The sequence below is a fragment of the Oncorhynchus gorbuscha genome, linkage group LG14, assembly GCF_021184085.1.
Source record: "Oncorhynchus gorbuscha isolate QuinsamMale2020 ecotype Even-year linkage group LG14, OgorEven_v1.0, whole genome shotgun sequence".
NCBI classification, from domain to species: Eukaryota; Metazoa; Chordata; class Actinopteri; order Salmoniformes; family Salmonidae; genus Oncorhynchus; species Oncorhynchus gorbuscha.
The window spans coordinates 57872344-57944432 of NC_060186.1; the positions used below are offsets into that span (position 1 = coordinate 57872344).

Here is a 72089-nt window from a genome sequence, read left to right on the forward strand (position 1 = left end):
CTACGGTCAGGTACAACTAGAACACACAGACACACACAGGACCGTTTGTGTTCAAATTTAAGAAACCTTTTGTGCATTTGACTTGACAGGCCAACTTTTAATTGAGAAATATATACTGTGGCCTTCACAGATTAACCCTGATCGGCCCATCCTATCTCTGTCTCATATCTGATTGGTTGTTTTCCCCACCAGGATGAGGAGGCAGTGAAGAGGCTGACAGCCAGTGCTGGCACAAACTCTCTGCTGGCCAAGCCTGTCCAGGAACTCATCAGGACCATCTTTGATGTGGAGAGCATGAAGAAGGCCATGGTAGAGTTTGAGGTGGGTACTGAGTTGGAGAGTGTGTGTGTGTTGGTTTTTCTCAATGTGTATTTTTGTCCAAATGTAACCCCCATTTCCCCCTTTTGATTTCTCTTAATTGAGAATGAGTCATTCATCTTTTGTCTTTCCTGTCAGATTGACCTCCAGAAGATGCCGCTGGGGAAGCTGAGTAAGAGGCAGATTCAGAGTGCCTACGCCCTCCTCAGTGAGGTGCAGCAGGCTGTGTCGGACAGTTCCTCAGAGTCCCACATTCTGGACCTGTCCAATCGCTTCTACACCCTCATACCTCACGACTTTGGCATGAAGAAACCACCGCTGCTCAGCAACCTTGACTACATTCAGGTGAGGACACCTGTGTTCTCTCTCACGCTCATCCTCTCAATCAAATGTATTTATTAGCAATTGTCACAAAGTGCTACTACAGAAACTGAGCCTAAAACCCTGGAGAGCGAGCAAGGCAGATGTAGAAGCATGGTGGCTAGGACAAACTCCCTAGAAAGGCAGGCTCTGAGGGGTGGCCAGTCATCTTCTGGCTGTGCCGGGTAGAGATTTTAAGAGTACGTGGTTATTAAGGCCAGATTTTTAGGACTTGCGTCATACATTTGTCAGACCTCCAGCTCCAGGCGTACACAGTCAGTCAATTATCCTGAGGTACTTGAACCAAAGGAGTCTAGTTGACTTTATTTCTGAACTCTTCAGTAAGTAATGGTAGCTGTTTTTAACCCTTTGTGTCCCACTACAAACCAGGCTAAGGTCCAGATGTTGGACAACCTACTGGACATTGAAGTGGCCTACAGTCTGCTGAAAGGAGGGGCCGAGGATAACAAGAAGGACCCTATCGACATCAACTATGAGAAACTCAAAACCAAGATTGAGGTACAGTAGGGCCTGGTGCTTTTTCAATGCTACTCTCTCTTGTGAATACAGTGCTCTAAAAGTTATGCATTGTGTTGTATTTGTCATCCACCTCGCAGGTTGTTGACAAGACCACAAAGGAGGCAGAGATCATTCTGCAGTATGTCAAGAACACACACGCTGCTACACACAACACCTACACACTGGAAGTTGAGGAGGTAAGATTTTCCTGAGAAGCTCACATACACACACTTCACAACTGCTTCTACCAGACTCTTATTATGACTGCTAAATACTGCATAATTAAACACTTGCCCCCTAATATCCCCTTCCCCGAAACACATAAATATTGGACTACAAGTTGTGCCTTCCTGTATTATACCTGTGATCAAATGTATATTCTATTTTACTGAGCCATTTACTCTATGTTCCTATTCTTATATTTTATTATTTCTTACTGTTGCATTGTTGAGAAGGAACCTTCAAGTAACCATTTCTATGGACGGTGTATACGATGTGTATCCCTTACATACGACTAATAAAACTTCCGTGGTGTCTTGCTTCCGCCCTCTCAGATCTTCAAGATCGTTAGGGAGGGAGAGTATCAGAAGTACCGCCCCTTCCAGGATCTGCCCAATCGACAGCTTCTGTGGCACGGTTCTCGTGCCACCAACTACGCTGGTATCCTTTCTCAGGGTCTGCGTATCGCCCCTCCTGAAGCCCCCGTGGTGAGTGTCCACCTCGCACTACAGCGCCAACTAATGCTTGGGATGCATAGCGAGAGTTCCTCCTTTGTTTTTATTATAGCTGATCAACATGCGATTATTTTTAGTACCTGGTGACATGGTCTTGTATGCAGTCCATATTTATCACTATATGGCAACGGCACCGGTTCAAATTCAGCTTCACTACGTTGTGACATTTGAAAAATGCTCATGATGTTGTCCTGATACATTCCAGACGGGCTACATGTTTGGTAAAGGTGTGTACTTTGCCGACATGGTGTCCAAGTCGGCCAACTACTGCCACACCTCCCAGTCCGACCCAACTGGCCTACTTCTACTGGGAGAGGTCGCCCTCGGAAACATGTGAGTGGCGGCTCAGGTTCATAGAATCCTTTTAATATTCCATATTCTCTGCAATGCCAACTATCGTTATTGATATTTGTTTATCTTTTGTACAGGCATGAACTGAAGAAGGCCTCACACATCACAAAACTACCCAAGGGTAAACACAGTGTGAAAGGTAAGGTGATTTTAAATCATATTTAAGTCATTGAAAAGGCTGTATACAATCATGCAATATGTAGACACATTTATATTACTGTAACTTACTTGGCACTTAACTCATTATTTTCTTCCTTCTCTCCCTGTTAGGTTTGGGTCGAAACGCCCCAGATCCTAGTGCCACTGTCACTTTAGATGGGGTGCAAGTGCCTCTGGGAAAAGGAACCAACACCAACATCGACGACACGAGTCTGCTGTACAACGAGTATCCTTTGCTTCCTCTGAGGGCCTCTGCCTGTCTTCTGAATCTGAGTCTTATACTTTTGCCCATTTTCATCCAAGTGGGTTTGTGCACTGCCTTGTCAATAGAATTTAAAACCATCTCTACTACATTGTTATTACACATGTACGAGGTTGAGAGAGAGATGTGTCCTGTTATCAAGACGAGTTTACAACCTTTTGTTGTATTTCTGTTTGAGGAATGTAACTTGCATCGAATAATATGCCATGCCCCCACACTTTTCCCTAGTTCCTATTTCGCTTAACCTTGCCTCCTCCAGATACATTGTGTATGATGTGGCACAGGTGAACCTGAAGTACCTGCTGAAGATCAAGTTCAACTACCAGATGTCCATGTGGTGAACGGGGTTGTAGTTGACCACCACACACTCTCCAGAAGGATCCAGCCGACCACCCACCGCTTCCAGCTCCCACCCCACAACAGACATTTTTAACTTTCCCATCCTAATGCAGTGTTCTGTTTTCATTTTGTAGTTTAAAATCTTAGCCACTATACACATGGCTTATTGCAATAGTGGATAGCCTTAAATAGGATAGATGTATTGACCTTGTTTTATGCACCTTAGTACCTGTTTTACTATACTAGGTTGGTATTGGTTATTAAGACTGTGGATCGTAAGGTCAGAGTTCAACAATCAGAATGGCTGAATTAAGGCACCTGTGGAAAGAGATTGTCATTGCAAGACAAGAAAAGCGATAATATAACCAACACTGGTCTGTTAAATGTTAGTTTTTTTGTTTGTTTACTGTGTACCCATAGTTCAAGGTAGTATTTCAGGTAAATGCAAAGCTGTTTTTTAAAGTGTGAAAAAAATATATTACTCTTAAAACTGCAATTTTTCATCTATGGTCAGTTTCAAGGGTTTCAACGGGCATAATGAGATGTTTCCCAATGAGTCATTTCTCTTCACCCAGTCCACTCCATTCCAGCCAAAAGGTAGTTGGTAAATCGGCACACCCTGTGAACACATACAAACCATGGATGACACTTTACTAGAACTTACTAGTAATAGAACTGTTAAGATAAATACTTTGTAGACTGTTTGTAAGGAGTCAATACTAAGTTTGACCTGTATAATATGCTTTGTCTCAATCTCTTTGTCAAGGTTGACCCTGTAAAAAATAGGTTTGTGCTGACAGCGTTTAGTCCATGTATTCTATAAATAAATGTTTGACTTGGATTTTTTTCCCACCACTCAGAATAAAGCATTTTGTAAATCTTACCTTCTTACAAATGGCAACTTTGAACTCCTGTATTTCCATTGTCTAAATTACAAATATTGTTTCTTGCCCTTGTGCAAATTCAACCCATGGCAGGCATTCTTGTCATTACTTGCTTTATGATGTCTGGAGAATTCATGTTGGGAACTAATTTGTCATAAAACACCCCCAGTTGGCCCACTTACTTCATTTGGGTGTGTCCTCTGAGCCTTGTGTTACAAAGGGGGGGGGGATTTGTTTTATGCTTGTTGCTCTGCTGCTAATAAAGGACTAGTAAAGGCACAGTGCACTATTTTTGTGCATTTGTAATTTGAGTCTAATGATTATCTGTACAAAACAGTTAATCTGATAATTGAGGAATATAAAAATACTTGCTTTATATTTTCAAGTGTCTTGAAATACTTTGCAAATGCAACTTATTTCTATGTGAGAACTGAAATGGTCTGTTCATTTTCCATTTTAGTAGATACTTTTATCCAGAGCAATTTACAGTAGTGAATGCATAATGTCATACTTTAATACTGGTCCCCCCCTTGGAATCAAACCTACAACCTTAGCTTTGCAAGCACCATGCTCTACCGACTGAGCCACATCACAAACCATTTGATCAATTACTGGTTTTTCATAGGTTTTTTTCAGTGATGGAAAGCCTACAGGTACAAACCTAGATGACCAGCCAATTTTATTTTTTATTTTTTTATTTCACCTTTATTTAACCAGGTAGGCTAGTTGAGAACAAGTTCTCATTTGCAACTGCGACCTGGCCAAGATAAAGCATAGCAGTGTGAACAGACAACACAGAGTTACACATGGAATAAACAATTAACAAGTCAATAACACAGTAGAAAAAGATGGGCAGTCTATATACAATGTGTGCAAAAGGCATGAGGAGGTAGGCGAATAATACAGTTTTGCAGATTAACACTGGAGTGATAAATGATCAGATGGTCATGTACAGGTAGAGATATTGGTGTGCAAAAGAGCAGAAAAATAAATAAATAAAAACAGTATGGGAATGAGGTAGGTGAAAATGGGTGGGCTATTTTCCTATAGACTATGTACAGCTGCAGCGATCGGTTAGCTGCTCGGATAGCTGATGTTTGAAGTTGGTGAGGGAGATAAAAGTCTCCAACTTCAGCGATTTTTGCAATTCGTTCCAGTCACAGGCAGCAGAGTACTGGAACGAAAGGCGGCCAAATGATGTGTTGGCTTTAGGGATGATCAGTGAGATACACCTGCTGGAGCGCGTGCTACGGATGGGTGTTGCCATCGTGACCAGTGAACTGAGATAAGGCGGAGCTTTACCTAGCATGGACTTGTAGATGACCTGGAGCCAGTGGGTCTGGCGACGAATATGTAGTGAGGGCCAGCCGACTAGAGCATACAAGTCGCAATGTATTACATTAAGTGGTTTGTAATGATGGAAAATGAATACTGCACAAAAAGTGTTTTCCATGTTATTTGATTTAAAAAATATATTTTGATGTGCATGCTTTGCACCTTTTGATGTAAATGTTTGAGTACAGGGTTTTGTTATTTCTGTATGCCATTAGAATTACAATTGCAGAGAAAGGGGTGGGACAACTCTTTCAATTCGAACTACTGAATTCTGCAAGACACTGTTCTTAATTATACAACTAACTCAGCCAAAGTTGAAATGCTGAATATTTTTTTGGCCTGCACTACTGACTTCTATATCGGTCTGCTAATACCAGTGGTGGAAAAAGTACCCAGTTGTCATACTTGAGTAAAAGTATAGATACACTTTTACTTGAGTCATTTTCTATTAAGGTAAGTCAACCAGTAAAATACTACTTGAGTAAAAGTCAAAGTATTTGGTTCTAAATATACTTAAGTATCAAAAGTAAAAGTATAAATTATTTCAAATTACTTAAATTAAGCAAAGCAGATGGCACCATGTTCTTGTTTTTAAAATGTACAGATAGCTAGGGGCACACTCCATCACTCAAGTCTGTCAGTTCAGAGGCAGTAGGGATGACAAGGGATTTTATTTTGATGTGTGAAATGGACCATTTTCCTGTCCTGCTAAGCATTCAAAATGTAACTTTTGGGTGTCAGGGAAAATGTAGGGAGTGAAAAGTGTTATTTCTTTTAGGAATGTAGTAAAGTAAATGTTGCCCAAAATATAAATAGTAATGTACAGATACCCCAAAAAAACTGCTTAAGTAGTACTTTAAAGTATGTTTTACTTAAGTACTTTACACCACTGGCCAAGTAAAGGCACAGTGCACTACTTTTGTGAAAAATATATTTTTACATTTGTATTTTATTCTGATTTTTCGGGGGACTGCAGCACCCTAAGCATCCCTACTTCCCGCAGCTATGGTTGATGAGCTTCTGCATGGTCCAGTAACTCATGAAGCCCTCTCAGTAATGTATCATTGTCTTGTCAAGGTTAATTATACAGGGATATCTATGGAGTTTTTTTCTTCCTTCGGACAGCATGTTTAAGGTTAGCTCTCGAGAACTCCAAGGGGGCTTTTACAGACAGTTTCCCTCTTGGGTTCTCAGCTGAAGGTATGGACCACAGCTGGCTCCATGTGAACTACAATCTTGACGCTCTGTTTAACATTTAGAAACGTTATTAATCATCACTTGTGATACAGTTTTGGAAACCTTTGGAATGTAACTTTTATAGAAGCGAGAACAAATATTTCAAATACAAAGACAAACTTAGTGTACTTGTATGCAGTTTAGCAAAGTTGCACCAGGATTTGTTTTGAAACAGCTACGATACATCCTCATCTTGCCCTCGCATTTCCATTCTACCATTCCATTCAATATTTCCTGATGCAACTTTGATAAACTGCATACAGTAAGTGTATATTTTGTATTAAAAATATATATATATATTGCTCATATGAGGTGGATTTTCATTTAAACAGAGCATTTGGCCAGGGCCGGGCACTTGCCTCATGCAGCATAATAGCTATGTGGAATGAGTGTTAGTCATGTGCTGCCACGCAGTTGTGGGTGAACAGGGAGTACAGGAGGGGACTAAGCACGCACCCCTGAGGGCACCAGTGTTGAGGGTCAGCATGATTGGATGTGTTGTTTCCTACCCTCACCCTCTACCATTTCCTTGCCATATTGGCTTAGATAACTTATTGCATGTATTTGATTGCTACCCAATTTAAACATCCCTTTACATAAACAGTTTACATGATAATAATAATGTTACTGTTTATCTAGGTGTAAACATAAATTCAGTCCATAAAAAATTGCCCTGCAGACACTGTCCCAGAATGCATCTTGACAATATGGTCTTTGAAAAAAGCAGCGCGGCTAATTCAAGATGGCGGAGATGGACCAGCTAGACGAGAGTAAGTAATAACACGAATTTAACAAGACTTTTAAACTACCAATATAATTATGTGAGGAAATGTTTACTTTAGAACCTTGTATGTGTAACTGTTATTAACTGAATACTTGTCGCACTTTTTTCCTGAAGCGTTTGTAAACTAGTTTTCTAGACGCAAAAGCTAGTGAGCTAACGCTTGTTAGCAAGTTAGCTTGGGAAGCTAGCTGCTTACCGAGCTAACAAGCGTTAGCTCACATTAGTACGCTAGCTAGCTGCTCTAAAAAATAATTAGGCGATTGTCATTATGGCTAACTAAAGGTTTGCAGGCTTGTTTGTTGCCCGTTAGCTAACAACCCTGAAATCTAACGTTAGTTAGCTGAGCTTTGTTTGCTTACTTGATTTGAGTATTTGTATCTAACTTACTTAGCTACATTTAGCTAACTGTTAAAGACTTACATACATTAAACACTGTTCCCTAAAATAAATAATTCGTATAGGTGTCTTGCTGTTTAAATATCTAAAAACAAATCGCCTATTCGGCAGTCTTATCTGTCAAGACACTGACAGAACAGCCCTCTAATGGGTGATGTGAGGGGGTCATACTGCTGGCTAGTTGTCATATTTGTCTAGTAACTGTTCTAGCCACAAACTGCCAATTTCCTCGGTATTTAACAAACATCGATTGTAGAGTTGAAATAAACTGTCAGACCACCTGCTATTCTTTCTATTTGTACCTAGCTAACTACCTTTGTCAATAATTGACCTTGGGTTATTGGGTTAATAAAGATCATTCTCTCCAATGAGCATTATTTTGTCACAACACTTAGTATTTGCATGTACAGATGCCCCTGGGCTATATGGGGACTGCTGACTGGAACTAATCTCCTCCTCACTATGACACCACATTTTGGATTCTAACAAATATTACATTTGATTGACCTACGGGTTTTCTTATATAGTGCCTGTAGAAAGCCTACCCCTTTCAAAATAAAATGTTCACCTTTTGTTGATTTATATCCGGAATAAATACATTTCCACCCCCATTGATCTACACATCCTACCACGCAACTTCCAAGTGAGAAATATCCTGTAATGTTTTAGAAGATCAAATGGGTTGGACAAGTGTCCACCTCCTTTTAATATAAATCTTAAATTAGCTCAGGTGTAACCAATCACCTGAAATCACACACCAGGTTATTTAGCCTCCACCTGTGTAGTTATTCATGTGATTTCATGATGATTTCAGGATAAAATCAGCAGATCCTGTATGTGCCCTCTGCTGGGTTGGACATCGCAGAGCAAACACTTAACCATGAGAACCAATAAGCTCTGAAAACAACTCCAGGACAAATACCCTCGTCAGTTGCATAATGCATTAAACCGAAATGTGTCAAACACAATTTAAACTCCTCTGAATCAGAGAGGTGCGGGGTAGCAAGAAGGAAGCCATTACTCAAGAAAACCCACCTTGAAACCGGTTTTGAAGTATATATAAAAAGTATTTAAAAAGCCATGTGTCAAAGTGTTGTGGTCTGATGAAACTACAATTGAAATGCAAAGCGTTACGTTTATCAGTATGAAAGGGAAAATTAATTGAGCAATGTGCAGAAAAGTCCTTGAGGGAAAACCTGCTGCCCTCTGCAAGAAAGTTGAAACTGGGATGGAAGTTCACCTTTTCAGCATGACATCACAATGACCTGATTCACACAGCCAAAGCTATAGTGGAATAAAAAGGTAAATGTCCCAGTCAGAGTCTGGACCTAAATCCAATCGAAAATGTGTGGCATGACTTCGATTGCTGTCCTAATGAACTTGACAGAGCTTGAACCGTTTTGTAAAGAATAGTCAAATATCGCCAAATCTAGGCACTGACAGAAAAAATGTTAAGTTCAAGGGGTTTAGACTTTCCACAGGCACTGTACATTCGGTTTATTGGGAACATCCATCTAGTGCTGGGTTGGACCCCTCGTTGCCTCCAGATCAGCTAGAATTCTTCTGGGAATGAATTCTACAAAGTATGACTTTCAAATGTTTCTCAGTTGGTATCAAGGGACCTAACGTGTGGCAGAAATTTTCCCCACATGATTACACCATCGCTACCAGCCTGTACTGTCGACACCATTTAGGATGGGGCCGTGGACTCATGCTGCTTACGACAAATCCTGCCATCATCATGCCACAATGGGATTTGTTGGACCAGGCAATGTTTTTCCACTCAATTGTGTTGCTCATGTGCCCACTTGAGCTGCTTCTACTTTTTAGCTGATAGGAATGGAACCCGGTGTGGGTTTCAGCTGCAATAGCCATCCGAGACAAGGAACGGTGAGTTGTGAGTTCTGAGATGCCATACTGCGCCGTTGTATGCCTGTTTGTCGCCCACCTGTTAGCTTGCAAGATTCTTGCCCTTCTTCGACCTTGCTCATCAACATGCTGTTTTCGTCCACAAGACTGCCGCTGACTGGAGGTTTTTTGATTGTCGCACCATTCTCTGTAAACCCTAGACACTGTTGTGCGTGAAAAGCCCAGAGGCCGGCCATTTCTGATGTACTGGAACCGGCGAACCTGCAACTGACCACAATACACGCTCAGTCTAAGTCACTCGTGTAGCCCATTTGTAACGTTCAACCAAACAGTAACTGGATGCCTGTCTGCCTGCTGTATATAGCAAGCCATGGCCACCTGACTGTGGGAGTGAACCATTTTTGTGAATGGCCACTGAGTATGTAAATCCAAAATCATGAGTAAAGTCACTCAATCCTCAAACGCCATCAAATGAGAGAAAGGATGAATAAGAATGCAGGATTTTGTTTAAGTGGAGGACAAATTCCATGTCAGTCTTGGATCATTCCCCTCTTCTCTTGATTGCAGGCTCTTCAGCAGAGGCGCTAGTCAGTCTGAAAGGTACTGTAGCTTAACACATTGCATTTATTATCCCTGTCTGTGTATGTAACCTTTGTATTGCATATACTGCATGCCCACGTTGACTGTTTTTCCCAAAAGGTTGGAGATGTCAGTCCCTCATTGGATTAGGAGTCTTTAAAAGTCTAATTACAAGCTTAAAAATGCAACACACAGGTGATGTGTCAGACTTGGAACTAAGCCCATTTGAACTCTTAACTTGTCAATTGTTATAGTCTTAGACCATCAATGTGTTTTATTCACTGATGTCATTGTCTGATGTGGTAAGTATGTAGTTCTAAGTAGTTACCTCTCCTTTCCTGTAAGACTACTGATTGCAGAATACTTAATAGGAGAAATCAATAATGTGGAAACCAGTCCTTTCAGCTATGGCAGGGCTTGACATTAACTTTTTTTAGTCACTTGTCCTTTGGACAAGTAGGACTGATTTAGCTTTTTACTTGTCCGAAACCTCAAGTCACACCATGGGCCAAAAAGGTGACAGAAAAGTGTGTTGTATGATACAAGGAACCACTTCACAATAACATTCATTATTATTGACAATGGAAGGCTGCTGGTCTCTGATCCCATGTATAATACAGTATCTCCTGGTTATGTGTCCTTGAGCAGAGCGCTTAACCTCCTCCCTCCATAAGATACTGCACTGATAAGCTGTCAACCCTCCATCTGGAGAGCTACCAGGTGTGCAGGCTTTGGCTCCAACCCTACTCAAAACACACCAGTCAGCTTATCAAAGTCCTGTTGAGCAGCTGGTTTTAAAACATTTGGTGTAAAAGCATGCACACCCAGTAGCTCTCCTGGAATCTCTTGGAGGATGGTTGGTCACCCTGCAACATTACTTTTTATGTATTTGATAAAATAATGAGTTACTTGTCAATAGGGTTGGGCACTATCCATACCTTAACTGTGCCTGTTGCCACCCTGGGATATACGGTATTAATGGTAGTAACACCATAGGGGTGCTTTAAAAAAAATCTTTCTTCAAATGTAAATAAAGACCCAAAAATGTCACTTAACAGAATTTTTACAAAATGCTAACAAGTAACGTTACTAAGGAATCCCCATAGCGGATGCTAGGTAAATATTGAAGTCCAGAGAGGACTTAAGAATAAACGTGGCTCGCTTTGATCTTAAAAATGCATTTCGCGACTGCATGATTGACAGACCGCCCATGCCTGTCAATTTAAGCAGGCCTACAGTAATTATACTCCGATGCAATTTGCAGAGATTGGGAGGACAGTGTGCAACACATTGCATCCAGAGGATACTGATCCAATTCTGATTGAAGTAGCCAAATTGGATTTCTTTCAAATTTTGGGATTTTTTACTTGTCCATTTGGACAACCTTATTGCATTCTTTTTGTCTGACAATTTAATAACTTTTCCTGGGCAAGGGGACAAGTGTAATTTTGAGCCCTGTATGGTCATGAAGTAAGGATACTAGGAAAGGAAGACATTTCAGAGTTTTGTGAAACAGACATTGAGAGAGCAGTGGTGATTTGTAAGATGCAAGTTTAATCTATTTTTGATAACGCCACATTTTGTGCATCTCCAGAGGGCAGTCTGTCAAATACTTTGAATGAGAAGCAAACAAAAGCTCACAACACAAGAGGAAGACACACCTTGGTGTCCATGGAAACGGTGAGATGGCCAATCTAGCACTTCATCACATCTATCCTTTGAAACTCTAGGTCTCCTATCGATTTATCTGGTGACTTAATCACTGTTAATTAAGTGGACACTGATAGTCTTATCAGCACTTCCCATTAGCAGTTTGTCCAAGTTACCCTCAATGTTCTGATTTGCACGATCAGTTCTACCTTGAAACTTAATTTTTGTTCTCAACAAATCAGTGCCCCTGTTTCATCATAGATGGGGTAGGCGTGTGCCATAAGCAATACTATCTGCACATTTGAAAAACATTTTTATTAAGCATTGACATTATTCTCACCGATATGCTGATCCTCCTGTCCCTGTGTCTAGCCCACACGGAGCTCCAAGAGGAGCAGACTGTTCAGAGAGGAGGATGAGCAGCGCCTCCCATCCAGATCCCCTAGAAGGAGCCAGAGGGTCACCTCTGTACCCCAGGTATAGCTCCGGCTCACACAGCTGGGCAAAGCAAACCCTGTTGCTTCTGTAAAATAAATGCCTTGCTTTTGGCCAGCATCGTTGTCCTGTCCCCCTCATTATTGTTAATTTGTTTTGATTGTTTTCTTTCAGAAGTTTGCTAATGTGACGACCCCAGATAAGAAAGTGTCTCAGAGAATCGGGCTGAGGTTGAGAAACCTTCTCAAACTTCCTAAAGCACACAAATGGTGCATCTACGAGTGGTTCTATTCTAACATAGATGGGTAAGCTACACTACCACGACAGCTGTATAACTTAAACACACACCCAGTGTGTAATTCCTTTGACCTCTGACACCTTTTCCTCCACCCAGACCTTTATTTGAAGGTGACAATGACTTCTGCCTGTGCCTGAAAGAATCCTTCCCCAACCTGAAGACCAGGAAGTTGACCCGTGTGGAGTGGGGTACAATCAGGAGACTGATGGGGAAACCCAGACGGTATTGTTCATTATTACAGCACATTCTCTTTTTAAAGACTGACCTTCCAAATCTGCTTTGCATTTATTTATTTTTCTGTTTCCTTTTGAAGTGAGTAGATTGTCCCCATGAATATCCCTTTTTTTTTTTTTTTTTTTTTTTAAATAGCCAATGATACATCTTATGGACACCATGGATTCTCAGGGAAATATCCTGGAATGTTAATTAAAGAAACCTTCCTTGGTTGTCTTTCACGCATACCAAGAATACCAACTGTTTGTGTATAATTGACTTCGTTAAATGTTCCCCTTTAGGTGTTCGTCTGCGTTCTTTGCTGAGGAGCGGACTGCGCTGAGGCAGAAGAGGCAGAAGATGCGTATGCTGCAGCAGAGGAAGTTTTTCGACGTGGCACACTGCAAAGACCTCCCCGACGAGATCCCCTTGCCGCTCGTCATAGGAACCAAAGTCACCGGTAAAACACTGTAGTGATGGCAAACAAAATGACTTGTTAAATACCAGCAGCCCCTACCCTAAAAGTAGCTATCAGCAAACCTGTAGTCATAGCACCCAAAGTCCCCTTTAAATCTCCAGATTAGATGGATTCTGTGTGTTCCAGCTCGTCTTAGGGGAGTCCATGACGGCCTGTTCACTGGGCAGATCGATGCCGTGGATACGGGCGCTGCCACTTACCGTGTGACCTTTGACCGGAATGGGCTGGGCACACACACCGTGCCTGATTACGAAGTGCTGGTACGCCTGGTCTTCATTACTCATTCAGCATTGACATGTTAGAATGAGGGATTCTGACCTTGGCAAACATCAAACACACAGAGAAACCGGGGTCTGTCCATTACCAGCAGTGCTGTTGTCAACTTAAAAAGCAAAACATTTAGAAAAATCCTTCAATCACACACGCTACATGGAAATCACAAGGGAAACAAGAAAAAGATGATGCAATAAATTACTTCCTGCTGTATTACCAACGATATGGTTGATTTAAATCTATTGTTTTTCCCCCCTCCAGAGTAATGAGCCCAACGAGACCATGCCCATCTCAACCTTCGCACAGAAACTGAGACCCTCCCGCTTTCAAAACTTCATGACCCCTCCCAGAGTGACCTACGCCTCCGCCACCACACCAGTCCTCATGGTAAGAAGGAAACGGTGGACATTGTACAGTACCAGTCAAAATTTGACACACCTACTCAATACAGGGTTTTTCTTTATTTTTACTATTTTCTACATTATAGAATAGTGAAGACATTAAAACTATGAAATAATACATATGGAATACTGTACTAACCAAAAAGTGTTCAAAATATTTTATTTGAGAGAATTCAAATTGCCACCCTTTGCCTTAATGACAGATTTTCACACTCTTGGCATTCTCTCAAATTGCTTCATGCAGGGATGCAAACTAGTCACCTTTCGGTGAAATTCGCCTCAAAATAGGTGACCTACGTGATTCGTGTAGATCCGATGAGAAAAGTTTGTGCGGGGGTGCTTTGGATCACTACTGGCTGTAAGTGAACGAGTGATGCGCCTTTGGAGCAATACTGGCTGTATCCAAGGTTCAGCCAATCGTTCACATAACAATAGAATGCAGCACGCTACTTAAGAGAGACACGACAACCAATGTGCTAGTTACGGCATCAGCGTATGCTGAAAGAGTGGAGAGTGGAATGGCAATTTACCAATTACAGCAGGGTGTCCCCTGAACGATAACAGAGGTAGGAGTGAAGCCTGACCATCGAGATGGGGGTGAAAAGGTGATGAACCGCACTTCATGCGCTGTAACCGAAAAACACCCGGCATTTGGAAAGTTTGAGCTGGGGGAGAAAGTGTGGCAGAACAAGTAGTGTTTAGAGGTGAAAGAAACACACACCTATTTTGGCGAGGTGCTGGCTAGCGGAGGGGAATGCTTACAAAAGTAAAGGAGCCGCACACTCTAGGAGCTCAGGTGCAAAAATATTTATGCCCAGCGTTTCGACAGACAAGCTGTCATCATCAGGGTATAATGACAAACACTGCGGGATGACTTATTTATATAGTGTCAAGACACACAGGTGCCCGTAATCATGGCCGGGTGTGGTCTGATATCATTGGTTCATCCTCATATTAAAATAACACACAAAAAACATAAATGGATAGCGTACGATCATAGATACAATTTGGCTACATACGCCTACAAACATTTACAATAGCAAAATCACAAGAATGACTTCAGATCAAAGTCTACGTTGAGACCGAAAGGAGCAAGGGTCTTCAAATTAAAGATCCAAGCAGCCTCCCGTTTTAACAATAAATTGTCGAGGTCACCTCCTTCTACGGAGGGGGACATGTTCGGTGCCAATATAACGTAGAGACAAAATCGAGTGGTTTTCTTCCAAAAGGTTGGCCGCAACTGGGTAAGTTGAGTTTTTGCAGCTAATGGTGCTACGATGCTCCGAGATACGTACTTTTAATTTGCGCTTTGTTTTATCTACACAATTTTTACCACAAGGACAAGTTATAAGATAAATAGCACCCTTAGTGGAGCACGTGATGACACCTTTGATTGGGATCTGTTTCCCTGTTTGGGGGGTGTTTGAAGGATCTACATTTATAAGTGTCATTACATTGAGCACAGCCATTACACTTGTAGTTTCCATCCATTAGGGGCTCAAATAGACATTGTGCAGGGATATCATGGGGTGGTAAATCAGAGTTTACCAATTGTGAGATTTCTGCTCCGTGAGAATACGACCAAGGGAAAATATCGGTAATGTGTTTTCAGACCATCATCGGATCTTAGAATGTGCCAATGTTTGTTCAGAGCACTTTGAATAGTGGGTAGTTTGTTTTTGCGAGACTGACCTTGAAAAAGGTCTCGTTTTGGGACAAATATTGTTATGTATATTGCTACAGTAACTGGATCGAAGTTGACGTTGGCTAGCCAGAGAAATGTTGAGCAATATTAGCCAACTTAACTGGTCACATAATTGAGTTTATGGTGTGAAAATTAGCTGGCTAATAAGGTCAGGCAGCTAACGTTAGCTTGTCTGATGCTGTAACCTAACCATTCGCTATAGTATTAACTGGTATACGACCCCTTGCCGATGTGCCGAACCCCCCCTCTTCATTGCTGCGACTTGCTTGCTAGTTGAGAATTCTGCTCTTCACTCCGTTGTCATTTCAGCTACCAAAATGGTAATGAAGTGTGCCTTGCAGTCCCAAGATGGAAAGGGGGGATTTCGGCATGCAAGAAAATAGCCCCCCCCCCCCCCCCTTCTAATTTCCTTAATTTTGTAACCACAGTTCTGTGGCACACATCAGAGTCAAATACTTTCTATAGAACAAACTTCACGTCAGGATAGGCAACCAAAATTAATGTGTGTGTTATATTAAACAGAGGAGGGAGTAAAATGTAGGCTGGGGGAGAGTTTTGGCCCAACACCTTCATAACGTGTTAGTTGCATACTGGACCCTGGCAAACTGTATGAAACTTGTGTCAGCGAACTATCTGTAAACTGTATTTCCCTCTACAGTATGTGGTTCATTTTCAGAATTAGAGAATTAGTTGAAAATGAGGCGTTGCTTGTTAAACAAGTGGATTCACTGATGAAGTGGAGCTGGACCTGGCTTAAGCTGGATGCCACTATAGAGTTGAAAGGAACCCCAAACACGTTCCCTCTTTCTCACTTTTTCAATACAGTGGATTAAAAGGGGTATGCCAGGTGTACTCTCTGCCTGAAAGATGTCAATTATGCCAACAAAGGGTATCTTGCTCTTCTGGCACATTGTAGAATAATTTCCAAAGGCAGAAAGTGTATGACGTAATGTGCATTGTAGCCCAAATATGTTTTTGTTGTGTTGAATTTAGCAGTAACACGTGAGTGTGGGGGGATTATTAAATATTTTACTCAGTGAACATTGTTTTTGCACACATGTAGCCTTGTACACTTGATCGACGTCTACTATAGTTGCAACTATAATGGAGCAAAAATAGAATTCCATTCTATTTCCACTTTAAAACTTATGGCTTGGCCTCGACAACATTCCGCTGAAAAGGCAGCTCGCAAAATTCAAAAAAATATTTTTAGAAATATATAACTTTCACACATTAACCTCTTGCTCCTACCTGACACGCAGACGTCCCATCTAGACATCTGGAAATGCAAATGCGCTACGCTAAATGCTAATAGCACTCGTTAAAACTCAAACGTTCATTAAAATACACATGCAGGGTATTGAATTAAAGCTACACTCGTTGTGAATCCAGGCAACAAGTCAGATTTTTAAAATGCTTTTCGGCGAAAGCATGAGAAGTTATTATCTGATAGCATGTAACACCCCAAAAGACCCGCAGGGGACGTAAACAAAATAATTAGCATAGTTGGCGCTACACAAAACGCACAAATAAAATATAAAACATTCATTACCTTTGACCATCTTCTTTGTTGGCACTCCTAGATGTCCCATAAACATCACTATTGGGTCTTTTTTTCGATTAACCTCTTGCTCCTACCTGGCACGCAGGCGTCCCATCTAGAGCTCTGGAAATGCAAATGCGCTACGCTAAATGCTAATAGTATTAGTTAAAACTCAAACGTTCATTAAAATACACATGCATGGTATTGAATTAAAGCTACACTCGTTGTGAATCCAGGCAACAAGTCAGATTTTTAAAATGCTTTTCGGCGAAAGCATGAGAAGCTATTATCTGATAGCATGTAACACCACAAAAGACCCGCAGGGGACGTAAACAAAAAAAATTGCATATTCGGCGCTACACAAACCGCACAATAAAATATAAAACATTCATTACCTTTGACCATCTTCTTTGTTGGCACTCCTAGATGTCCCATAATCACTATTGGGTCTTTTTTTTTATTAAATCGGTCCATATATAGCCTAGATATCATTCTATGTAGACTGTGTGATAAACGAAAAAAGATAGCGTTTCATAACGTAACGTCATTTTTTTAAATTCAAAAAGTCGACGATAAACTTTCACAAAACACTTCGAAATACTTTTGTAATGCAACTTTAGGTATTAGTACACGTTAATAAGCGATAAAATTCATCAGGAGGCGATGTAAATTCTATAGGTGTCGTCTGGAAAAACATGTCCGGAGAGAGCTCGACCAAAACATCCGGTCGGAGACCGAAGGGAAGTGGTTCCCTTGATTCGGTTCAACCAAGAATCAAAGCTGAATCAAATGACAAGACTCTAGACATCGTGTGGAAGCTGTAGGCACTGAAACCTCGGTCTCATGTAATTCGGTTCACTTTGAACAATTCCTGGAAATAGCGCAAGGATATTTATTTCCATTTTCAGTGATCAGGTTTTCCTGCGCTTTTCGATGAAACTCACGTTCTGTTATAGTCACAGCCCTGATTTAACCAGTTTTATAAACGTCTGAGTGTTTTCTATCCACACATACTAATCATATGCATATACTATATTCCTGGCATGAGTAGCAGGGTGCTGAAATGTTGCACGATTTTTAAACAGAATGTTCGAAAAATTAGGGGGTAGGAGGAAGAGGTTAAATCGGTTCATATATAGCCTGGATATCGATCTATGAAGACTGTGTGATCAACGAAAAAAATTGTGTTTTATAACGTAACGTCATTTTTTATAATGAAAAAAGTTGACGATAAACTTTCACAAAACACTTCGAAATACTTTTGTAATGCAACTTTAGGTATTAGAAAACGTTAATAAGCGATCAAATTGATCACGAGGCGATGTATATTCTATAGCTGTACGTCTGGAAATAATGTCCGGGTAAATCTCAACCAAAATATCCGGTCGGAGACCGGAAGAACTGCGCTGCCTTGTGTCTGTTTGGCCAAGAAACAAATCGTAGGCAAATGACAAGACTGTTGACATCGTGTGGAAGCTGTAGGTATTGCAACTTCGGCCCCATTTAATGTGGTTCATGTTTAACAATTGGTTGAAGTGGCGCATGGATATATTTTCCAATTTTCAGTGATCAGATTTTCCTGCACTTTTCGATGAAACGCACGTTCTATTATAGTCACAGCCGTGATTTAACCAGTTTTATAAACGTCTGAGTGTTTTCTATCCACACATACTAATCATATGCATATACTATATTCCTGGCATGAGAAGCAGGGCGCTGAAATGTTGCGCGATTTTTAACAGAATGTTCTAAAAAGTAGGGGGTAGGAGTAACAGATTTTAACAAGTCCAATACACCAAATAAAAGAAACTTCTTGTTAATCTACCCATCATGTCCGATTTCAAAAATGCTTTACAGCGAAAGCACAACATATGATTGTTAGGTCAGAGCCAAGTCACAAAAAGAAATATAGATCAAATGAATCACTAACCTTTTGATGATCTTCATCAGAGGACACTCATAGGACATCATGTTACACAATACATGTATGTTTTGTTCTATAATGTGCATATTTATATAAAAAAATCTGTTTACATTGGCGCATTACGTTCAGTAGTGTTTTTCTTCCAAAACATCTGGTGATTTTGCAGATAGCCACATCAAATCCCAGAAATACTCATAATAAACATTGATAAAAGATACAATTGTTATTCACAGAATTAAAGATATACTTCTCCTTAATGCAACCGCTGTGTCAGATTTCAAGAACTTTACGGAAAAAGCAATCTGAGCATGGCGCTCAGAGCCCAATCCAGCCAAAGAAATATCCGCCATGTTGGAGTCAACAGAAGTCAGAAATAGCATTATAAATATTCACTTACCTTTGATCTTCATCAGAATGCACTCCCAGGAATCCCAGTTCGACAAATGTTTGGTTTGTTCCATAGAGTCCATAATTTATGTCTAAATAGCCACTTGTTGTTAGCATGTTCAGCCCAGTAATCCATCTTCATGAGGCGTGAGCACTAGGTCCAGACAAAGTCGAAAAGTTCCGTTACAGTTCGTAGAAACATGTCAAATGACGTATGGATCTTTAGGATGTTTTTAACATAACTTCAATAATGTTCCAACCAGAGAATTCCATTGTCTGTAGAAAAGCAATGGAATGAGAGCTACCTCTCACATGAACGAGCATCACGAGCCTGTGGCACTCTGCCCGACCACTGACTCAAAGAGCCCTTATGAGCCCCTCCTTTACAGTAGATGCCTGAAACAAGTTTCTAAAGACAGTTGACATCTAGTGGAAGCCTTAGGAAGTGCAATTTGACCTCATAGACACTATATTCGGTAGGCCAAGCTTTGAAAAACTACAAACCTCAGATTTCCCACTTCCTGGTTGGATTTTTCTCAGGTTTTCGCCTGCCATGAGTTATGTTATACTCACAGACATCATTCAAACAGTTTTAGAAACTTCAGTGTTTTCTATCCAATACTACTGTCCTTCTGTAGCTCAGTTGGTAGAGCATGGCGCTTGTAACGCCAGGGTAGTGGGTTCGATCCCCGGGACCACCCATACGTAGAATGTATGCACACATGACTGTAAGTCGCTTTGGATAAAAGCGTCTGCTAAATGGCATATATTATTATTATTATTACTAATAATATGCCAATATTAGCATCTGGAACTGAGTAGGAGGCAGTTTACTCTGGGCAAGCTTTTCATCCAAAAGTGAAAATGCTGCCCCCTATCCTAAACAGATTAAGATGTGAAAAAAACAAGTGCAATATTTAGGTGTGTGTGTGGTCACAAGCGTTCTATTATAAAGACTGTCATGGCTAACTGCAATATTAGTGTATAGTTATTTTTCTCAAGACTTGAGTGTCATTTGCAGTCTAGGCAACAAATAACATTGGATTGCTTTCTTTAACAAAACATGTAGCTTTGAGTTAGGTTCACATTGACCACTTTATTTTACACACAGAGACTGATCATGTAGATCATATTCTTTGTTGTTTAATTAGTTAAAACCTGCATTTCCCCTTAGCAGGGATTTATTTTTTTTTTTTTTTTGTGCAACAAAATAAGTTGCCTTTTTGGGCCCTCACCAGTTTGCATCCCTGTTCATGAGGTTGAGTCAATCACCACCTTCCGGAGACACCTGAAACCCCACCTCTTTAAGGAATACCTAGGATAGGATAAGTAATCCCTCTCACCCCCCCCCCTTAAGTTTTAGATGCACTATTGTAAAGTGACTGTTCCACTGGATGTCATAAGGTGAATGCACCAATTTGTAAGTCGCTCTGGATAAGAGCGTCTGCTAAATGACTTAAATGTAAATGTTGTCACCTGGAATGCTTTTCAATTAACAGGTGTGCCATATAAAAGTTCATTTGTGGAATTTCTTCCCTTAATGCGTTTGATCCAATCAGTTGTTGTTACAAGGTAGGGGTGGTATACATAAGACAGCCCTATTTGGTAAATACCAAATCCATATTATGGCAAGAACAGTTCAAATAAGCAAAGAGAAACGACAGTCCATCATTACTTTAAGACATAAAGATCAGTCAATCTGGAAAATGTCAAAAACAAGTGCAGTCACAAAAACCAAGCGCTGTGATGAAAACTGACTCTCATGAGGACCGCCACAGGAAAGGAAGACCCTGAGTTACCTTTGCTGCAGAGGATACGTTCATTAGTTACTAGCCTCAGAAATTGCAGCCCAAATAAATGCTTGAGAGTTCAAGTAACAGACAGATCTCAACATCAACTGTTCAGAGGAGACTGTGTGAATCAGGCCTTCGTGGTGGAATTGCTGCAGAGAAATCACCACTGAAGGACAGAAATAAGAAGATACTTGCTTGGTCCAAGAAACACGAGCAATTGACATTAGACGGGTAAAAAGTTATCCTTGGGTCTGGAATCCACGTTTCTTCGTGAGATGTGGTGTGGGTGAACAGATCTCATGTGTATTTCCCACCGTAAAGCATAGAGGAGGAGATGTTATGGTGTGGGGTGCTTTGCTGGTGACACTGTCTGTGATTTAATTTAGAATTCAAGGCACACTTAATCACCATGGCTCCAAAGCATTCTGCAGCAATACGCCATCCCATCTGGTTTGCGCTTAGTGGGACTATCATTTGTTTTTCAACAGGACAATGACCCAACACACCTCCAGGCAATGTAAGGGCTAATTGACCAAGAATGAGGGTGATGGAGTGCTGCATCAGATGACATGGCCTCCACAATCACCTGGCCTCAACCCAAATGAGATGAGTTGGAATGCAGAGTGAAGGAAAAGCAGCCAACAAGTGCTCAGCATATGTGGGAACTCCTTCAAGACTGTTGGAAAAGCATTCCTCATGAGGCTTGTTGAGAGAATGCAAAGCAGTCATCAAGGAAAAGGGTGGCTACTTTGAAGAATATAAAATATATTTTGATTTGGTCATGGGTGAACCTCAGCCACGCTCAAGGTCCTAAACGATATAACCGCCATCGATAAGAGACCTTACTGTGCAGCAGTATTCATCAACCTGCCTAAGGCTTTCGATTCTGTCAATCACAACATTCTTATTGGCAGACTCAAATGATTGTTTAAATGCCTTGTTTACTCAAATGATTGCCTTGCCTGGTTCACCAACTACTTTGCAGACAGAGTTCCGTGTGTCACATCGGAGGGCCTGTTGTCCGGACCTCTGGCAGTCTCTATGGGGGTGCCACAGGGTTCATTTCTCGGGCCGACTCTCTTCTCTGTATACATCAATGATGTCGCTCTTGCTGCTGGTGATTCTTTAATCCACCTCTACGCAGACGACACAATTCTGTATACCTCTGGCCCTTCTTTGGACACTGTGTTAACTAACCTCCAGGCGAACTTCAATGCCATACAACTCTCCTTCCGTGGCCTCCAGCTGCTCTTAAATGCAAGTAAAACTAAATGCATGCTCTTCTTCAACCGATCGCTGCCCACCCGTCCAGCATCACTACTCTGGACAGTTCTGACTTAGATTATGTGGACAAATACAAATACCTAGGTGTCTGGTTAAGACTGAACTCTCCTTCCAGACTCACATTAAACATCTCCAATCCAAAATTAAATCTAGAATCCGCTTCCTATTTCGCAACAAAGCATCCTTCACTCATGCTGCCAAACACCCTGGTAAAACTGACGATCCTAGACTTTGGCGATGTCATTTACAAAATAGCCTCCAACACTCTACTCAACAAACTGGATGCAGTCTATCACAGTGCCATCCGTTTTGTCACCAAAGCCCCATATACTACCCACCACTGCGACCTGTATGCTCTCATTGGCAGGCCCTCGCTTCATACTCGTCACCAAACCCACTGGCTCCAGTTTATCTACCAGTCTATGCTAGGGAAAGCCCTGCCTTATCTAAGCTCACTGGTCAACATAGCAGCACCCACCCGTAGCATGCGCTCCAGCAGGTGTATCCCACTGGTCATCCCCAAAGCCAATTCTTCATTTGGCCGCCTTTCCTTCCAGTTCTCTGCTGCCAATGACTGGAACAAACTGCAAAAAACACTGAGGCTGGAGACTCATATCTCCCTCACTAGCTTTAAGCACCAGCTGTCAGAGCAGCTCACAGATCACTGCACCTGTACATAGCTCATCTGTAAATAGCCCATCCAACTACCTCATCCCCATACTATATTTATTTATCTTGCTCGTTTGCACCCCAGTATCTCTACTTGCACATTCATCTTCTGCACTTTTTAACATTTGTGTTTAATTGCTATATTGTAATTACTTTGCCACCATGGCCTATTTATTGCCTTTACCTCTCTTATCCTACCTCATTTGCACATGCTGTATATAGACTTTTTCTACTGTATTATTGATTGTATGTTTGTTTATTCCATATGTAACTCTGTATGTGTCCAAACTGCTTTGCTTTATCTTGGCCAGGTCGCAGTTGCAAATGAGAACTTGTTCTCAACTAGCCTACCTGGTTTAAATAAAGGTGAAATAAAAACTTTTTAAAATACTTTTGATTTTGTTAAATACTTTTTTTTGGTTACTAGATGATTCCATATGTGTTATTTCATAGTTCGATGTCTTCACTATTATTCTACAATGTAGAAAATAGTAAAAATAAAGAAAAACCCTTGGATGAGTAGGTACGTCCAAACTTTTGACTGGTACTGTAGTTTCATCACTTCTAATCATTCATTTCTGAATTATGTCATCTGGGATACTGGTTAGGTATTATATTTACAGTGTTATTTGTGATAATTTGAGATCACTGTGAATGTTACATGTACTTCTATTGCTATAACATGATTATGACTGACCCTTTGTCTCTCAATTTAATTCAATATTGCTTTGCTTATTTGCCATTGGAATTTACACATATTCCTGTGACAGGACAATGATCCCCTCATCAGCCAGTCTCCATGGAAAAACAAACTCCCTGGAGCGGATGGGGACACGCTTGGAGGGTTCCCTGTCAAGTTCCTCGTCCAAGTGGTCAGTCTTCCTAACTTGACTCTGCTTCTAGGATAATATAGCATAATGTGAAGGTAAATGTCCCACTAAGAATCTCTCCCTCCTAGACGAGGCTCTCCAAGATCCTCATGATCAAGAAAGAACACGTCAAGCACTTGAAGGATATGAACGCAGAAGCTGAAAAACTGGTAGAGTCTCAGAAAAGACTAAATCCGTATTATGGCAGAATATGTTCCTAACAGTTTATTCCATCATAGAAATGGTAAATATATACAACTTAACATTGAATTGTGCTGTGTGTTTTGTAGAAGTCGTGCTCGATGCCTATAGGCCTAGAGTTCCAGAAGCGTTATGCCACCACAGTACTGGAGCTGGAGCAACTCAATAAAGACCTGAACAAGGTTCTGCACGAGGTCCAGCAGTTCTGCTACGAGGTGACGACACACTGGCACATCTTTCGGTCTAATCTAAGTAAAGGGTCTATATTTGATTGTCTTGCAGCTACACGTGTAACAGATCGCCTTACCTCCGAGTGTATTTAGCAAGAAGGCATGAGACGAGCAAAACATCACCAATAGTCATTTTTAGATTATCATCGATGAAGGGTGTCTAATGACGATATACTGATAAATTGCATATTTGTTTCCAAAGCTTAAATGAGCATCTTTATCTTTGGCTGGTCCCAGAACAGTTTATACAAGAATATGAATCGACACATGTCCCTCTGTCCTCTCCAGCTGGCCCCAGATCAGGGCATGGCTCCTGCGGACCGGCCCACAGAGCTGCGTCAGCGCTGTGAGGAGGAGGCCAAGGAGATGGTGCAGCAGACCAACACCCTCCGTGACGACCAGCAGTGCGTCTCCAACGCCAGCCTCACTCACCTCATCTCAGGCCTCACTGCCTTACTGCTGCAGATCAAGGTTAGTGTATGGTGCGCGCACACAGCATCACAGCACTACTCTATTTGTTTGCCTGAGCATGTATTTGTTTGTTTGTTCCAGTGTCTGGCTGAGGGAGGAGATCTGAACTCCTTTGAATTTAAATCACTCACTGACTCTCTGAATGACATAAAGAGCTCAATCGACCCCTCCAACCTCAGGTGAGTGCCTCTACAGTTCACATCCAATCTGCCCAATATTTCATTCCATTTAGCGCTATGCGAGGAGATGGATGACTGTGATGAAAGACTTCAGAGGAAGGGATAGAAGATGGTGGGTGCATGTTCACCTAGTCTTAATGTTTGTCTTGCCTGTGCAGTTGCTTCCAGAACAACGTAGAGATTCACGTAGCCCATATCCAGAGTGGTCTGAGTCAGCTGGGAAACCTACATGCCTTTGCAGCCAACAACACCAACACAGTCTGAACACACACAAAGAGAGCGGCCTGGTCAGCATCAACTAAGTGGAACATGCACACTATCTCGAGTGACTGTGAAAGAAGAGGTCGGTTTGTGGCTCCCCTGACTTTCAAACAAAAAGCCCCAAGTGAAATGATCTGGCTCAACTTGTAGGCTGTTTCTGAGGTTGTGGGGAAATATCCTTACTTTTCTCACAGCTGTCTGTCATCCACGTTTGATTTTATTGTATATATGTCTTTGAAAATGACTGTTTACTGTAATGAACACAGACAAAATGTCATGTCAAACCTACCCTGGTCTATAGACTAGACTTTGGTCACTGCAAGAATTCACAACACAATTTCTGTTGTGGATTTATTCTATGGTCTCATGTGCCAAACAGTACTTCAAGCAGTTTCTATTATAATCCATATTTATTTTTAAGAGTTGGTGATAAAACAAGATTTACCATTTGGAGCTTCCCTTTGTGAGTCAATGTTTTGTGTTCCTTTACTCCACTGGTAGTAAGCACAGGGTAGGCTAAAGAATGTTTTGTAAAATTGTTTATTGTAGATATTTGTACAATACCTTTGAGTACTCTGATTTATCGTTAACATTTCTGTAACCTACTCAGAGATGGCTTTTGTAATTGTGTGCACTGAAGAGATTTTGTATTTTTGTAAAATGAGAATTCTGTTTTTTGATGCAGTTGACTCAAATGGATTGGCAGCCTCGAATAAGGCATTGTTGACGCATCAGACTGACATGTAACCCAAATTCAAACAATACTAAGGTGATAAATGTTTGTTTCCAGAATTTCTCCAGTTCACTTTTTGTTTTGTAAATCTGTATATGGGAATTTGTACATATTCCTTGCTCTCATTTTATATTAAACATATAGCCAAGAAAACTCATGATTTTGTGACAATTGATACGGATCAGTGGGAGGAAAAATGACACAGCTGGGGTAGATTAAATATAATATTTTATTTGGTAGCCTGTATGAAAACGAAGACAATCAAAATAATATACAATAAATAAGTATCTTTATAACAAACTTACATCTGTTAATTTTGAAGTGATGAACCCACCAGTCAATTTCACATTGACAGAAAATTCACATGAAGTCACCAAAGCCAGACATGGCACCGTTTTCCCACTCTGAATCCGAATCAGAAAACTCTTGAGCCTTGCTGGCACGAATGGGAGAGAAGTGGCCAAAGTTATCCGGTCTGGTCTTAACCTGAGGATGCTGTACCTGGCATGCGATATGCTTTGGAGAGGACCTGCCTAAATTGTTCTGTGAAGGAATAGGAGGGATAATAACTTTCATCTCGGGACCTATGGTCTTGTTTGGGGGAAAGTTGTCATATTCAACCAGGACATGTTTTGTACCTTCACTACCGCTTATGTTGCTCTGAGACTTGATGTAAAGTCCATTTCCCTTGTGATACGGATGAACGTTGTTGTACGGAACCGCAACGCTCAACTCATCTCGTTCGATTTGCTCAATTTTTCTTGTATTCCCATTTATGGATGCATCGTCAACATACGGGATAGTTGATAGTGTAGTCTTGGCTTGCGTTTCTTCCGTCCGGCTGTGGAGTGGTGGTCTGAAGTTGGGCATTCGGTGATGGAGTTGCGCGAACGGGGTCACGGGGGCGCTGGCATTGAGCTTCATAGACATGGACGACCCTTCCAGGCGACGGGATTTTGCTCGTCGGTTCTGGAACCACACCTGTGGGAGATAACGTTAAAGGACGTTTTCTTCGCATTTCAAGTTATTTTTTGTGGGTAGGCCTAGTACATTTTGCCCATAGCAGTTTGCCAAGATTTATCATGGAAACTCCGTTTTGTGTTTTAGCCAATTTGTAAATCTGGTGCTTTACCTGAATTCTGGACTCTGGTAGGCCGGTGAGAGCCTCAAGTCTCTCGCGAAGGAATATGTCAGGGTATTTGGTGTCGGAGTATACTTTCTCCAGCACCCCAATCTGCTGCTGGGTGAAGTTGGTTCTCTTCCTTCGATGGGTCATGCTGTCCGCTCTCTGTAAAGTGGTGTTTGTGGAGTTGAAGTAGTTTGCCCTATCCGCAGCACCATAATCTGTCAAAAACAAGAGCGATGCAATGAATGTAAAATGTAACGAAGGTAGACAGTAAGATTTACAGAGAGATTGCGCTTAACCTGTGCGTAATTACACTGTAACCAACCTGAATGCGGCATGCTATTCCTCTCCATGTGTCCTTCGGGGTACATCGGGAATTGAGTTAGGTCTCCTACCCTCAGTTTTCCGTGGACGGCTGACATATTACTACTCTATTCCCAGAATCTGACTGACCACAACCGCCTGATCCCCGGTTTTATATCCGCCCTCATCTCCTTGTGATCAAAGGTGACGTCGGAATGTGTGAACTACGCGGGCAGTTAGCGGCGGCTGGCACTGGAGACGAACATTGTTCCTAGCGCGTCTGATGGCTGGGGAAAGGTGTGAATCTGCGACACCCTGAACGGTAGTGTGCACAAGGTCGCTTGAAAAGGTCTACATGTCCAATACACAACTTGAGAAAGCATTTATATGCTTTTTGAATAAATGGGGGTCCCCTTCTGAAGCAGTAGTCATCAAAGAGAGGATGTGAAAGGCTTCCACCATGCTGAGAATGACAGAATTTCTGAAAAATATTTTTTTACCTTCATTTAACTAGGCAAGTCCGTTAAGAACAAATTTAACTAGACAAGCAAGTAAGACAACAGCATTGCAGCAACACATTACAACACAGAATGGTAGCAACAAGACAACATGGTAGCAGCACAAAACAGGGTACAAACATTATTGAGCACAGACAACAGCACAAAGGGCAAAAAGGTAGAGACAATACATCACGCAAAGAATGTCCATGATTGAGTCTTTGAATGAAGAGATTGAGATATGGTGATGGAGGCAGTTTCAAACCAGACCGACATGGAAATATACACTATAGTAAAATGTGTAGGCCTACGTTTTGTTGACCCAATGGGTCTTATGAATGATAATGATGAATCATACCTCTAACTATCAACAAAGAGCATGTCAATACACAAACCCAGATCAAAGGTGGTCATGAGGGTATGTTTGAGGTGAATGGCCTGCCTCCACATGGGCAATAGGTGGTCAAGTCAACATCAAACTCACACTCATCCATGTATGTGTACCAGTACAGAAATAGATGATTGAATGTATTTTTTTTTTTAAATTAAAAAAAATATATGCCATTTAGCAGACGCTTTTATCCAAAGTGACTTACAGTCATGTGTGCATACATTCTACGTATGGGTGGTCCTGGGGATCGAACCCACTACCCTGGCGTTACAAGTGCCATGCTCTACCAACTGAGCTACAGAAGGACCAACAACTTTGTTACAAATGCAGTTACCCTAAATCTGAAATAATTATGCATGAATTCTGAAACGTATTTATCGATCCATTTCACTTGGGCCCCCAGACAAGACATTGATTTGACATTGGATTCAAATGTGCTTGTGATCGAGTCCTATATATATTGTGGCACTTCACAAGCCTGGCTTTGTCTGAGGGTTACAACTCCATTTGGTTAATGTCTGTCTGTGAGCCTCTAGAGTGTTATGCTAACATTGGGCTGTTGAGGTTCCTGATCTTGTGTAATGGCCTGGGTCAATGTTCTCAGGCTTCTTCTTGTGCATAACCTAAAGTCTTTGTGAGGGACATATCTCAGATGTTTCAAAACATCTCAGATCATGTTTCTTTTGCTTGCAAATCTTTGAATAATTCAAATTTCAGATACCCAAAAATTAACCTACACAAGACATTACAAAATTGGTGTTCTGCATCATGCAAGAGTCAGACACCCCAAGGCTAGAATACTTTGTCTGCTTTTGATGCAGATGTAGACCACACAGCCGTATGTAGGCTAACTATTCACAACAGACCTAACTGTCATACATTAATTAGGTTGTGAAAGTGTTTCATAATGAAAAAAAAGGAGGACCATGAAGGGAGATATAACATTGTGTTATTTCTTGTTGACTGTATGTCTAGCATAGTCAAAGACTGACACTGACCCTACTGCTGATAAGATCTGTTAAATTAGATTAAAGGCTGGAGAAAGTTGATTAACTATTTTTTCTTTCAAACATCAAACAGCAGAGAGCGGCTGGCTGGTCAGAGCATCATGCTCAAGGCAGTGATCAGCTGAGCTGTGATAGGAGGCAGCCTTTGTTGATAGACCCATTAACACCCTGTCATCAGACAGACTGGGAAATGGACCACAGAGATTTACAAGGAAATGTCAAGCATCTTGATGTTCTGTTGTCTATTCTATTTAGGCCTGTAACCTGTGGGTGATGACATAGGATGATAGGATTCGTAGCCACTGAAATTCTTGATCTAAAACAGTACAACCAAAAGAGGACAGTTGATGTAATTTTATCCAAAAGTTCTTGAATGGGGTTAATTTGGATGCCTATTGCTTTTGGGGTAGGTGGGCGGGGGATTCGTAGGACTGGAAGTGTGTGTCGTGTCGTTTACGCTTTCCAGTTTGAAGGGCGATGGACATTTGGGAGGTCTGGTATATATATATTATATTATAACTGCAAACACACACTTCCAGTCCTACGAATCCCCGTCCAAATATTGGACGCAATATTTGCAGTATACTGCAGTTACGCTGCACTCTTTCTGCAATATTTTTTTCGTAAGGGAGAATCTCTTTCCACCATTTACCACAGCCACAAAGTAAAAAATGGCTATATAGTAAACATTCCTGAAAACAAAAATGAGCTTTTTGGTCTTACTTTAAGGTAAGGCATAAGGTTAGCAGTGTGGTTAATTTTAAGGTTATGTTTAAAATCACATTTTAAGAAGAAAACTTGAAGAAATGGGCGGGGTTTTTAACTTTGTGTCTGTGGTAACTAGTGACGACCCAGAATCTCCCGGAACTTCCGCTAAATTAAATCGGAAGTAAGTACGTGGCCGCTTCAGGCAGCTCATATTCTGCATGATGGCGACAGAGGTTCAGAGCGGCGACCTCAACAATGGCAGTTCTAGCCGGCTCGAAGTCTCAATCGATGGCCTCACCCTTAGCCCGGATCCCGAGGGCGAGCAGGAGCAAGTCTTTGAACCGGACCCCGTGCCCGCGGAGCAGGAGACCGAGGACCAGAGCACCGCCGAAGCCACCGACGATGGGCAGGAAGGCGAGTCTGCCAAAACCACGATAGAGAGGAAATGGGGCTTTGGTTTGCTGGAGCTATACGGACTAGCATTGAAATTCTTCAAAGGTATTTTGTATGTATTCGTATTTGATGCTAACAATGTAATGGAATTGAAATTGTGATTTGGCATTACATGATGTGGCTAGCTAGCTGTTTCATCCCAGTGTATTTTTGTGTGTGCTGTACATTAGCTAACTAGCTAATGTTAGCACGCTAGCCACTTGCTTAACTATGATGCCTAGCTAGCTGTCAAAATGCCACAGCAACTTGAAAATTTTTCAACAGAATCTCCGAATAATGTATCTGCAGGTTTTCTCTCGTTGACAGAATAGTTATTCAGACATCGAAAGAATAACGGCGTAGCTATATCTAGTTTAGATGAGGCGACATTTAACTTGACATGTCATGTGTCGATGTGATCATGTGGTTCCTCCACGTAGCTACTAACTGCCAGTTTAACGTTACTCTAGTGAATGACAACCCAGTAACTAGCTAGTTTGACTGGTATGTGGCACACACCCTGTTATTAATACATATATTCTCGCTACGGGCAGGGAGTCAGATTTGGATACAGCGCATAGACACAGATTTTTAGACGTCAAAATACTACATAACACTAGTGATTCATACTAAATAAACGTTGCGATCAGCATACACACATGTTGACACCTGTCATTTCTGAGATCTTGAATTATTGATTACTGAACTAAAGCAGACAAGACTAGTCATTCAGGCATCAGCTAAAGTAGACAGCTTGCAAGCAGTTTACTTACTTGTACTGCTTAATTGTAGGATGACTGCCTCCCAATCTTCAGAATTCACATGCATTAACTGCACTTGGCTCCATCAAAATAAAGTGCTTAGGTTTCCTTTAATGGGCCATTGAATGCAGACTACACATGCATTTCACAGCCAATGGATTATCTTGGAAATGAGTCTGTGCAAATGCTATCACCATCACTTCAGATGTACACCTTCAATAGAGTAACACTAACTTGACATTTTTAAAGCACACATGAATGCATTCTGCCCTGAATCACTGCTCCTCTGACAGGACTGAATAGCTAAAAGAAGTGTGGCTGAAACAAGGTGACAAAGTACACACCTACTCAATCATCTCAGATCTATGCTTGTGGAGTGAACAATGCCAGAGAGGATGGGATACATTTCTGGAGTGAAATGCAGCCTAGATATGTAGAGGGAAGAGGGAGAATAAGGAAACATTGAAGGAGTAGTTTATTTCTCACACATGGGTGTGTTTGCTAAGTAAACATTTTTGCATCCACCACTTCAAACATCCAATCCATTTTTACGGCTGGATTATTGTGAGAGCCCTCCAGGTGACTGGGCATTGTGCAAACTGGTTCTAAAATGGGACTCCTCCTATTCTTCAGTGAAGTTGTGCATTGCATGCATTGTTGATTTCTCCATGCATTTGCAATATAAGGGGCTGAGAAGGGAGAAAAACATGCTTTATGACCAAGCCCAGACATGGCTAAGTAGCTCCTTCGCTGACTGTACACAATAAAAGGGACATTTGTCAGTCATCATTCGCCAGCAACACACCAAGCAACAATCTATTCTGGAACGAGGAAAACAGAACATTCATTTTTAATGACCCATTTTATAGAGTGCCATTTCCAATATAGGCCTAAGTGTCTAGCAATGAATAATTGGTTAAATGATCTACAGATGACGTATTTGCCTTGCTAGTGTATTGCAGTATGGAATCTAGACTCTTAGTTTGTTCTCAGATAAGGATGGGAAGGCCTTTCACCCCACCTATGAGGAGAAGCTTCGTCTGGTTGCCCTCCACAAGCAGGTGTTACTGGGGCCATACAACCTCGACGCCTCTCCAGAGGTGGGCTTCTTTGACGTCCTGGGCAATGACCGCAGGTAACCCCCCCCCCCCCATTGTGTCTATATGACCTTTGAACTCCAGCAGCAGCTCCAGCCCTAGTGCTGCTGCTGTGTTCCAGTAAACAGGAAATATGAGGGAACAGATTGTGGAACAGAGCTTTTCCTCCCAACAGTTTATCAAGGTTTTTCACAGCTCAACAAACACTTATCTACTGTCTTTACCTTAAATGTGCACCAATTGATGGCCCATGCTGACGTTCAGTGGTTGAACTCTTTACCCCTTACTGCAGACCACGTAAGCAAACCTTGGACTGAACTTTTGTTCTTGTTATTTGTCCTAATTCATTGTCCTATTGCCGCCACCTCTCTTCCTTCTGTAGGAAAGAGTGGGCTGCTCTGGGTAACATGGAGAAGGAGGAGGCCATGGTGGAGTTTGTCAAGCTGTTGAACAAATGCTGTAATTTATTCGCTCCTTACGTCACCTCCCACCAAATAGAGAAGAAGGAGCAGGAAAGGAAACGGTAAGATGCCCAGGAGGACAAACAGACAGACATTTCTGCCCATGAGAGCAACACGATGGGAACTTTACCCTAGTTTAGGATTTAGGGAATTCTCAAGTTTGTCTTGTTTTTGTCTCTTTCCTTCCATCTCACCTCAGGAGGGAGGAGGAGGAACGACAGCGCCGGGAGGATGAAGAGCGGGAACGACAGAGACAGGAGGAGGAGAGGCGGAGGCTTGAGGAGGAGGAGAGGCTGAAGAGGGAGGAGGAGGAAAGGAGACAGTTGGATGAGGAGAGGCTACGGGTGGAGCAGCATAAGTGAGTACTGTGTGTGACAAGTCTCATGATCTAGATCTCTAGCTTCAGCTTTACCTCTATCTACTGTGTGTAGGAAGCTTTTTATGGTATCCCAGTATTCGTAGAATGGTGCTGCATTGATGGTCTGCTCCATCCTCCCCCTCCCTGTCTGCAGACAGCAGATCATGGCAGCATTGAATGCCCAGACAGCGGTGCAGTTTCAGCAATATGCTGCCCAACAGTATCCAGAGAGCCCTGAGCAGCAGCTGGTCTCATACGCCAGCTGCAGGAACAACACTACCAACAGTACATGCAGCAGCTCTACCAAGTCCAGCTGGCTCAACAACAGGTACACACCCCCCACAATGTCCTATGCACTCCACACCTCAACACATCTTTTTCAGATATAAGGTAATAAGCAGTACTAAGCCATTTTAAGTGTTCATTAAGTTGATGCTCCTTTACGTCTCTCATTAGAGATGTCAACCAGGGCGTACCTTTTTATTTTCATGAGGAGAGTACAATGTGGCGATTATACAGAAATGTATTAATCATGTTGTCTTCCAAGTCATTGACCGTCATCCTTCCCCTCCAGGCAGCCTTACAGAAGCAGCAGGAGGATGCGGTGGTGCAGGCTACCCTGGAGGTCACAACTGAGCCTTTAGCTGCAGTTCCCCCGGCTAGAGAGGAGGTCCCCATGCTCAACGGCCAGTCAGACTCTCACTCTGAGAGCATGGACAAAGAGCCAGAACCCCTCGAGCCTGCCGACGGGGCCACTGAGAATGGACCCATGGGTACACGCACGCATCGACCAGGTACCAACACACGTGCATACACACCGGCCAGGTATCATCAGCGATCACCCGAGTCGAGTATGATTGTCCTCAATGCGTTTTTCTATTTGTGGTTCTTCAGATGGCTGTAAAGGCTGATGCGGGAGCCACATATTTTGGTGCAGTGTGGATAGGGGTGAGGTGTGGTTGGACCTTCCTGGTGTTGTCCTTGCATAGCACTCACACCCCACAGACCAACCGGTATAGCTGCATTCCAACCGGTATAGCTGCATTCAACCTGTAAATGTGTGATACCTTACACTCTGTCCTTGGGCGTCAGAAAGGGATGCATAGGTGTAAGGGATAGGTGAATGACTCCACCCTAACCCCCCGATTGGCTAAGAGGAGTTCCTGCCCATTGTGCTCTCATTGATACAGTTCTTTCAGGTCTCTGATGAGGGAGTTCTCAAGGACAGAGGAGGCCAATTTCTGGTTTGGAATCAAGCCATGGAATTCATTAATCTGTAACAGCAGAGTATCTCTTTCTATTCTGTTCATGCGGATAGAACAAGGAGACAGTATGCCAGTGTTGCCCGAAAGCCATTACTGCCTCATCGAGTTTCTTAAGATGCCACTCTAATTGAGAAAGGAAGTTTTATTTGAAACTACTCAAAAGCAGGATTTTAAAACTAAATATGTTTTTATCCTCACTGAATCAGATTTGTCTTTTTCTGAAAATTTCTACCTGAGAAATGTATGTACGTGGTGCCCAATCTGCCTGTTAAAGTTACACACCCCTCTGATACCTTCCTCCCCCAAACTTTCCCTTCTCCGTCCAGCAGACTCTTCCCCGGTCATCGCGGCTCCCTCCATGTGGACGCGGCCCCAGATCAAGGACTTCAAGGAGAAGATCCGACAGGACGTGGACAGTGTGATCACGGTGGGGCGTGGCGAGGTGGTGACGGTGCGCGTGCCCACCCACGAGGAGGGCTCCTACCTTTTCTGGGAGTTCGCCACGGACCACTACGACATCGGCTTCGGGGTCCTCTTCGAGTGGACTGATGCCACCAACGCCTCGGTCAGCGTGCACGTCAGCGAGTCAAGCGACGAAGACGATGATGAGGAAGGTGAGGTGGAGCACTGTTAGATAGGCTGCTTGTGTTCTAATAAGATGTTACGTGTTGTTTAGTGAGACCCAGGATGCATTTCTAATGAGATGACTGTCCTAGCTTAATATAACCATTTAGTTAGTCCTCACCTTTTTAATGGGGTTATTCCTTCTTGTTTGTTACGGCTGATGTTCTTTTTGCATGTTTCCTCCTTACTGTTGATGTCTACGGTCCTTTCACACATCTTGAATGCTACCTCAGACATGATGAATATTCAGTAGCTACAGACAGCCCTCCTGATGGTCTGTGTTCCCTCCATCTTCAGGGGAGCCTCCCAGGGAGGGGGTGAAGCTTAAGAAGGGGGCAGGGAAGCCCCAGGTGGATGAGATAGTGCCGGTGTACCGGCGGGACTGTCACGAGGAGGTCTACGCTGGCAGTCACCAATACCCCGGCCGTGGAGTCTACCTGCTCAAGTTCGACAACTCCTACTCTCTCTGGAGGTCCAAGAGCGTCTACTACAGAGTCTACTACACCAGATAAGCCTGGATATGGACTGGGGGAGGGTGGCTTGTGTCTGTACGTTAAGGGAGGGGGGGGTGAGAGGATCTGTTCTGGACAAGACCACCAGAGGGTGACAGAAATGTCAGACTCAGTTTGGAGATGGGAACTTCTATCTGTTTGTTGTGTGTGCATACACCTCGTTGGAGTTTGGGAGGGGGGTTAACGCTGTAGTCTATTTGCCGACCTGTCTTTTCTCTCTGAGACCACCTCTAGGACTCTGTTGTATTAATGTCTGTCTTCCCTGCACAAAGGTCATCTAACCCACAGTCTATGTTCTGTCATGTCATGTCATTGTTATGGCTGTGCTTCTATCTGACTGAGACTCTTCTTAACCAGAGTTTACAAGTCCTGGACAGAGTCCAAACAGAGTGACACACTACAGCACCATGCCTTTGTACTATAGCAAGAGTCCCTTATAGACCAACACCGAGTAACACACTCAACTGAACACAGTCAATCGCTCCTGTAGTGGCAATACAGCTGCGGAAAGAGCTACACCCAGATCCACATGACCGCCTAGCCCCTACCACCTACACCCTACTAGGATCTGAGAGGGTTGGATTATAGGCATAAGCAATACGGCTTATCTGTGTAAAGTTTGCACATCTCCACAAGTGCATAGGGAGAAGGGGCTAGGGGTAGATTGGGTTCTATTCTACTGAACGAGGGATCATTGAGAAGTGGGGAAGGGTTATTGGTGGTGGAAGAGGGGATATGACATGTACATTGGAAAGTATGGTTGAGGCCTTGTAAATTTGGGCATCTCGAAATGGAATGCTGAAAAAAGGTGATTGTCTAAAAAGGATTTAATAAATATTTATTTGCCCTTTCTTGTAGAGTAGGATCATTTTTGTGTCTGTATAATATTTGGGTGTATTTCATCTCCAGTGGCCTCCCTGCTTCAGGAGACATGTCTCTTTAGTCGTTAGATCAGGGTTCCCAAATCGGTGGCCTGCAGGTGATTTAATGTATTTAAAAAAAAACATTTTATTTGGTCCCCTAAGTTCTTCTGGTGGAAGACAGGACAGAAGACTAAAATCAACAGGAAATCAGCTCAGTGATTTTTAATTTAGGAAATCTGTTCCCAAGTATTCCCACACATAAATAAAAAGGGATACGATCACATATGCTAATGTAATCAAGGTTTAAAATGATTCTTTATCTGTTTTGGATTCTTGCAGTCAATTTGCAGTGTACAAATTCTAATTGTTCGGCCTCCCGACTATCCGCTCAAGGAGAACTGGTCACATGGCTGAATGTAATGGACCCTGCTTTAGATGCTTGCTTTTCTTTATGGCTGCTGGTCTCAGGACATGACAGGTTTCCATCCGTATCATTTTCACCTATCTGTCTATCCCTATAAGAGGGCAAGGAAAGCAAGCCAGTAAAGAGTATTGGAACATACCACATGTCTGTTCAGAGGGAGACTGGACACTGTCCTCTTGGCTATTGTGTGTTGAGTTTGTCACTAATTTGATTTGACTCCAAGAAGATTTTTGCCTTTTGTTTTTTTTCATTTCACTGTTACATCTCGATAGCATCTTATCTTTCAGAAGTCCACAGCCAAGCACAATATTGGCTGTATTTATGTCATTTGATGGATTGATTCAGATTTGTCATCTCAAATATGGCTTTGAACTATCTCTAATAAACTGGTCATTCATGTCTCTGTTTGAGAGTAATGCTCTCTGGTCATGTCTAGCTCTGGTCGTTCATGTCTCTGGTCACGTCTAGCTCTGGTCGTTCATGTCTCTGGTCACGTCTAGCTCTGGTCGTTCATGTCTCTGGTCACGTCTAGCTCTGGTCGTTCATGTCTCTGGTTGAGAGTAATGCTCTCTGGTCGTTCATGTCTCTGGTTGAGAGTAATGCTCTGGTCACGTCTAGCTCTGGTCGTTCATGTCTCTGGTCACGTCTAGCTCTGGTCGTTCATGTCTCTGGTTGAGAGTAATGCTCTGGTCACGTCTAGCTCTGGTCGTTCATGTCTCTGGTCACGTCTAGCTCTGGTCGTTCATGTCTCTGGTCACGTCTAGCTCTGGTCGTTCATGTCTCTGGTTGAGAGTAATGCTCTCTGGTCACGTCTAGCTCTGGTCGTTCATGTCTCTGGTCGAGAGTAATGCTCTCTGGTCACGTCTAGCTCTGGTCGTTCATGTCTCTGGTCACGTCTAGCTCTGGTCATCCATGTCTCTGGTTGAGAGTAATGCTCTCTGGTCGTTCATGTCTCTGGTTGAGAGTAATGCTCTCTGGTCACGTCTAGCTCTCTGGTCATTCATGTCTCTGAGAGTAATCAGTTATTGAGCTCAGACTGAGCTCAGTGTTTAACTCTTATGATTTCTGAGTTTTTGGTATTGTTCAGACTGTTCACCTACCTTACATCTGCATGCTTTGTGTTTCACTTGAAGTCAGATGGTCACCAGGGTTTGTTGATGAGTTGTTCTTCTTTTGAAAGACTTTTAGATGAATCCTACTGTTTGGTTTCTGATGGATGACCAAGTCTCCTTTCAAATGAGTTGTACAGTGTCAACACAGGTCAGACTTTGGCTTATCGGTAGGCCTGATTCTAATCTTGACTCCCTCTCCTAGTTGGATGTTCCTCCTTGTTGTTTTGTTCATTTGTATAAAGTCCTTTTACTCACCAACTAGTAGCCTAATGATACAGATTGTTCAAGCCTTGTATGTAAATAATTATAAATGGATTTTAAGTGTGGGTTCGAGAGATGGGGGGGGGCAAAGGGTTGAGAAGTGATGCACTGTAGTATGGTGAATGAGATTATGTATATTGTTTCCCCAAAAAGTCTAACTCAAGTGTAAACTGAAAGACAATGAAATGTGGAAAAATGCTCATCCATGTTTGTATTGCTTTGACTGTATGATCTGTATGAGTTTGAAGAATCTGGACATATATTTAACCTCGATTACATTTATGCTCCTCTCTATTACCTGAATTTCTTCTCACGTGTTATTTTATTTTTACAATGTAAATGTTAAATTGAGGTAAATTTAGTTCTACTTTTTGTTACAGTCCAGTTAAGATTATGTAGTAGACCTTCATCAGTCTCATTACAGATGTTTCTTTTGCAATCTTTTAGAAATGATCATTTTATAAACGTTGTGTACACTCTGTCCCAAAACATGTGTGCCAGTTTTCATGCAAAATGTGTCATTTATAAAAATGAAATCTGAGTTGAATGTGCTTATCCTCCCTCCCAAAGTCTTGCATTGCAACAAGGCAAAAGTAGTGTTGTGCAAATGGGGAATTCAGGATGAAACTCCTATTCATAATAAAAGAACAGGCAGGCCTAGCTAAATATAATAACTCCACTCTTCTCACTGATAGCATGTTATCTTTCAATTAAAAAATAATTGAATTATTTCCTAATTAATTTCCATGATCGTTGCAGAATAAATTCCTCACCTTTTCTGACTGGGATGGTTTCATAGGCTACTTTAGAAAATAGTCTACACGTTTGGAAAAATGGTATCCGATCTCTCATTTAAGTGACCCACTTCACAGTAAATAGATGAGCTATTTCAAACAGGTTTTTTTGCTCTATGTGCAGTTGATTGGTAGAACAGACGGTTCAGCCTTTCCATTGTAGGCTACATCTGAGTAACGTAATGTGACATTTCTTAATTTATATGCATAAATACATAGTCGTGGCCAACAATATTGACACCCTTGCACTTTTTTTCAAATAAATGCCCCATTTCCTCCAGAACTGTTGAAATTGAAAGCCTGCTTGAAATGAAACATGTATGTCTTAGATTTGCAGTTAAACAAAACAAATAGTAATAACTGACTAAATGTTAGCTTATTCCACAAAGAAATCCTAAAACGGCCCAGACAATATTATTGGCACCTTCTAGAAGTAGTTAGAAATAATTAGATTTCAAGCAGGTGATTCTTCTTTACTTTGGAATTGAACTCACTTATTGTGAGTTGGTGCCTGCAATATAAACATCACTCATTTGAACAGAGAAAAGGACTGCTTCTCCTGTTTTGTGTGACTGTGTATTTCATTGAGCATGAAGGAAGAAAGAAAACTAGAGGATTATCAGAGGTGGTCAGACACAAGATTGTCCATGCTTGGCTACAATCTCAAGGCAACAAGTCCATCACCAGAGACCTTGATGTTCCTGTTTCCACCGTACGTAATGTTATTAAGAAGTTTAAGGCCCAGCTGCTGTAGCCAGCCGCACTGGACGTGGCCGCAATTGAGAACTTGATGGAAGATAGTACCGAAGGATCGTTGGAATGGTGGAGAAAGTACCGTGATCAACTACCACACAGATTCAAGCTGCCCTTCAGACAGATGGTACGATCGTTTCAACTCGCACCATCCGTTGGCAACTCAATGAAAGGGAGTTATATGGTAGGAGACCCAGGAGGACCCCACTGCAGAGAGAGAGACAAGAAAGCCTGACTGCAATTTGCCAAAACACACTTGAACATGCCAAAATCATTCTGGGAGAATGTCCTGTGGACAGATGAGACCAAAATAGAGCTTTTGGTAAAGCACACCATCTCTATGTTTAAAGGCTTCACTTGGTTTTCTGTAAAGAAAAGAACACCTTCCCTACAGTCAAACATGGAGGCAGTTCAGTGATGTTTTGGAGTTTCTTTGCTTCCTCTGTCACTGGGTGCCTTGAAAGTGTGAATGGCATCATGAAATCAGGGGAATACCAAGGGGGTTGGCGTCCCCCTTGGGTTGTGCCGTGGAGGAGATCTTTGTGGGCTATACTCGGCCTTGTCTCAGGATGGTAAGTTGGTGGTTGAAGATACCCCTCTAGTGGTGTGTGGGCTGTGCTTTGGCAAAGTGGGTGGGGTTATATCCTGCCTGTTTGGCCCTGTCTGGGGGTATCATCGGATGGGGACACAGTCTCTCCTGACCCCTCCTGTCTCAGCATCCAGTATTTATGCTGCAGTAGTTTATGTGTTGGGGGGGCTAAGCCAGGCTGTTATATCTGGAGTATTTCTCCTGTCTTATCCGGTGTCCTGTGTGAATTTAAGTATGCTCTCTCTAATTCTCGCTTTCGTTCTCTCTGAGGACCATGCCTCAGGACTACCTGGCATGATGACTCCTTGCTGTCCCCAGTCCACCTGGCTGTGTTGCTGCTCCAGTTTCAACTGTTCTGCCTGCGGCTATGGAACCCTGACCTGTTCACCGGATGTGCTACCCGTCCCAGACCTGCTGTTTTCAACTCCCTAGAGACCGCAGGAGTGGTAGAGATACTCTCAATGATTGGCTATGAAAAGCCAACTGACATTTACTCCTGAGGTGCTGACTTGTTGAACCCTCGACAACTACTGTGATTATTATTATTTGACCATGCTGGTCATTTATGAACATTTGAACATCTTGGCGATGTTCTGTTATAACCTCCATTCGGCACAGCCAGAAGAGGACTGGCCACCCCTCATAGCCTGCTTCCTCCCTAGGTTTCTTCCTAGGTTTAGGCCTTTCTAGGGAGTTTCTCCTAGCCACCGTGCTTCTACACGTGCATTGCTTGCTGTTTGGGGTTTTAGGCTGGATTTCGGTACAGCACTTTGATATATCAGCTGATGTAAGAAGGGCTATATAAATACATTTGATTTTGAAATTAGATTTTAGGAGCACAATGTTGAAAAGCTTGTTCTCCATCGATGGTCATGGGTCTTTCAGCAGGTCAATGACCCCAAACACACTTCAAAAAGCACCCAGGAATGGTTCAAGATAACATGCTGGACTGTTCTGAGGTAGCCAGCAGTGAGTCCAGATCCAAATCCCATTGAAAACTTTTGGAGAGATCTGAGAATGGCAGTTGGGAGAAGGCACCCTTCAAAAATAGGAGAACTGGAGCAGTTTGCACAAGAGGAGTGGGCCAACATGCCAGTAAAGAGGTGCAGAAAGCCCATCAATGGCTATAGGAAGCACTGGATTGCAGTTATTTTGACCAAAGACTGCTACCAAATATTAAGTCTAGTTTGCCAATCATTTTGTCAATGCCATTTCTGTTTATTGTCTGATTTTAATTGATATATTAGTAGACAATGTTTCAGATTGTGCAGCATATTTAGGTTCGGGAAAAGTGAATGCAAAACATTGCATTCAATCGATCTGTTCACAGGTCCAACGACAATCTGCAATTGATTTTGTCTTTCAGATACAGCAAATGTCACTGCAAAAGAACATTCTCCCGAACACCTCCACAGATATTTGATCAAGTTCACCATCCTTTAGATACTGTCTTGGCCTAATTCCAATACTTCCAAAGTATACAGCAAATAAGGGCGTTATTGTCACCATAAAAGTTGAATGATCGGCGTTCATCAGGCAGAGTTATAATGCTCGTTCACTCGCGCAGTTTTACGACAGCTCTGATTTATAATGGTAAACATGGGTATTTTGTGGTTGCGCAGTTTTTTTTTACAGAAATGGCGCACGCAGATATGTTGTATTACATTTACGCATTGGTTATAAACGAGGCCACCGGAGTTGTGTTATTGTCACCCAGTACATTGGTATTTTATGGCGCTCATTGGGTTTGGCCTTGGAGCATGTTTCTGGTCTGGTGACAGATGCGTCATCCACATTCTGTATTCCAGCTAAACCTCCTTTACTGTAGGGAGGATGCAGGAGGGGAAGTGACTAACATTAGAGCCATTCAGGCATTCTTTCCATAGTCAACTAGGAAATTGCTACATAGATAGAAATGTCACCAGGAAAGAGAAGTGCAGAGTAAGCCTCCTGTGAAATCCTGTCTTGTTGGGTTGGCAACTTTTGCACAATTAGTCATGTTGATGTTGAATACATAGCATTGAACATTGTTTGTTGGTTGATTTAGAATTAAAGTCGACATTTGGCAATATACCATGAACAAGTATGGCAACTTGATCTACCATAGTGTCAGTCAAAAATAAGATGGTTCACTATGCTGTTATGTTTGCTTGAAACCACAAGGGGGCGGATGAGGTGGACACAACTCAAGTTTAAATAGTGATTGGAATGATTGCCAACTGCCAACTGGACATTGCGCTCCTCAATATAGGCTGCGTTTACTCCGGAAGCCCAATTATGATGTTTTTTTTCACTAATTCGTCTTTTGACCAATCAGATCTGCACTGAAAAAAAACTGAAATGAAGAAATCTGATATGATTGGTTTAAAGACCAATTAGTGTGAAAAGAATATCAGAATTGGGCTGCCTGTCTAAAGTCAGTCCAGATATTTTACTTCTTCTGTGGACTCAGACAAATCTGAATGACTCTTATCAACAATAGCCTTGGAATTATTGTTGGATGTGAGTTTGCGGTCCAACCTTCTAGGGAAACCAGATTGTGCAATGGTAGGAATATTGCCTACAATAGCCCTGGACATACAGTATGTGAGTGAAACAATGTTCCGAGAATGTTTACAGTTTTTATAGTGTCCAATGTCTATCTTCACATTCATCTTTGAAACGGGCAAAAACCTATGTACATTTCCGTGGAAAATAAATACTGTTGTACTTCACATTGTACAGGGAATCCAGTCCGGATTTTCCGTCCTGCCTTGGCAGCAGGGGAGGCAGGTAAACGTTTCTTCCACATCTTCCAGATACAGAAATCAGACTCCAGTTGCCACAGGTGGTTGTACTTTTCCGTGTTTTACTCGTACTTTCCCCCTACTTTGCTCCGCGAGTTGTTTTTCTATGCTGGTTCTCGTTGGATTTGAATAGACTTTGGGAGCAACGTCTCCGTACAGCGGAATTTCGCATCTTTGAAAAATATGGCGGGATGTCAGGATCATGTAGCTTCACAAACAATAGCTGCATTGCATCTGTTTCTTGAGGTTTAATGTAGAGACCTTGTGACCGAAGTTTTATTGTTTTGTCTTCCCTGGAATTCGTAAAAAATGCCGTTCCACCAAAGAATAGTGGAGCCGCGGCATTTGTCTCGGTTGCCCAGGAGGGATGGCAAAACTTTGGGTGAAGAAGATGGGTCTTTCATAGTGGTGGATGGACGCAAACTTCGGAAGCCTGTTTTATTTACAGCCTTGGATGAGGTTTGCTCTCATACAATGATAAACATACTTCACCAACTTTCTGACCTATCGCGAAATGCAAGCGACATATTTCTGGGGATTGAGATGGAGGCTGGAATGTTATTTCAAAGATCCTGCAGGATTCAAGTGCGCCTGGAAACTTTACACAATGCTGTCATCAAGTTCGATCACAAGAAAATCAAAATCCGTAAGTGTGATTGTGATGTTTTTTTTGGTTGTCGTGCATTTGACACTACTTTGATTTGACGTATTTTTGTTGAAGCATTTTTTTTTTGTCTCCCCAGTCAGTCCTAATGATGTTTATAAATCGTTGGTCAGTCTTTGTATATAGTAGTTAGGTTAATTGTTCTAAAGTAATACGTGTATCCTTATGCTGTGTGTACAGCATCATCATAAGTTTTGTAACAAAATGCAGCCATTAATAAAACGAGGTATTTTAATTAATCATGAGAAAGTGTTACTTTAAACTCAACGCAGTAAGCTACGTGAAGATAGCTAACGGGTTTGTTCATATTTGAATTAATTCATAACAGATTGTCACATAGTATTGGTAAAAACAAGAGGAGCCACTGTCGAGTAAACACATGGCGTGTGTTTGAGTTAGGTTTGAAGTTATGCTAATTCGGTTATTCTACGGGCGCGAGTCCTGTCATATGTGATCGATTTCCAGCAACGCACTGACCATCTGCGCGAGCTGGGGCGCCTGTGGCGTGGGGGCTTCAAAGCATGCTTCATAACGACATTTGGACCTCGGGGCGGGAGCGGCAACGACTAACCTTCACACAAGCCGAATCCTTCTGTCTCTAGTCCTCAAAGATGAACGTGAAATCGATTCCCTTTTGATATCCTAATTGTTGACTCTCCACAACCCACACACTATCTTATTTTGAGGGTAGGGATGTATGTCGAAGCTGACAATTGTATCTTCGATTATTTATTTTTAAATAGCATATGCTCGTATCCAGAGCGACTTTTAAGGTAATGAGTGAGTGCATGTATACATGTTCGTACCTTTTCGTGCTGATGCTTGCCTTTCACTTTGGCATGTTTTGCTGCCTTGTGCCAGCCAGGCAGCTACGTCACGATTGCAAAGATACTTGCCCTCCTGCTGCACCGATATGGAGGAAATCCACTGAGTAAACAAACTGCAATAACACTAACTTTTTAATCACAGCAAACTACCTTATTGTTTGCCTACTAGTAGTGTGTCAATGTTTTAGAATCTGCCAGGGAACTGTATCCCTGTTGTGTATTTATATTATTTTACCAAAAGGCAAATATTTGGATTAATTTACATTTCTTCAGCAGCTTGTTGGGGAAACAGAGTTGACCACTTCAGGAAACATTCCTTGTCAGGTTGATGAATTTCCTCCTGGCTTTTACACACCACACAACTCTTTTTGTTTGAATCTATATCCCATGCCAAAATCCCGGGTGAATCCTAATTCAATTTCCTCCCAGCAGTGTAAAACTTAGTCAAGAGGAAGTACAGTTTAACAATCTTTTCTTTGTCTGACTTCATCTACTAAAACACCAGACATCATGACCACGTTCCTTTTGAGGAGGACTTATTCACCAACAGCTGTAGAATGACTGTAGCCTAGTTCTTCCCCTCAAAATTCTCTGCTGTGTCCTGCGCCCCAGTGTAACACACATACACCGCACGCGAGTTAGACAGTATATAGAGTATGTATGATGAGTAACAGACAGTAGGTTACATGCTGACCTTTATGGAATCAGTCATCATAATGATACTGAAAGGCAAGTGCTCCAGCTGGTATAGGTCTGCTACTTGACATATAGCATATTCACTCCCTAATACCAAAGACCAGATTCAACTTGTTATCAGAAAGCCTGCTTAATTAAACCTCTATCGGATACCCCACCTTATTAACTCTTTACACAGCCTGTGATGCCACATACTCTACTCACTGGTTGAGGCAATACACCCGAGAGACAGTTTTAATAAACCTCAGATACCACATGATACTAAATACCACCTCGTAGCCCAAACTGTTATTACCCAACCTCATTCTCCCAGGGTGGAGGCTTATAGTTATAACCCAACCTCATTCTCCCAGGGTGGAGGCTTATAGTTATAACCCAACCTCATTCTCCCAGGGTGGAGGCTTATAGTTATAACCCAACCTCATTCTCCCAGGGTGGAGGCTTATAGTTATAACCCAACCTCATTCTCCCAGGGTGGAGGCTTATAGTTATAACCCAACCTCGTTCTCCCAGGGTGGAGGCTTATAGTTATAACACAACCTCGTTCTCCCAGGGTGGAGGCTTATAGTCCCCAACAGATTTTCCCATAGAACCTGGGATTCCAACTGGGTCTGGCAACACCTCCAGTTGCTGGCTAGCCTCTCCATTTTCATCCTTCAGTCTAGTGTTTCCCAACTTCTTTCCTGCAGCGAATCAGCTGAGCTTGTCCAGAGCTACATCAACAACGTGTGCTGTTGGGGGTACTGGAGGTCTGGAGTTAGGAAACACTAGTCAAAGCTACCTGCCGCTCCTAATGGGAAAACACCTGGCCCTACATCAGTCTATCTGTGGTGGTGTTTAAGCCCAACTAAGAGGTTAGTGAAGCCAGGAAGTTTCAGACAAGCTGTGAGAGAGAAGACTGGAATGTGGTTACACAGGGGAGCTTTAGTGTCCAAGAGAAGCACTGGCATGTTTTAAATGCCTGCCTTAGGTTCTATCCCCCCCCCCCACACACACACACACATACATACATATACACACACTTTGATCATATATTAAAATAGGCTCATTATGACAGTTCTTATTATTGAAATATTATACTGAGCATAGTCTGTGCTCTCACTAAGCAAGTCTAGGGTCATTTAGTGTTGAGGTAGGCATTTATGCTACGAGAATGATTTTGTAAAGACACAAAGCCACTGTTGCTATGCTAAAGCTAGCCCATACCCTGCTCTGGGTGCCGGTCTGTGTACAGAATCTGTGCATGGGGAATGAATCATGTTACTCGTCAGGCGCAATAGAATGGCAACAAGAGGGGCCCCTAGCTGCTTGGTGCTTGACATTTAGGGAAGGGCATGTGTGTTTGTATGTGCGTGCAGACACATGCTCCTGAGTTTGTCTGAGGGTCAGAGTTCATTGTAGTGGCATGGTCAGTGGTCAGCCTTTCTCTCTTTCTGGAGGGAAACACCCGAGTGAATCAAGAGGTTAAAGCAAAGTCAAGTAGTTTATCCCTGTTAGCACTTCAGCCCTCAAAAACAGGTCACTGCCACGCCTGAACTTCAACCAACACAATAACAACGTCTGTCGCTTCTGATGGCTCAGTAGGCATGGAACAGGATGCTGTCAATACCAGAGTTGTTGGATTAATTCCCACATGGGCTATACTCAATGATATGTTGTCTGTAGGCCCAAGTTGGGTAAAGAAAAAATAATCTGCTTAATGAACATGGAATTATTTTGGAGCTATGCTGAAATTGGCACCATGTAATTAGATGTAATTAAATAGTGCCTATCTTTCCCATTCATTCTCCTCATGCATCTAGCTAGATCAACGACACCACAGATGGCGTGGGAAATGGACTCCTCTTAACCGTAGACTACTTTTTATGGAGACTTCTGAGTGTGATTTAAGGGAGAACTATTTCTTTCAAGGCGCTACATGTAGAATGTCTCACCCACGTGGGAGCGAGGGACATTTGAACAACACTTAGGTTGAATATAAACAATATTTGTGAATATTAATAATATTTGTTGTTATTGTTATTTTGCATCGATTTAGATGGTGCAATTATTCCCAACGTTATTCAGTGCATGTTTTCTCACATAAACTGAAATTGAGCGAGGCGTGTAGAATTTTAGCAACCAGGAAATGACAGATCGATGTCTACATTGGCCGCTTGCGCCAGTCTGCCATTGTTCGGTGTGCTTGATTAGGACATGACCAGGCCTTTTAGTGAAGCCCATGTTATAGAGGGAGGGTGCAGTTTTCCCATCTTGATAACAGAAGCTGGCATGGCCTTTGTTGTCAAATCAAAAGTCTTCATTTTCAGATTGTGATTGTGCATTGGTACAATGCAAAAATGCTACATCTAGCTCCTTTAAGTCTACCACATAATAAGCCAATTTCTGTCATTTGTTAGAAACGGATGTAGATGGTTTGTCTTTGAGTAGGGAGTTGTGTGGGCTATTTTAATATGGAAAGTGTGTCAAACCGTATTGAAGGTTAATTGGAGTGTAGGCAGTGTTAGGGCCTCCCTTTTCAGAAAGCTTAGGACACACACACACTACAAGACTGCCTAGACACATACACACACACATTCAGATGCCCTGCTGATCGCCACTATCACACACACACACACACACACACACACACACACACACACACACACACACACACACACACACACACACAAAGCGGTCACATTCCTCCCCTTATCCCTCTCTGATATTTATAGATGTGTATGTCTTTGCCTGTTTGCCCCTCATCTCTCACACGCTGTCATGTGTAGTGCGTGTCTCTGCCTGTGTGCTTCTCAAGGACTTTTGTGTGTCTGATTCTTGTCATGGAATCACTCTTGCTGAAGGACATGACAGCAGGTCTAGGTTCAGTCTAAGTTTAGACAGCTACTGTACTGCGCCTCTACTGTGTGCACACTGTGGCCTATAGTACACACAAACCTGCCTAATGGTAATGATAACTTAAGTGTTTTTGATAGATTGAGATGAAAGTGCTCTCTAAAGTAATGGTTATAACATAGTAGGGAGGAACACTGATGTGGCTCTAATTTGTTGTTCATGTTGTGAACCTTGTTTTCTTAGTCCTGTACGCCCATCTGTCCAACTGGTTTCACATTCCAACGACACACGCACACACACACGGACCAGAACAAGGGTTAAGGGGCTCCTTCTCTCCTCCTGTTGACCTACAGTAGTGGGGAAACGAGGTAACGTGATGTTATCCCTCTTTCACCCCTCTGTACCCTGGCATGGCCTGGATCCCCCTCTCACCCCTCTACCCTGGCATGGCCTGGATCCCTCTGTACCCTGGCATGTTCTGGATCCCCCTCTCACCCCTCTACCCTGGCATGGCCTGGATCCCTCTGTACCCTGGCATGTTCTGGATCACCCTCTCACCCCTCTGTACCCTGGCATGGCCTGGATCCCCTTCTCACCCCTCTGTGCCCAGGCATGTTCTGGATCCCCCTCTCACCCACCCTGGGGGGTCTGAGGTAGCGTGAGATGCCCACATGGACTCTTTCTCCCATTGCCCCCCAGATCCATGGCTCTGCTGCTCCCTCCATTCTGTCATTGGACCCTGGTTGCATTTTAGAACCCCGTCTGGCTGCTTCCATTGGTGGGAAAGGATTTGTGTATTCTCAAAACGTCCTGACTGCCTTTTGTCCCTTTAGAGATGGCAATGACAGCATGGAGTGAAGTGAGGCCAGGAGACATGGAGTTAGAAAGAGCTGTGTGTGTGTGTGTGTGTGTGTGTGTGTGTGTGTGTGTGTGTGTGTGTGTGTGTGTGTGTGTGTGTGTGTGTGCAATGGGTCACAATGTGGAAAGGAAACCCAACCGTCACCACTGGTAAAAGGGAGAAGTGACCCCAATGACTTTTTCTCTCACTTCCATGCTAATCTTTTGACTTTGTCATGTGACATTTCCTGTTCCTAACGGGAAAAAACTCCTAATCTGTCTCATCGGAAATTGATTTTAAGCTGACGTAGGATGGCTGAACCGTGACGCTGTACTGTATTGTAAGACTTAAAGTAAACGGAAAGCCGTTTCCCCCCCTTTTCTTTTGATGTAAGTATTAAATCCTAGTGTGTGTCTGTGTGTTTGGAGACAGTCCAGTAGAACCAGTCTAGTGGTATAAGCCTGTGAGAGCTGTAGGATTAAGGGTTGGATCTAAACATGTATAGTTGTAGAGAGTGAGGGTGCTTTGCCTATGTCTTTCTATCCCTGTTTCTCCTGAACATTCTGCCTACCAAACATTCTCTCTCCTAAACATTCTGCCTACTGAACATTCTCTCTCCTAAACATTCTGCCTACCGAACATTCTCTCTCCTAAACATTCTGCCTACCGAACATTCTCTCTCCTAAACATTCTGCCTACCGAACATTCTCTCTCCTCAACATTCTGCCTACCGAACATTCTCTCTCCTAAACATTCTGCCTACCGAACATTCTCTCTCCTAAACATTCTGCCTACCGAACATTCTCTCTCCTAAACATTCTGCCTACCGAACATTCTCTCTCCTAAACATTCTGCCTACCGAACATTCTGCCTACCGAACATTCTGCCTACCGAACATTCTGCCTACCGAACATTCTGCCTACCAAATATTCTGCCTACCAAACATTCTGCCTACTAAATATTCTGCCTACTAAATATTCTGCCTACTAAATATTCTGCCTACTAAATATTCTGCCTACTAAATATTCTGCCTACTAAATATTCTCTCTACTGAACATTCTCTCTACCGAACATTCTGCCTACTAAAAATTCTGCCTACCGAACATTCTCTCTCCTAAATATTCTGCCTACCGAACATTCTCTCTACCGAACATTCTGCCTACCGAACATTCTCTCTCCCGAACATTCTCTCTCCCATTCTCTCTCCCGAACATTCTCTCTACCGAACATTCTCTCTACCGAACATTCTCTCCCCTGAACATTCTCTCTCCTGTCTCTTTTCTGAATCCATGTCTGTCTTGTCATACTCTGTCAGTGGAAAGATGGTCTTTTACGGTGAGACTACGTAGTACCTACACACATTGTATGGATAATACACAAGGTTTAACAAAGTGTTCTGCCATCATCCAGTCCAGATGCGGGCACACCAACATTGTCATCATCCGGCAGGGACACACACACACACACACACTCACTCACTCATCCCTGGTTCTATCTGTGGTTGGAGTACCAGAGCCAGGCTGACAGACCTAGAAGGGATGCTGACCAGTGTGTAATCTGGGGCTTTACCCAGCCCAGGGGAGATGAGCACGACTTAATCCCCTCTAGGATGGCCTGTCCCTGGGGTAGGAGCCAGTGAGGGAGTCGGTCTACTTCCATCAAGTCCCGTGTAGCTCAGTTGGTAGAGCATGGAGCTTGCAACACCAGGGTAGTGGGTTCAATTCCCACGGGGGACCAGTATGAAAATGTATGAACTCATTACTTTAAGTCACTCTGGATAAGAGCGTCTGCTAAATGATTAACATGTAGATGTCTCCACGATCACTACAGTGTCACTGTTTTCTCTCGTGTTTATCACACACACACACACACACACACACACACACACCGCTCATTGAAGGGTTTGTGTTAGTTCACCAAGGGTTCAGGCTACTTTGTTCTCTTATCACTTTTCTAGAACTCTATTGTCTTTTAGTGAAAGACATAAGTAGAAAACCCTAAATGTCCAGATGTTCAAATTGATACCATTTGGGATGAAGACAGAAACAAACAAACAAATACCAGAATGTAGAAAGAACATTGTTTCAAGTGTATAGCTGGCTGTATTACACAACTGCTCTGCTGTTCCCGTAAATACATTATTTGTGTGTAACACACTCTCCTTTTCTTCAGTGGTGTCCTTTTTTTAAGTGCATCAATCGTCAATAACTCTCATTTATTCTCTACTCTATCCAGATGTGTTTTGAAGCCTCTCTTCCCCTCACCCTGTTCTGTCATATGGCTTCCAGGCCTGTCTCAGCTGTGTCTGTCCATCCCTCCCTCTGCCTGGAGCGTTGGCGTCAGAACTGGTACAACCACTCTGGCCACTACAAAGACACAACAACAGGACACTCTTTCCTCCCCTTCATCTGTTCAGGCACTGAATGTACTGTTTCTCTCTCTCTTTCTCTCTTCCTCGCTCTCTTTCTCTCTGTGCCAGGTGCTGTTTGTTTGTCAGGTGTGGACGTTTGGTAGCAGGAAAGGTTCTATAACTCCACCAGCATGTGTTTCAGCACCTCTTAACCCTGGCTATTGTGACCGACTGTTTTACAGCTGAAACTCGCCCACGTTCCTCCATTTTTTAAATTTCCCCTCAAAGACAACACGAGTGTGTTTTTCCATAGCTGTGACCCTGAGCTCTCTTCTGGACCAGCGACCTGTCTCAAGGTGTTGAGGGATCCTGATTGGTGCCTAGACTCAGGGCTCACTCATTCATTGTGCTCTGTAACATTACCTCCAGGAAGTATTCACACACCTGGACTTTTTCCACATTGTGTTGTGTTACAGCCTGTATTTAAAATGGATTAGATGTAGATGTTGTATCACTGGCCTACACACAATAACCCATATTGTCATGTTTTTAGACATGTTTACAAATGTAATAAAAAATGAAAAGCTGAAAGGGCTTGAGTCAGTACCTGTTCAACCCCTTTGTTATGGCAAGCCTAAATAAGTTCAGGAGTAACAATATGCTTAAGTCACAACTTGCATGGACTCACTCTGTGTTTATGTAATGGGGTTTTAACAGGATTCCTAAATGACTTACCCATCTCTGTGCCCCACACAATTATCTAAAAGGTCCCTCAGTCGAGCAGTGAATTGCAAACACAGGTTTAACCACAAAGACCAGGGAGGTTTTCCACTGGCTCGCAGAGAAGGCCACTTCTTGGTATAGTATTTGTCCGATTTTACACATGTACAAGTAGGTATTAAAAAGCATGTGCGAATTGGAAATGTGTTTCCTGCATGTCCCAACTCCTCCAGAGACACCGTCGGAGAGTAGGGTCACAGCCAGGGTCTGTACATAATACATGAGGTATGATAAAGGATTGTCACCCATGAATAGACAAGTGGATCAGGGAAATGATACACTGATAAAGCAACAAGTCTGTGTGTGTGTCTGTGTGTGTGTGTGTATATGTATCATTGGTTTGTACAGAAAACATTATTGTCCTGCCAACTACTCTGTTCAGAAAATAGGATTTCCATTATTTTGTTGCTATGCAGCTAAATAACAGAAGTACTGTTTCCTCGACAACATGTTCAGTCACATGAATAAAAGCATTTGACATTAAACAGAGAGCCACAACAAGACTGACAGCTGATAATGGTAGAGGATTGCTGCTCCATTAGTGACCACACAGCGTTGTCGTGCTGTGACATTTCATCTTGCGTGTGCCTCTGTCCATACCCACTACTGCTGATGGAGCTCATTTCTCCAGTGTTTCCCTGTGTTCATGTTAGAGGCTGACCACATGGAGGTGAACAGTGCTCTCAGAAGTCCAGACACGGGCACCTGTAGTCCTGTCTGTGTGTTATCTCTCTAAGTGCTTACCCTGCTATTAATAAAGTTACCCTTTACATAAGAGCAAACACAGTTAGACTCTGACCACACCCTGCTGTGATTGATCTCTCACACACACACACACACACACACACACACACACACACACACACACACACACACACACACACACACACACACACACACACACACACACACACACACACACACACACACATAGGTGGAAGCTCATTTTACAGAAACACAAAGCTTATTGTTGTCATCCAGCTTCTATACTTTACAGCTTTTATGTACAAGGGAACTTACTGTACACCCCACACACACACTAGGGTTGGCACAATACCAGTATTGAGATGTAAGGAAGGTCCTAAACAGTCCTTATGTGGTCACATTTAGTTTATTATTCAGATTTCCGGCCCAGTGCAGGCAATTCCCTATCCTTGTCTTTTGTGGGATATTGTACAACCGCTCATGAAACAACACTGTAAAAGTGTGAAAACATTTGATCAGTGTTATTTCCTTATAGTTGCTGGTATAAAAAAATACAATCTACACAGGACCTTCTGATCAGCAGGTTTGCATGGGTGGGAGTTTGGCCTTTCCATGGCAATATCTCCATGCAGTCAATTGGTTAATAGACCAAAAGCAAAGAGTTCCAAAACTCTCTGCCAATAACAGCTCATTTTCAGTTTTCCCTTCGCCCCTCTGACCACTCCCAGACAGTCCTAGCTAAATTCATGCTTGAGAAAGTTTATTTTAGCTAAAAAGCTGTTTTTGCCCATTTTAATGAAACGTATTACAGTAAGGTACTTAATTGTTACCCAGACAATATCTTTATATTGATATAAAAATGTCTGCTTTGGGCCTTATTTAAGATTACACTTTATTCCTCAATTGTAAACAAGGTCCAACTGAAGTTTGACTACAGCTTTGTCCCAACCCCTCTGAAAGACACGCCCACATGTACAGGTTGGAGCAGTGGGCTGCCACACAGGGTGCCTGTGGAGCAGTAGTTGTGGGGGATTAAGTGCCTTGTTCAAGGGCGCAATGCCATCTAGGATTTGATAGCAGCAACACTCTGGTTGCCAGATCTTTCCCATCAGACCCGGGATTTGAGCAGGCAGCCCTTCGGTTTCTGGCTCGCCTCTCCAACCGCTAGGCTACCTTTGCAAGGTATAACTACAATATTTGACATTAAGTAGGTTTTCAAAGGATCATAAAGTTAAGTCTGCTTTGCCAATGAAAATCTGGGATTGTAGTATCGGGATACTGGTATCGTGACAACACACACACACTGCTGAATGAGGACTGGCTCAGGATAAATAAACAGGGATTTTCTGTCACATCTGTCGTTAGTGCTATGACCCCTCCTACCCTTTTTCCCTCAAACTCTGACACACACACACACACACACACACACACACACACACACACACACACACACACACACACACACACACACACACACACACACACACACACACACAGAGAGCGAGACATATCCTCATGATTTGCATTCGAGCCTGTATAAACACACTGTAGTGGGCCTCGTCCTACTGTGCTCTGTCAGAGGAAATACCATTACATACACCACAGTCTATGGACAGGCTGTAAGGTCACTTCCTCCTCTAGTACACGTTATTGAACGATGCTTTAGTCTGCAGTCTTCACTTCATTGGAGCTTGAGCTCCAGTGTTCGGTTGGTATTACTGAATTGGTTCAGCTGTGATCAACTTCCTGGTTGAAAATGTATGTTTTTCCACCTCTCGTAACTTCGGTATTTGAGCCCTCGCTGACTTGTCAATGAGTGGGTCAGATGGGTCCCTTTGGCCACAGAGGGAGAGGGTACCATTATAACCTCCCCCTTTTCCCCGTGTAGTGACATGACATGATGAGTCAGTGCCAGGGGGTTAGTAGTTGTGGAGTGTTCTCCCAGACCTGTGTGTGTTAAAGAGTCCCCACACCAAACGGTTGTGTGTCAACCAGGATGACACCCAGTGTGATCTGAATGCCTTCACTTCTCCAGGTCAGCCATGACGTTAGGAAGAGTAGTAGGCCAGCCCTCACACCATAAACCAGCATTGGGCTGAGGGCTATAGAGCTTTATGGGATCCTGCCTTTGTGTTAACAGTGCATGTCATGGATTCTCATTCACTAAAGTGATGAGTAGGCTATCGTGTCGTCATGGACTGGGTCATTTGAGCAGTAGCGCATTGTAATGTGTATTAATTGTAATGTTATACAATGGGGTTAGTAATGTGTTACAGGGCTGAGGAGGGCTGGAGTGAGTAGAACTAAAAGGGATTGTAAAAGGTTTGTATTAGCAGCTCTGCAACGCATCTTCACTGACTATCAAGCCTTCCTGGAAAACGTCCTCCGGAGGTCCTCTCTGACACAGAAGACAGCTGTGTGTGTGTGTGTGTGTGTGTGTGTGTGTGTGTGTGTGTGTGTGTGTGTGTGTGTTGAGCGAGATAAAGTTTGAGAGATCCCTTTCAGCGTTTCTGTTGGCCAGTTCCTGTCTTTCTGTCTCTCAGACCTTTTTATTCCCTTGCTTTCTATTCTATGGGATCAGGATGGGTTGGACTAAAAATAAAATACTAGCTTGTCCTCTGTTTCCCTCCCTCGCTCGCTCGCTCGCTCGCTCGCTCACTCTCTCTCTCTGCTGTGTTGTTTTATGTGAGTGTTTCCCTCTGTTCTCTCTCTCCATCTCACTGGCCTCTCTCTTTGTCATTGCCTGTGTGTTGTACTGGAGGGGTTGAGGAGTGTGTTTTACTGGAGGGGTTGAGGAGTGTGTTGTACTGGAGGGGCTGAGGAGTGTGTTGTACTGGAGGGGTTGAGGAGTGTGTTTTGTTTGGAGCTCTTTGACTGCAGCTGGATGCTGTTGTGGCCTAGGAGAGGATGGAGCAGTAAAATTGGTGACAATCTAGAACAGGATAGATTAAGCTGCTGTGTTAAAGTGCTGCTAATCAATGGTTGAAGTTAAACCACAAGATCTCACAGGCACACTTCATTACCCGTGGTATACGGTTGATTAAACTGGGCTCCCGAGTGGCGCAGCGGTCTAAGGCACTGCATCTCAGTGCTAGAGGCGTACCTTCAGACACCCTAGTTTGAATCCAGGCTGTATCACAATTGGGAATTGGGAATCCCATAGGGCGGTGCACAATTGGCCCAGCGTCATCCGGGTTTGGCCAGTGTATGTTCTTAACGGACTTGACTAGTTAAATAAAGGTGAACAAAAAAAATGTAATGTAAAAAACAATATGTACCACGGCTGTCAGCCAATCGGCATTGAGGGCTCGAACCATTCCGTTTGCAATATGCTTTGACTGCACTCTATAGAGTCAAACACTACTTGTTTCCAACTCTTTTGTTCATAATTCCTTGGCCTGAGGCAGAAACTGTCCCTGTCGTCCATCATGCCCCCCCCCAGAACACTGAGAACTCTGTGCGCTCCAGTGTGTATTACCTCGTATCTCTGCTGAGAGAATAGGGCTATATGACATACTCTACACAGGAATCTCTGTGTGTGCTTCTTGTCTGCTTCCCATGTATCATACCCAGCGCTCTGTCTCTCTCTACAACGCCACTGACACAGTGCACCATTCTGTCAATGCCAAATCTGTACCTTGCTCATAGACGGGTTGATTGTTTAGCAACAAAACCGAGGCGTGCGCAGCTATGGAGCTAGACGGGGTTGGCTTAAATTGTTGACATGTAAACTATATTTTGTCTCCAATTTTGTCATTGAAAACAAAAATACATTTGCACAATGAGTAGATTGTTACTGTTGTTGGTTAGCTAGCTAGTGAATTTGAGCCATTTTAGCATTGACAAGAACACCTGAAAACAAGACATTGTTTCATCTTGTTCTTGATACCATCTTGCTAGTAATCTGGCCATCAAGAATCACAACAACAAACACTCTTACTTCTGCCCCATGGAATCATGCACATTGCTTTCGTGACATTGGCAGCTAACCCATCGACACACCGAAAAGAAGTCTGCTTAAACCCAGAGGAATTATTTTGACCTGTTGGCATGTTTAGCCAGAAACAGCTTGACCTCAACAATAGAGAGAAAACGGTCTGATTTAAATCTGGAGATTTGTTTTGATCTCCATGTGCTTGACTTGTGGAGCTCCTAACAATCTGGCAGGATTGACCAGTATGTTACATTATGTTTGGCATGTGTGTCTGTAGGAGCTGGTCTGTGACCATGGTTATGTCATGTCTCTGGCAGGTCTGGCTGTCATAACTGGCCCCAGATCAGTGGTCATTCCTCTGCAGGGGTTTACTGACTGAGTGACGTGACGATGAAAGCAGATGTCTGTCAGTCAGTCCGCCCTATCCCAGCACTGCTCTTTACTGCAACCAGATGTTCACTATCCTCTCTCTTTCCTTTCTACCGTTATTCTCAGGCTTCCCCTGTCCTGTTCTTTACAACAACCACACGAGAGAGAGCTCTTCGTTCTGCCTTTACTTGCATGCCCAAATGGCTAGAAGATGACTGAATGTATTTGTTTAGAAGTTTCCCTAATTACTGAGTGTGTAACATACTCACTGTGAATCTCTTCTCTGCCACTAAGGCCCTGGCGTCTGGCGCGTAACTCCACCGCGCAACACGTCGTTGATGAGTGTGGAAAAGAAAGAGGAAAATCCAAACCACCTGCTGCTCCCTGTAATGCCAACGACACACAGAAACGGGACTTTATGGGATGTAAGCGGAGAACGTTTATGGTTGTGATGCAGTTTATTAAACATGAAGGGACCATAAAGGACCGTGGAGGCTTAGAACCGCAGAGGAGAAAATAGTGGTTATAATACTGAACTGACGTGGCTAACGCACACACATCATACACACCACACACACCACACACACACCACACCACACACACACAGCGTTTACAGAGCAGGACCGTAATAACTCACATTCCATATGCAGCGATCCATGTCATAACTCACAAAATGTCTCAAGTCTACTGTATCATAATAACCCATTAAGTGTATGCTGCTAGCTGGTTCATATTCATAATAGGCAGTAGCGAAATGGTTCTTCCTCTACAATGGACATTTTTTCCCTCATTGTGCACTGAAGGTTGGGTCTACAAAGTCAATCACACAGCGCTACCCTACAGCTACCCTTTTTTTGTAGGCCATATGTGAGATCCTTTAGCTGGGCCCTTCCAGGCCTTAAGTGGGGATTTTCAGAGCCAGTGGATGGAATTATGAATCGGATTCTATAGAGCAGAGTATTGTTGATCTCCAGGACTTAAGCCCTGGTACAAGTCCTGTTACAGCATGTTGCTGAGGATGGCATGGCACAGAGGCATTAGAATGGGCTTTCATTCTTCACCTGTGGAAAAGTGCTGTGGTGAAGTGCTGTTGCTCTAGGGTGACGGCTCCTATTTGTTGATTTTGAGAGGTGTGTTCAGTGCAGGCAAGAGTTGCTTGTTAAAACAAGAATAAGTAACCAACAAGTGTTTCCACCAAAAACCCAGGCTAGACAATATGTGAAAGTGGGCGTGTCTCATTTTTGGTGGTTTAAGTATAGTAGTTGACTCACGTAGCTTTGAGATATGACCAGCTGTGTGTGGGTGTGTGTGTGTGTGTCTGTTGAACTTAGCCAGACTTTCTGTGTCTCTCAGATGTTTCATCCCCTTGGTTGATTCTGTGGGATGAGAATGGGTTTGACTAAAAATAAAAAAAAGCGGTGCTTTTCTCTGAGTCAGCTGGCTCTTTTATTTCAGCAGTTTTTCCCTCTTTCTTTCTCTGCCTCGGTGGAGGTTTCTATTTGTTTGAGTTGGACTCTCAGACTACAGGTGTTTCCTTCTGTGTAGAATGAGGGTCAGTTCCACTTAAGTCAGTAGTTGGCTTAAGGTAAAACTGAACTGTCCGTTATTGAAACTGAACTGTCCGGTATTGAAACTGAACTGTCCGGTATTGAAACTGAACTGTCCGGTATTGAAACTGAACTGTCCGGTATTGAAACTGAACTGTCCGGTATTGAAACTGAACTGTCCGGTATTGAAACTGAACTGTCCGGTATTGAAACTGAACCTTTGAGAAAGTGTCAGGAAACAAAATGGAATTGAGCCCAATGCTGGTATGTAGCCAGTTTTTATATGGGTATTAAGTTACTGCTCTCAGCTTTGTGTGTGTGTGTGTGTGTGTGTGTGTGTGTGTGTGTGTGTGTGTGTGTGTGTGTGTGTGTGTGTGTGTGTCACACTAACTGCCAAGGTTACAGGTGTGTTTGGTGTAGAGGTCGACCGATTTTATGATTTTTCAACGCCGATACCAATGCCGATTATTGGAGGACCAAAAGGCCGATACTGATTAATCGGCCGATTTTTAAAATAAAATAAAAAATAATACAAAAATGTATTTGTAATAATGATAATTACAACAATACTGAATTAACACTTATTTTAACTTAATGTAATACATAAATAAAATGAATTTAGCCTCAAGTAGATAATGAAACCTGTTCAATTTGGTTTAAATAATGCAAAAACAAAGTGTTGGAGAAGAACGTAAAAGAGCAATATGTGCTATGTATGAAAGCTAACGTTTCAGTTCCTTGCTCAGAACATGAGAGCAAATGAAAGCTGGTGGTTCCTTTTAACATGAGACTTCAATATACCAAGGTAAGAAGTTTTAGGTTGTAGTTATTATAAGACTATTTCCCTCTATACCTAAACGATAAAACACTCATCCTGAATTGAAACCTTTCACCTTTGAACTAAACCCCCCCCCCCATCCTTACCACATCAAACCCTACCCACAGCCCATTCCCCCTCTCATCCCCATCCGTTATCTTAACTCACTCTCTATGGTGCCTGAGGCCACCACATAAAAGCATATCACCCCCACCCCCTGCACTCAGCCCAGCACAGCCTCAATCCCCTTCAATGAGACAGAGAGTGTGTGTGCGTCTGAGCCCCCAGAAACGTCCCTCTGCTCCTATATCACATTTCTTTATTTGTATTGAACCTTTATTTAACTAGGCAAGCCAGTGCACTGAATACAACGGGTGTAGACGTTACCTTGAAATGCTTCATTACGAGCCCTTTCTCAACAATGCAGAGAAAAGTGAAAGATGAGCAAAAAGTAAAGGAAATACTAACACAATAAAATAACAATAACAAAGCTATATACAAGAACTACTGGTAGAACTACCGAGTCAGGGGTACGAGGTAGTTGAGGCAAATGAGATGATATGTACATGTCGGTAGGTAGGGGTAAAGGGAATAGGCGATGAGGATATACTGTATAATAAACAGAGTAGTGGCAGCGTGTGTGTGTGTCAGTGTAGTATGTGTGGGTAGAGCTTGTGCAATAATAAAACAGGATTGAATAAAGGGGGTCAATGAAAATATCCCATAGGTGTGACTGGAGAGGGTTGTGCTTGGTGCGGAGGTGAAGAAGTAGGAGGGAGGTGAGCTGGGTTAATAAGCCCAGGACATGCTCCTGATCCTGGGGGAGCTGTGGTCCTCTGGGCCCCTGGACCCTGGAGGTGTGGAGATGGGGCTGGCTCTTTTGTGTTCTGAGACGGGAGGTAATGAGAGCCGCTGATTTAATGTCAGCCCCAGGCAGGGAGAAAGATCCATTCCTCTCTCTTTCTCTTTTATCACTTCATCTTTTATTCTCTTTTTCTTGCTGGCTGTCTCCGTCTTCCTCTGTTTGTTTTTCCCTGTCTTCCTCTCTTCCCCCTCCTCTCTTTGTCATAAATAAATATGTAGGACAATGGAGCACATACTCTGTCAGCCATGTGGACTGACGGATGGATGGTTTCCTGCTTCTCAGGGTCAGTGTGAGTGTGTGAGTGTGTGTGTGTGTGTGTGTGTGTGTGTGTGTGTGTGTGTGTGTGTGTGTGTGTGTGTGTGTGTGTGTGTGTGTGTGTGTGCCATTATGCCCTGGCACTGCTTCCCATCCTGCCTCGTATGCGCACACACACACAGGAACTCAACTGTAGCATGATATAGCGTCCCTATAAACAAGACTAGTGTCAGCCTCCCCAGCCTCCCCATGTTAGCAGAACTCAACACACTTCCACACACAGCTCTGGCACGGCAGACAGCTACTGGACTGTCTCATAACCTCTCTCTCCTCTGTCTCCCCCCCCCCCCCTCTCTCTCTTTCTTTCTCTACACACACTGAGTGAACAAAACATTAAGAACAGCTTCCTAATATTGAGTTGCACCCCTATCCCCTTCTTTCCCTCAGAACAGCAACTGACTGTGTGACTGGCTCCTGTTGTCTCTCTCTCCTCCCTGCTGCAGCGACCACCACAGAACATTAACAGTGTTTATCGTGCTGACCGTGTTGCTAAAGCTGCAACATAATTACAGCCATTTCTGACTGAAAAGTTCTGCACCAAAATCACTCATTTGTTCAGGACATTCCCTCAACCCCTAAACTCAAGGTGCAGTTAGATTACAATATACTTTTTTTTGTCTATTTGGAACAATGTAAACAACACTAAATACAGTTGAAGTCGGAAGTTTATGTACACTTAGGGTTGGAGTCATTAAAACTCGTTTTTCAACCACTCCACAAATGTCTTGTTATTAACAAACTACAGTTTTGGCAAGTCGGTTAGGACATCTACTTTGTGCATGACACAAGTATTTTTTCCAACAATTGTTAACAGACTTATAATTATAATTCTTATAACACTTATAATTCACTGTATCACAATTCCAGTTGGTCAGAAGTTTACATACACTAAGTTGACTGTGCTTTTAAACAGCTTGGAAAATTCAGAAAATTATGTCATGGCTTTAGAAGCTTCTGATAGGCTAATTGACATCATTTGAGTCAATTGGAGGTGTACCTGTGGATGTATTTCAAGGCCTACCTTCAAACTCATTGCCACTTTGCTTGACATCATGGGAAAATCAAAAGAAATCAGCCAAGATTGTTGTTATTCTAACTTCCACAACGCATATAAGGCCCTCCCCCGCCCTCCCTTCGGAAAAGCTGACCACGACTCAATTTTGTTGCTTCCAGCCTATAGACAGAGACTAAAACAGGAAGCTCCCGCGCTCAGGTCTGTTCAACACTGGTCTGACCAATCAGATTCCACGCTTCAAGATTGCTTCGATCACGTGGACTGGGATATGTTCCTCATTGCGTCAAACAACAACATTGACGAATACGCTGATTCGGTGAGTGAGTTTATTAGCATGTGCATCGGCGATGTCGTACCTATTAAAACATTCCCAAACCAGAAACCGTTGATTGATGGCAGCATTCGCGCGAAACTAAAAGCACGAACCACTGCTTTTCATCAGGGCAAGGTGACCGGAAACATGACAGAATACAAACAGTGTAGCTATTCCCTACGCAAGGCAATCAAACAAGCTAAGCGTCAGTATAGTAGAGACAAAATAGAGTCGCAATTCAACGGCTCAGACACAAGGGGTATGTGGCAGGGTCTACAGTCGATCACGGATTACAAAAAGAAAACCAGACCCGTCGCGGACCAGGATGTTTTGCTCCCAGACAGACTAAACAACTTCTTTGCTCGCTTTGAGGACAATACAGTGCCACTGACATGCCTCCCCCAGGTGGGAAGGGTAGGTAACATCTCCACTCCGCTGATCCTCAACACTGGGGCCCCACAAGGGTGGGTTCTGAGCCCTCTCCTGTACTCCCTATTCACCCACGACTGCGTGGCCATGCACGCCTCCAACTCAATCATCAAGTTTGCAGACGACACTACAGTGGTAGGCTTGATTAACAACAACGACGAGACGGCCTACAGGGAGGAGGTGAGGGCCCTCGGAGTGTGGTGTCAGGAAAATAACCTCACACTCAACGTCAACAAAACAAAGGAGATGATCGTGGACTTCAGGAAACAGCAGAGGGAGCACCCACCATCCACATCGACGGGACAGTAGTGGAGAGGGTTGTAAGTTTTAAGTTCCTCGGCGTACACATCACGGACAAACTGAATTGGTCCACCCACACAGACAGCGTGGTGAAGAAGGCACAGCAGGGGGGGCAAACTACCTGCCCTCCAGGACACCTACACCACCCGGTGTCACAGGAAGGCCATAAAAGATCATCAAGGACGACAACCACCTGAGCCACTGGCTGTTCACCCCGCAATCATCCAGAAGGCGAGGTCAGTACAGGTGCATCAAAGCAGGGACCCAGAGACTGAAAAATACCTTATATCTCAAGGCCATCAGACTGTTAAACAGCCACCACTAACATTGAGTGGCTGCTGCCAACATGCTGACTCAACTCTAGCCACTTTAACAATGTAAATATTGATGGAAAAATGTTTCACTAGCCACTTTAAACAATGCCACTTCATATAATGTTTACATACCCTACATTACGCATCTCATATGTATATACTGTACTCTATACCATCTACTGCATCTTGCCATCTTGATGTAATACATGTATCACTAGCCACTTTAAACAATGCCACTTCATATAATGTTTACATACCCTACATTACTCGTCTCATGTGTATATATTGTACTCTATACCATCTACTGCATCTTGCCTATGTCGTTCTGTACCATCACTCATTCATATATATTTATGTACATATTCTTCATTCCTTTACACTTGTTTTTAGTTTAGTTTATTTTATTTTTACAGGGACAGTGCACATTAATCAACGTTTCAGTAAAAGTGCCGGTTTTAGCCAGCCGGCTAATTTTCAACCGCAGTCCCTGGGCAGGATATTTAAAAACAATTACAACAACAATTGTGTGTATAAGGTAGTTGTTGTGAAATTGTTAGGTTAGATTACTCGTTGGTTATTACTGCATTGTCGGAACTAGATGCACAAGCATTTCGCTACACTTGCATTAACATCTGCTAACCATGTGTATGTGACAAATACGATTTGATTTGAAGACCTCAGAAAAAAACTGGTTCATCCTTGGAAGCAATTTCCAAACGCCTGGAAGTACCATGTTCATCTGTACAAACATTAGTACGCAAGTATAAACACCATGGGACCATACAGCCGTCATACTGTTCAGGAAGGAGACGCGTTCTGCCTCCTAGAGATGAACGTACTTTGGTGCGAAAAGTGCATATCAATCCCAGAACAACAGTAAAGGTCCTTGTGAAGATCCTGGAGGAAACGGGTATAAAAGTATCTATATCCACAGTAAAACGAGTCCTATATTGACATAACCTGAAAGACCGCTCAGCAAGGATGAAGCAACTGCTCCAAAACTGCCATAAAAAAGCCAGACTACGGTTTGCAACTGCACATGGGGACAAAGATCGTACTTTCTGGAGAAATGTCCTCTGGTCTGATGAAACAAAAATAGAACTGTTTGGCCATAATGACCATCGTTATGTTTGAAGGAAAAAGGGGGAGGCTTGCAAGCCGAAGAACACCATCCCAACCGTGAATCATGGGGGTGGCAGCATCATGTTGTGGGGGTGCTTTGCTGCAGGAGGGACTGGTGCACTTCACAATATAGATGGCATCATGAGGATGGAAATGTATGTGTATATATTGAAGCAAAATCTCAAGACATCAGTCAGGAAGTTATAGCTTGGTCGCAAATGGGTTTTCCAAATGGACAATGACCCCAAGCATACTTCTAAAGTTGTGGGAAAATGGCTTAAGGACAATAAAGTCAAGGTATTGGAGTGGCCATCACAAAGCCCTGACCTCAATCCCATAGAAATATTGTGGGCAGAACTGAAAAAGCGTGTGCGAGAAAGGAGGCCTACAAACCTGACTGTTACACCAGCTCTGTCAGGAGGAATGGGCCAAAATAACCCCCAATTTATTGTGGGAAGTTAATGGAAGGCTACCCAATGGAAGGCTACCCAAGTTAAACATTTAAAGGCAATGCTACCAAATACTAATTGAGTGTATGTAACCTTCTGTCCCACTTGGAATGTGTTGAAAGTTATAAAAGTTGAAATAAATAATTCTCTGAACTATTATGCTGACATTTCACATTCTTAAAATAAAGTGGTGATCCTAACTGACCTAAGACAGGGGATTTTTACACGGATTAAGTGGCAGGAATTGTGAAACTGAGTTTAAATGTATTTGGCTAAGGTGTATGTAAACGTCCGACTTCAGCTGTAAATGATAAGAGTAACAGTGAGTCTGTAATGTTTTTGTTGTAAACCCTTAATTACAGCAAAGACTAAAAACATTTGCATTCATTCGTGATGGCAAATTAGAGATATGGAACGGTTTAGGCCTATTTACTGTTTACGCTAATTATCCAACGGTCACTTTATTTTAAAACTAAAATAATTTATTTTAATTTCAAACCATGAATGACTCGTATGACGCCTATTTAAGAATTGAAATATCGGCCGAAGTAAGTTACGGTATTAAGACTAAACAGGATGCGCTCTTAAGCCTACATCTCAATGGTGGTTATACAAGGCTGCTATACTAAGCCTACTAATGATAATGACTTTTCTTATTATTAGTAATAAAACAATGGGGAGATCAAGGAAAACCGAAGTATATTATTCTTATAAGTATATAAAAATCTGACATTTTGGAACAGTGTGAACAACACAAAATAAATGGTAAGTATTACCAGAGAGGCTGGTCTAACAAAAGAGTGTAAAGCCTTTATTACAACATTGCAGAGATTTAAAAACAGCCACATTTGTGAAATTGTTTATCCAAAATGTTGCTGTGTGAGGCTTGGTGATCACGGTATTAGTAGGCTATTAAACAGACACTCAGATCCTACTTCTGTTACATGTTTGTCCTATTTCTGTACATATACAGTATCAGTCAAAAGTTTGGACACACCTGCTTATTCCAGGGTTTTTACATTGTAGAATAATAGTGAAGACATCATAACTAGTAAATAACACAGAGGGAATCCTGTAGTAACCAGAAAGGTGTTAGGGGTGGTATACAGAAGATTATTTGGTAAAAGACCAAGTCCATATTATGGCAAGAACAGCTCAAATAAGCAGAGAAACACCAGTCCATCATTACTTTAAGACATGAAGATCAGTCAAAGTTTCTTCCAGTGCTGTCTCAAAAACCATCAAGCCTGATGATGAAACTGGCTCTCATGAGGACCGCCACAGGAAAGGAAGACCGAGAGTTACCTCTGCTGCAGAGGATAATTTCATTAGTTACCAGACTCAGAAATTGCAGCCCAAATAAATGCTTCACAGAGTTCAAGTAACAGACGCATCTCAACATCAACTGTTCAGAGTAGAGGTCGACCGATTATGATCTTTTCAACGCCGATACCGATTTATTGGGGGACCAAAAACATCCGATACAGATTAATCGGCCGATATTTATTTATTTGTAATAATGACAATTACAAAAATACTGAATGAACACTTATTTTTAACTTAATATAATACATCAATAAAAATCTATTTAGCCTCAAATAAATAATGCAAAAACAAAGTGTTGGAGAAGTAAAAGTGCAATATGTGCCATGTAAAAAAGCTAACGTTTAAGTTCCTTGCTCAGAACATGAGAACATATGAAAGCTGGTGGTTCTTTTTAACAGGAGTCTTCAATATTACAAGGTAAGAGGTTTTTAGGCTGTAGTTAATATATAGTATTTATAGGACTATTTCACTCTATAGCATTTGTATTTCATATACCTTTGACTATTGGATGTTCTTATAGGCACTATAGTATTGCCAGTGTAACAGTATAGCTTCCGTCCCTCTCCTCGCCCCTACCTGGGCTCGAACCAGGAACACATCGACAACAGCCACACTCGAAGCAGCGTTACCCATCGCTCCACAAAAGCCACGGCCCTTGCAAAGCAAGGGGAATAACTACTCCAAGTCTCAGAGCGAGTGACGTTTCAAACGCTGTTAGTGCGCACCCCGCTAACGAGCAAGCCATTTCACATCGGTTACACCAGCCATTAGGCTGATAGGCTTGAAGTCATAAACATTGCAGTGCTTGCGAAGAGCTGCTAGCAAAACGCACGAAAGTGCTGTTTGAATGAATGCTTACGAGCCTGCTGCTGCCTACCATCGCTCAGTCAGACTGCTCTATCAAATCATAGACTTAATTATAGCATAATAACACAGGCGTTTGGTCATTAATATGGTCGAATCCGGAAACTATAATTTCGAAAACAAAACGTTTATTATTTCAGTGAAATACGGAACCTTTTCGGTATTTTATCTTAACGGGTGGCATCTCTAAGTCTAAATATTCTTGTTACATTGCACAACCTTCAATGTTATGTCAGAATTACGTAAAATTGTGGCACATTAGTTTGCAATGAGCCAGGCTGCCCAAACTGTTGCATATACCCTGACTCTGCGTGCAAGAGAAGTGACACAATTTCACCTGGTTAATATTGCCTGCTAACCTGGATTTCTTTTAGCTAAATAGGCAGGTTTAAAAAATATATACTTCTGTGTATTGATTTTAAGAAAGGCATTGGTGTTTATGGTTAGGTACAGTCATCCAACGATTGTTTTTCGCAAATGCGCTTCTATTAAATCATACCCCAGCGTTGCATCGATTATATGCAACGCAGGACACGCTAGTAGTAATATCATCAACCATGTGTAGTTATAACTAGTGATTATGATTGATTGATTTTTATAAGGTAAGTTTCATGCTAGCTAGCAACTTACCTTGGCTTCTACCTCATAGACCGGTGTCAGTCTGTCCTTTGGTCTGATTTGAGATTTGTGGTTCCAACCTCCATATCTTTGTGAGATGCAGAGTAGGTGAACGGATGACCTCTGCATGTGTGGTTCCCACCGTGAAGCATGGAGGAGGAGTGATTTATTTAGAATTCAAGGCCCACTTAACCAGCATGGCTACCACAGAATTCTGCAGTGATACGCCATCCCATCTGGTTTGTGCTTAGTGGGACTTTCATCTTGTACTGGGTCACCACTAGTGCTGTTTTCACCCACAGGACTGCCGCTGACTGAAGGTTTTTGTTTGTTGCACTACCCTCTGTAACCCTAGACACTGTCGTGGGTGAAACGCCCAGAAGGCTGGCCGTTTCTAAGCTACTGAATGATCATACCACGCTCAGTCGCTAAGGTCATTTTACCCTTTTCTAACGTTCAATCGAACAGTAACTGAATGCCTTAATGCCCGTCTGCCTGCTTTATATACTGGGCCTTCAGAAAGTATTTACACTCCTTGCCTTTTCATATTTTGTTGTGTTACAGCCTGCATTTAAAATGGATTAAGTTGAGATTGTTTGTCACTGGCCTACACACAAAACCCCCGTAATGTCAAAATGGAATTATGTTTTTAGAAAAGTTTACAAATGTAATAAAACATGTATAGCTGAAATTTCTTGAGTCAATAAGTACTCAACCCCTTTGTTATGGCAAGCTTAAATATGTTCAGGAGTAAAGATGTGCTCATCTCTGTAACCCACACATACAATTGTTTTTAAGGTCCCTCAGTCAAGCAGTGCATTTCAAACACAGATTCAACCACAAAGACCAGGGAGTTTTTTTAAATAGATGGGTATAAAAAAAGCAGACATTGAATATCCCTTAGAGCCTGGTGATGTTATTCATTACACTTTGTGTGGTGTATCAATACACCCATTCACTACAAAGATAAAGGTGTCATTCCTAACTCCGTTTCCGGAGAGGAGGGAAACTGCTCAGAGATTTCACCATGAATTGTTACTTTAAAACAGTCATTGAACTTTTTGTCCTGAATACAGTGTTATGTTTAGAGCAACTCCAATACAACACATTACTGAGTACCACTCTCCATATTTTCAAGCATAGTTGTGGCTGCATCATGTTATGGGTATGCTTGTAATCGTTCAAGACTGGGGAGGTTTTCAGGATAAAAAAAAGAAACAGAATGGAGCTAAGCACAGGCAAAATCCTAAACGACAACCTGACTCAGTTTGCTTCCCACCAGACACTGGGAGATGAATTCACCTTTCAGCAGGACAATAACATAAAACGCAAGGCCAAATCTACATAAAAAATATTTAATCATTTTTGAATTCAGGCTGTGACATAACAAAATGTGTAATAAGTCAAGGAGTTTGAGTATTTTCCGGAGGCACTGTAGCAAGCCACAGCCACGTAACTCACTGTCTTTAGGCGCAAACCGTTTTTGTGAACAAGGTGGTGTACCTAATAACAAAAATAAAAATACAACATGCAACAATTTCAACAATTTGACTGAGTTATACTTCATAGAAGGAAATCAGTCAATTGAAATTCATTAGGCCCCAAATATATGGATTTCACATGACTGGAATTCAGATATGCATCTGTTGGTCAATGTGGAAGTCCTGAGCTGGCATGGTTACACCCCAGTGTGGTCTGTAGTTGTGAGGCTGGTTGGACGAACTGTCAAATTCTTTAAAATGACAGAGGCGGCTTATGGTAGAGTAATGAACATTCAGTTCTCTGGCAACAGCTCTGGTGGACATTCCTGCAGTCAGCATGCCAATTGCACACTCCCTCAACTTGAGACATCTGTGCCATTGTGTGTGACATCTGCATATTTTAGTGCCCTTTTATTGTCCCCAGTAGAAGGTGCACCTGTGTAATGATCATGCTTTTTAATTAGCTTCTTGATATGCCACACCTGTCAGGTGGATGGGTTATCTTGGCAGAGGAGAAATACTCACTAAGAGGGATCTAAACAAATTTGTGCACAAAATTTGAGAGAAATAAGTTTTTTGTGCATATGGGACATTTCTGGGATCTTTTATTTCAGCTCATGAAACATGGGACCAACAATTTACATTTTTGTTCAGTGTATATGATATTTGTGTTATGAGTCAGCAGCAGGTGTTATCAATCAGGCATGACTGGACTTGACTGTACCTTTCTATCATACCTGAAGACAGACAGACACACAGACAGTACACTATCATTTAAATCCCTGTTTCAGTGAATACTTCAATTTCAAACTTGTTGATGAACTAGTAGCTTACTTACCTCCCTCCCTCCCCTCTCCTCCCTTTCTCTCCTTCTCTCTGTTCTATGGTCCCTTCCAACCATGTGTTTAGCTCCTAGTGTGAAGGAATGGGCAGCCAGTCTTTGGTCTGGTCAGTCAACAGGCTGAAAAAAGAGAATAATTTATCTTGGCAGGCTAACTGGAACACAGAAGTTGTAGGCCGTCATTGTAAATAAGAATTTGTTCTTAACTGAATAGCTTAGTTAAATAAAAAATAAATAAAATATGTTAGGCTATTCTACCCAATGCTACACTCCATTGACTTCATCAACACTGGAGAATGAGAGACGGAAGGAGGATAATAAGGTAGATGGGGCAAAAGGAGGGAGAGCTGGGGATAGAGAAAAAAGAGGACGAGACCGAGGTAGAAAGAAACCAAGAGGGGGAGGGAGATGAAGGGAGAGAGAAGTTGAGAGGAGGGTTTATGGTAAACGGTCACTAACGACATAACAGGGTGTCCTAATTGGCCTGTGTGTGGTGGTTAGGTGCTTCAGTGAACAGCTGGCTATGTGGCTTCTTTGGGCTGAGGGCAGCAGGGTCATGGAGAACCCCCTTATTAACAATCTCTCACTCACTCGCTCTCTCACACACTCACACTCACACACACTGTCTCTGGCACCACATGGGACCCACCCAGTAGGTATTTTATGTGGTTGGTAAGGGGAGGTAATTTAGGGGAAGGCAATCAGAAACAGCACCAGTTGAAGTCTTCACTGTCTTCCTCTCCTCTTTCTCCACCTCCACTTCCCTCTTTCTCTCCTCCTTCTTCCTGCTTCTCCTCCCCTCCACTTCCCTCTCCTCCTTCTTCCTGCTCCTCCTCCCCCTCTACTTCCCTCTCCTCCTCCCCCTCCACTTCCCTCTCCTCCTCCCCCTCTACTTCCCTCTCCTCCTCCCCTCTACTTCCCTCTCCTCCTCCCCCTCTACTTCCCTCTCCCCCCGCTTCCCTCTTCTTCTCTCTGGTGTTATCGATAAGTTTCCTTTTTGAATTGGTTAAGTATGACGGTGTATTTTGGGTTCTGTAAGGAATTATTATGTTCCCCTCCTCCTGTTGTCAGGGAGGGGTGTTGATGTGTCTTCAGTGACTGCAGTAAGTGATGTGTGGTTTTACGTTTACAGTTGGGCTGAAGGTAAAACAGGAGTCACTCGGTCCATACCTGGAGAACATCAGTCAGTGCGGTTTAGATAGCTACAGTATGCTAACAGTTGATGTCTCTCTTTCCATAGTATCTTGACCTGTAGCCTAGTCATATGCTACGCTAGCAGATATTTCAACTCTATGAAGTTTAGTCTGCAGCTGCTCATAGACAAAACACGTCTCTTTCTCTCTCTCTCTCTCTCACACACACACACACACACACACACACACACACACACACACACACACACACACACACACACACACACACACACACACACACACACACACACACACACACACACACACACACACACACACACACACACACACACACACACACAGTAGCCTCATTGTGTTAGTTGAGGTCCCCCAGACAACCAGTTACACACACGTACGCACATGCGTACACACACACACATTGTCTCCTCTGTGGCATCCTTGTCACCGAGTCTCTTTTAAAATGGGCTTAAAAAAGACACACAAAGGAATATTATACCTGGTTTGTGTGTGATGATATCAGTCCACCCTGGGTCACTCTCTCTGTGTCACTGTCTTCGATTGGCTCTCTGACTAGTATCCCATTTCCCCCTGCAGCATGTGTCTAAATTAAAACCTGAGCACAAGGGATTCTGCATGTAGGTAACTCCTCTCTCTCTCTCTCTCTCTCTCTATATATATATATATATATATATATATATATAATGTGTGTCTTGTGACGTAGAGTACAGCAGCCATAACTGTCATGTCTTACTGGGCTTCTGATCCTTCACAGACACCGCATAGCCCTGCACTGTGTCTCAGCTGTTCTCTGATCCTTCACAGACACCGCATAGCCCTGCACTGTGTCTCAGCTGTTCTCTGATCCTTCACAGACACCGCATAGCCCTGCACTGTGTCTCAGCTGTTCTCTGATCCTTCACAGACACCGCACAGCCCTGCACTGTCTCAACTGTTCTCTGATCCTTCACAGTCACCGCACAGCCCTGCACTGTCTCAGCTGTTCTCTGATCCTTCACAGCCCTGCACTGTCTCAGCTGTTCTCTGATCCTTCACAGCCCTGCACTGTCTCAGCTGT

At 42.7% G+C, this 72089-nt stretch overlaps 4 protein-coding genes and 1 non-coding gene across 5 annotated transcripts in view; 4 read left to right on the plus strand and 1 right to left on the minus strand.

The window, feature by feature from the left end:
- The window catches only part of parp1 (poly (ADP-ribose) polymerase 1), an 11694-nt gene extending 7769 nt beyond the window's left edge, over positions 1 to 3925 (plus strand). The window contains exons 12-21 of the mRNA XM_046298625.1: positions 1 to 10; positions 193 to 321; positions 457 to 663; positions 1069 to 1197; positions 1296 to 1394; positions 1752 to 1904; positions 2137 to 2264; positions 2360 to 2421; positions 2553 to 2667; positions 2963 to 3925. The exon at positions 1 to 10 is cut by the window's left edge and continues 186 nt beyond it. Of these exons, the coding sequence (XP_046154581.1) occupies positions 1 to 10; positions 193 to 321; positions 457 to 663; positions 1069 to 1197; positions 1296 to 1394; positions 1752 to 1904; positions 2137 to 2264; positions 2360 to 2421; positions 2553 to 2667; positions 2963 to 3044 (1114 nt within the window). The 3' untranslated portion in view covers positions 3045 to 3925. The remainder of the gene's footprint in view (positions 11 to 192; positions 322 to 456; positions 664 to 1068; positions 1198 to 1295; positions 1395 to 1751; positions 1905 to 2136; positions 2265 to 2359; positions 2422 to 2552; positions 2668 to 2962) is intronic.
- Positions 3926 to 7151: 3226 nt separating this feature from the next.
- On the plus strand, positions 7152 to 25838 carry lin9 (lin-9 DREAM MuvB core complex component). Its single transcript, XM_046298626.1, has 15 exons — positions 7152 to 7267; positions 10114 to 10146; positions 11720 to 11805; positions 12148 to 12252; positions 12385 to 12515; positions 12605 to 12730; positions 13024 to 13181; positions 13326 to 13459; positions 13734 to 13859; positions 23949 to 24050; positions 24137 to 24217; positions 24338 to 24463; positions 24767 to 24949; positions 25031 to 25128; positions 25287 to 25838. The coding sequence occupies exons 1-15, from the start codon at positions 7240 to 7242 to the stop codon at positions 25390 to 25392; spliced, it is 1623 nt and encodes a 540-aa protein (XP_046154582.1). The 5' UTR covers positions 7152 to 7239; the 3' UTR covers positions 25393 to 25838.
- Positions 25839 to 26409: 571 nt separating this feature from the next.
- On the minus strand, positions 26410 to 27716 carry mixl1 (Mix paired-like homeobox). The gene is made up of 3 exons (XM_046298627.1): positions 27574 to 27716; positions 27255 to 27466; positions 26410 to 27103 (listed from the first exon to the last, which is right to left on the minus strand). The coding sequence occupies exons 1-3, from the start codon at positions 27668 to 27670 to the stop codon at positions 26483 to 26485; spliced, it is 930 nt and encodes a 309-aa protein (XP_046154583.1). The 5' UTR covers positions 27671 to 27716; the 3' UTR covers positions 26410 to 26482.
- A 2574-nt stretch (positions 27717 to 30290) lies between these two features.
- LOC123995204 (Golgi resident protein GCP60-like) lies at positions 30291 to 36515 on the plus strand. The gene is given in 9 exon segments (XM_046298628.1): positions 30291 to 30652; positions 32341 to 32482; positions 32827 to 32967; positions 33105 to 33263; positions 33418 to 33509; positions 33512 to 33591; positions 33838 to 34057; positions 34855 to 35142; positions 35450 to 36515. Coding segments are annotated over 9 exon segments (1617 nt in total). The 5' UTR covers positions 30291 to 30372; the 3' UTR covers positions 35665 to 36515.
- A 14253-nt stretch (positions 36516 to 50768) lies between these two features.
- Positions 50769 to 50842, plus strand: trnaa-ugc. The gene has a single exon. It is a non-coding gene; the product is annotated as a tRNA-Ala (tRNA).
- The last annotated feature ends 21247 nt before the right edge of the window (positions 50843 to 72089 follow it).

Coding starts and splice junctions, on each gene's coding strand:
- lin9 (XM_046298626.1), top strand. CDS start 7,240: ATGGCGGAGATGGACCAGCTAGACGAGA. Junction 11,806..12,147: donor CCTTGGTGTCCATGGAAACG/GTGAGATGGCCA, acceptor CCCTGTGTCTAG/CCCACACGGAGCTCCAAGAG. Junction 12,731..13,023: donor CTGATGGGGAAACCCAGACG/GTATTGTTCATT, acceptor GTTCCCCTTTAG/GTGTTCGTCTGCGTTCTTTG.
- mixl1 (XM_046298627.1), bottom strand. CDS start 27,670: ATGTCAGCCGTCCACGGAAAACTGAGGGTAGGAGACCTAACTCAATTC. Junction 27,467..27,573: donor GAATAGCATGCCGCATTCAG/GTTGGTTACAGT, acceptor TGTTTTTGACAG/ATTATGGTGCTGCGGATAGG. Junction 27,104..27,254: donor TACCAGAGTCCAGAATTCAG/GTAAAGCACCAG, acceptor TATCTCCCACAG/GTGTGGTTCCAGAACCGACG.